Raw genomic sequence first — 71,569 nt, 5'->3', positions numbered from 1 at the left:
ATCATTAACGCACATATAATTTGGCAGTATTATAAGTTTGGCTGCCTTGATGTTTGATATTGGTTTCATCTGGAACATTTAATAGAGACATCACACAGTTTGAATACACTTCAGTCAATTCGGATATAGAGCTTTATATATTGAGAAATGGCAGATAAGCAGAGAGGTGGAATATGCAGCTTCTATCTTGGTAAAAGTAAAAAAGACTGAGAGACTTGACTTCTGAGATGGCTGATGGATTTAGTTTTTCTACTTGGGAACCTATTTTAGGAATAGCTCTTGTTCCTGTCTTGGATGTTTTGCTTGTATATGTACAACTAAACAGACCCTGCACTGGTTCCAGATGAAGTGAATAGCATTTCGTTCCCATGCCTAAATTAACCTACGGATTTCAGTGGGACCTAAGAGCCAACCCCAGAAGTCTTCAGTGGTCTCTCAACCAAAGAAACTGAAAGCATTCAGTGCAGTGACATGCTTCTTACTTAAAGTGAGGAATTGACAATCACACATTTATTACAAAGCTTTAGTTCCTGCAAATAATGAGCACTGAATGCAAATACCTTTATCGTGAATGGATGAGGAGCTGAATTTTGTATTTAGTGCAATTTCTGAGATGCTGGTATTAGGAGCAAGGTTTCTTCAAAATGTCCATCTTCAGAGACTTGATTGGAAGTTTATTTCTCCATAGCTGATTTATTTATTTTGGCATCCCATGGGATGTTTCTCATCTCAGGAAGCCTCTAGCTGATTATTATATATTATTAGAAATCAAAGGTAAAAATATTGAGAGATACGGACTAATTGTCAGAGAGGGAACATTAGCTTGAAATCTAGACCAAACTCACATGGGGATCATGAATCCCTAGTCACAGATGTGGGGCACTTTGGGGACTTCCTTCCTTAGAAATGCTCTTTAATGAATATTCAGATGTTATTAATGGAAACAAGGCCCTAGCTCTGTTGATTTGGTGACTTAAAATGTAAGACTATATGAGTGTAATTGGTATTACTTTCAGGTAGGTAGCCAAGTTGGTCTGCCGCAGTTGAAATATATATAAAAAATTGTCCAGTAGCACCTTAGAGACCAACTAAGCATGTTCTGGGTATAAGATTTCATGTGCATGCACACGAAAGCTTATACCTAGAATATGCTTAGTTGGGTTCTAAGTTGCTACTGGTATTACTTTATTTGTGTGATTTGGCCTTGGGTGGCATGTATTTTTCTTTCCACTTACCTTTTATCCACTGCTCTGCTTCCTCTTTTTTTGCCTTCAAAAATCATTTTTCTGCTGTGACTTCTTTAAATGTGATATCTCTATCTATATATCTACACACACACACACACACACACACACACACACACACACACACACACACAAGCCTATGTGATGGGTATATTATATTATCATGTGTTTGCAAGTGGCAATGATCACCTAAAATTCCTGGGTTTCAGGTTCTCCCCATAATTTCTGAAATTTGTGAATGTGGGATTTGAAATCAAGCCAACTCAGTTATCTTTCCTGCTCATCTGGCACCTTCATTACACATCTTTAGGTGCTTAGATTGAAATAGAAAAAGAAAGAAATTTGGATTGAAATTGTCACCAACTCTGAGCAGCCCCATCTTACTTGGCAGTTTTACAACAGTTCCCAAACAAGGAGCAAGTAATGAAGGAGAGCACCAACACACAGCCATCCTTTTAAATTCAATCTTCTCTGAATTTTGCAATGCAGTTCTCCAGCCAAGTAATCTGTACAAAACTGCATACACCAAGATAAGGTGCATATTGGGGAAAATAAAATACAGAATGCATTATATTAGGAAAAAAATCTGTATGTTCGCAAACAGAAGTGTGCATCTCTGGAGAAATGTGCATCAAAATGCTGCCATTAGGATTTATTCCCCGGCCCCTCCCAATGCTGCAGGTGTGAAGAACTGAATTTAAGATTGGGGAAAATGAGAAAATAAGAGAAACCAAAACTGGCAGATTCATCTATCTTCTATATCTACAATTAAACCATGAGGAGGGGATAAGGATCTGAGAGAAGTAAAATTGGCAGATCCGTTCATCCCTAGACATCCCTAGGATTTATTTTACTTTATTCATTTATTTCATAAGATGTACATAGTCCTGGATTGCATTAAAATCTCAGAGTGTTTTCAGCAAGAATGAAAACTTAAATTATCAGTAAAAACAGAAAACGATTTAAAGCTTTTTTTTAAAAAAAATAAGAGGAGCCGTATGCTAAAATCCAAATTAAAATACATGTCAATATTCCACATGCCTGGATACACTTGCCTAAAATAAAATGTTTCTGGCACGTGCCAAAAAAAAAGTACAGTGAAGGCACCTGCCTTAAGTACATAAGCAAAAGTGTGCATGAGTCTTTTGAGGCACCTTTAGCAATCCCAGTTCCACAGACTGATGCAGTAAACTGCTCATAGATGGAGAAAGGTGATCTCACAGTTCAATTTATCCCAAGCTTTATGTACCTTGAAGTAGACCTGGAAGCAAATTGGCAAGCAGTGCAGGTTCTAAGCAGAGGTGCTATATGCTGATAGGTGAGATATTCAGTTGCATTGCAGAGAACCTCTGGAAAAACACTCTGTCAATGCTAGTCTTCAGATGCAGCATTGAAACCACTGTAACACAGTACCTCCAATTACAATTGTTATTGTTGTTTAGTCGTTTAGTCGTGTCCGACTCTTCGTGACCCCATGGACCAGAGCACACCAGGCACTCCTGTCTTGCACTGCCTCCCGCAGTTTGGACAAACTCATGTTGGTAGCTTCGAGAACACTGTCCAACCATCTCTGTCGTCCCCTTCTCCTAGTGTCCTCCATCTTTCCCAACATCAGGGTCTTTCCCAGGGAGTCTTCTCTTCTCATGGGGTGGCCAAAGTATTGGAGCCTCAGCTTCATGATCTGTCCTTCCGGTGAGCACTCAGGGCTGATTTCATTCAGAATGGATAGGTTTGATCTTCTTGCAGTCCATGGGACTCTCAAGATTACAATTAGACAGGGTCATTCCATGAGGAACAAGCAAAGTCCTACTTCCCTGATTAACCCTCTATGTTAATTTCATATATATATATATATATATATATATATATATATATATATATATATATGGCCATTGGTAACAATTACACTGAAACAGAAACAGATGCTTGAAACTAACTTTCAAGCAAAAACATATTATAATGTTTTCAACTTTCATACATTCCCCTCCCAACTAATTTCTATAATTTCTTGTTATGATAATGCTATGGGTGAGGGTTTATACTGTATAGCTATGGCAGTAATCTAAAATCTGCTTATTTTGGAAGTAAGCCCCATTGAAATAAATACAATGGACTTTTGTATAGACATGATTAAAAATCAGAGCCTGAACAATCAGACATTTATCCTCCACACCCATACAGCTTTATTTCTTAGAAGAAAGGAGCCGTCAGTATTTGGAACCAAGAGGCACAAATTTCCCTTCCAAAATTTTCCAGCAGCCTTTCTCAAAGCATCTTTGACATCTTTATTTCTCAGGCTATATATGAGGGGGTTAATTAAAGGGGGGAGGACCATGTAAAGTAGTGGAAAGATTTTGTTAAGCTCTCTCATTTTTCCATTTTTTGGTGTGAAATATGCAATGAATATTGACCCATAGAAGATAGAAACAACAATGATGTGAGAAGAACAGGTGGAAAAGGCCTTCTGCTTCCCAGTGGCAGATGGGATTTTCAAAATAGCAGCAACAATATATATGTAGGAGATCAGAGTCAAAAGAAAAGGGGGAAAACTGAACACAAAAGCCAGGATCAGAATGACATATTTCACAAGACTGGTGTCACTGCATGAGATTTTAACCAAGGAAAGAGCTTCACACCATATATTATCAATTTCATTGGAACCACAGTAATGTAGTTGCCATATCAAGACCAAGCATATGGTGGTTGACACAATGCTGTTGATCCAAGAGCAACTGGCCAGCTGGATACAGAGTTTACCATTCATAAGAGTTGCATAATATAGGGGTCTGCATATGGCTAAGAAACGGTCATAAGACATCACAGATAGCAGATAGCATTCTGTACCAACCAAGAAAGAAACAACAAAATATTGTATGTGGCATCCTTTAACAGAGATGGTTTTGTCCCCTGTCAGGAGACTGGTCAGCATCCTGGGCAGGGTGGTTGAGCTATAGCCTGCTTCCAAAAAAGACAAATTCCCCAGGAAAAAGTACATGGGTGTGTGCAGGTGATGATCAGTCACTATGAGAAAGACCATGAGGATATTGAAAGCAATTGTCAAAATGTAGATCCCCAGAAACACAAGGAACAGAAAGATGTGCAGATGAGGGAGATCCCCAAACCCCAGAAGGATGAACTCTGTGATTTCACTCAGGTTTCTCTGCATTGTGGTTGTCATCAAATGCTGTATTCTGAAAGATAATTTGAAAGGAATATGAAAATAATAGCCATTATAAAATAGTTAAGTATCACTAAGTGAAGAAATAGAAGGGAGACCAATATAATCTAGTCTTCAGAGATCTTTCAATCAAAGAAATAGAAAGCATTCAGTGCGACCAGATGCTTCTTACTACTGAATAAATGAGGAATTATTACAAAGCTTTAGTTCCTGCAAATAATTAGCACTGAATGCAAATACCTTTATCATGAATGAATGAGGAGCTGAAGTTTGTATTGCGTACATCTTCTGAGATGCTGGTCTTAGGAGCAAGTTTTCTTCTATGTCCATCTTCACAGACTTGATTGGAAGTTTCTTTCTCCATAGCTGCTTTATGTATTTTAGCATCCCATGACATCTTTCTCCTCTCAGCATTCATTAGAAAGAAGAGGTCTCTAGCTGGTTGTTATATATTATTAGAAATGAAAGGTAAACATATAGGGACTAATTGTCAGAGAGGGAACATTAGCTTGAAATCTAGACCAAACTCACATGGGGATCATGAATCCCCAGTCACAGATGTGGGACAATTTGGGGACTTAGAATCATAGAATCATAGAGTTGGAAGAGACCACAAGGGCCATCCAGTCCAACCCCCTGCCAAGCAGGAAACACCATCAATGGATTCTTGACATATGCCTGTCAAACCTCTGCTTAAAGACCTCCAAAGAAGGAGACTCCACCACACTCCTTGGTAGCAAATTCCACTGCCGAACAGCTCTTACTGTCAGGAAGCTCTTCCTTATGTTTAGGTGGAATCTTCTTTCTTGTAGTTTGAATCCATTGCTCCGTGTCTGCTTCTCTGTAGCTGCAGAAAACAACCTTTCTCCCTCCTCTATATGTCATCCTTTTATATATTTGAACATGGCTATCATATCACTCCTTAACCTTCTCTTCTCCAGGCTAAACATACCCAGCTCCCTAAGCCGTTCCTCATAAGGCATCGTTTCCAGGTCTTTAACCATTTTGGTTGCCCTCTTCTGGACACATTCCAGCTTGTCAGTATCCTTCTTGAACTGTGGTGCCCAGAAGTGGACATAGTACTCCAGGTGAGGTCTGACCAGAGCAGAATACTTTCTTAGAAAGAAGCAGAACGTGGGTTGCACTGTGGGTTAAACCACAGAGCCTAGGGCTTGCCAATCAGAAGGTCGGCGGCTCGAATCCCCGCGACAGGGTGAGATCCTGTTGCCCTGTCCCAGCTCCTGCCAACCTAGCAGTTCGAAAGCATGTCAAAGTGCAAGTAGATAAATAGGTACCGCTACAGCGGGAAGGTAAACGGCGTTTCCGTGTGCTGCTCTGATTCGCGAGGAGCAGCTTTGTCATGCTGGCCACATGACCTGGAAGCTGTACACCGGCTCCCTCGGCCAATAACGTGAAATGAGTGCCGCAACCCAAGAGTCAGTCACGACTGGACCTAATGGTGAGGGGTCCCTTTACTTTTTCTTAGAAATGTTCTTTAATGGTTCAGATTTTATAAAGGTAAATAAAGCTCTAGCTCTTTTACTTGTGGAGTTATAAGAAAAGCATGAATACAATATGCTGTTGATTTGGTCACTTAAAAAGTAAGAATTTGAGTGGAATTGGTGTTACTTTGTGTGAGTTGGCCTTGGGTGGCATGTATTGAAGTACCTTTGGGGGGGGCAGGGGGCAATCATGTGCCCTTACCTTTTCTCCACTGCTCTGCATCGTCCTAATCTTTCTACACTGATTTCTTTAAAGGTGAAACACACACACACACACACACACACGTGAAGGGTGTCTTATAATATCATGTGTTTGCAAGTGGTAATGATCTCCTAAAATTCCTGGGTGTCAGATTCTCCCCATAATTTCTGAAATTTGTGAATGTGAGTAGGTCCGTCTTAAGCGCCCCTGGCGCCCTCCCGCCCCGTTTTCCAGTGTGGTGGGCGTCGCGCGCTGCGTGGCTGCCACAAGGGCTGCAGCACAGCGGGCGGGCAGGCGCAGCGCGGTTGTCATGGGCGCAGCTGTGCGGCGGACCGGCCGGCCAGTGGGTGGGCGCAGCTCACGGCGCCCTCCTGGCGGGCCGGCGCCGTGGTGCCCTGCGCCACCCAGCCTGCACGTAGGGCCGGCCCTGAATGTGAGCTTTGAAATCGAAACAGCTTCCTCAGGAGCTGGGCTTAGAAAGGTACCATTCAAAAATAAACACCAGTCACAGCAGAGTCATTACCCTGACAAAATATGAGAAAAATGCCCTAGCTAATTTATTTGGTATCTGAACCTCATGTCAATACTGTATAATGGTTATCCAGTATGAAACACATATATAAGAGTATTGTATACTTTAGAGATCCTTCAGAAGACCCTCAAGCTATTTCTTTCTTTCCTCTGTATAATAAATGTGATCCTTGATGCATCAAGTATTATGTTATGGAAGATGAGCAGATTTTATATATGGGAACATCCATTTCCTTTAATAATCTATTTATTACTCATATACAGAGCCGTAACTAGGTGATCTTGAGCCCCTGGAAGAACTGTCCAGATTGCGCCCCCTAGACATTGACAAATTACGGTAGCTTTTCTTTCTCCTCCACCCCCCCCTCCACCTCCTCATGCACTTCACCTTGTAATGAATTATTTTACAAAAAATCCAATATTTAATTTATTATTTCTTAATAAACCGTTTCCGAGCGCCGTGAAGGACCCTACAGCACAGCCAGCAGGTAGAGCACCTTCTTGCCCAGAGGCTGCCCCTTTTTGACTCCCCTGCACCCAGGAGAGCCCACCTCTACCCACCAAGCCAACAGGGAGTGCGGCCAAAAGGCCACTCAAACTTTCAGTTCCTAACTTAGCAGCGGAAGGTTTTTCCTCCACCTTTCAGCTTCTCAGGCTCTCTTGATTCCTCTGAGCGGCCAATACCCCCCCCCATTCGACAGTTCAATGGCAGGGAGCTCTGCGCATGGAACAAAAGGGTGCCTAGACCATATAATACCAGTCCTGAAAGATTTACATTGGCTCCCAGTACGTTTCCAAACACAATTCAAAGTGTTGGCTCTGACCTTTGAAGCCCTAAATGGCCTCAGGCCAGTATACCTGAAGGAGCTTCTCCAGCCCCATCGTTCAGCCCTATACTGAGGTCCAGCTCTGAGGGCCTTCTGGCGGTTCCCTCACTGCAAGGTGTGAGGACCAGACAGAGCGCCTTCTCGGCAGTGCCGCCCGCCCTGTGGAACACCGTTCCACCAGATGTCAAGGAAATTAAAAACTATCTGACTTTTAGAAGACAACTGAAGGCAACCCTGTATTGGGAAATTTTTATGTCTAATGTTTTACCATTTTTTACAATTACATTTTGTAATTGTACTATTGCTGTATTGTTTTGATATTCGACTGGAAGCCGCCCAGAGTGGCTGGGAAGACTCAGCCAGATGGGCGGGGTACAAATAAATTATTATTATTATTATTATTATTATTATTATTATTATTATTATTATTATACGTGCTCTAAGCTGCCCGGAGTGACTGGGGACTCACAGCCAGATGGGTGGGTATAAATAATAAAATTATCTTTATTGCTATTATAATGTCAAAGGCCTTGATTTGATCATAGAAGACTGAGAGATGTAACACTAATATGTAAAATATTTATATTGTTTAAACAACAAGAAAAGTAACTTCCTTTGTCCTCATGACTGAAACTCTAGCATTTCAACCAACTCAGGTAATTAGTACGGCCCCAAAAGGCCAGGTAAGATTGCCTTGGGGACTAGATTTGTTATGTGAGCCACTGGGTTGGTTATCCTAGCATTGGGTATTGTAATATTTAAAATGGCTCGCCTTCATTACTTGCTCCTTGTTTGGGAACTGTTGTAAAACTGCCAAGTAAACAAAACGTGGCTCACTTTGGGGAGGTGGTCCCTCGGGTGGAAGCATATATATCTATAAATCACTTCAGCATAGAAGCATGAGAGTATTGTTATGATGATTTCATGTACCTCATTCAGGTACATAAAACATTTTGGGGGTTTGTTTCATTTTGTTTTTGTTTTTTAATGGTGCATAGGCACTGACTTGGATGATGGGCTTGAGGGCATACTGATCAAGTTTGCAGATGACACCAAATTGGGAGGGGTGGCTAATACCCCAGAGGACAGGATCATACTTCAAAATGACCTTAACAGATTAGACAACTGGGCCAAAGCAAACAAGATGAATTTTAACAGGGAGAACTGTAAAGTACTACACGGGGGGGGGGGGGGGTGAAAGGCACAGATACAGGATGGGTGACACCTGGCTTCAGAGCAGTACATGTGAAAAGGATCTAGGAGTCTTGGTAGACCACAAACTTGACATGAGTCAAGAGTGTGATGCAGCAGCTAAAAAAGCCAATGCAACTCTGGGCTGCACCAATAGGAGTATAGCATCTAGATCAAGGGAAGTAATAGTACCACTGTATTGTGCTTTGGTCAGACCTCACCTGGAGTACTGTGTCCAGTTCTAGGCACCACAGTTCAAGAAGGATATTGACAAACTGGAACGTGTCCAGAGGAGGGCAACCAAAATCGTCAAATGCCTGGAAATGATGCCTTATGAGGAATGGCTTATGGAACTGGGTATGTTTAGCCTGGAGAAGAGAAGGTTAAGAGATGATATGATAGCCATGTTCAAATTATATAAAAGGATGTCATATAGAGGAGGGAGAAAGGTTGTTTTCTGCAGCTACAGAGAAGCAGACACGGAGCAATGGATTCAAACTACAAGAAAGAAGATTCCACCTAAACATTAGGAAGAACTTCCTGACAGTAAGAGCTGTTCGGCAGTGGAATTTGCTGCCAAGGAGTGTGGTGGAGTCTCCTTCTTTGGAGGTCTTTAAGCGGAGGCTTGACAGCCATATGTCAGGAATGCTTTGATGGTGTTTCCTGCTTGGCAGGGGGTTGGACTGGATGGCCCTTGTGGTCTCTTCCAATTCTATTATTCTATGATTCTAAATGAGAACAAGGAACTCAATGTCTTCATAAACCATTAAATCTACTCCTGTATGTGTGTGCATGTGGGAAATGTTTTGCAAATTCATGTGTGTCCCCCCCCCCACGCAGTATTCCGCAAGGATGCACTAAATATTCATCACTGGTAAATTAGAAAACTGCAACATATCTCTTTGTTCTGTTAGGATTTGGAGTGCCAACCACACCATAATTGAGAGTTTCATTTCCATGAGGTGTGATTTCTCTGTTTCTTTTCCAATCAATATCCATTATCTAGGTAAGGAGAAAGCAACTTCATTTAACATGGTAAACATAATAGTTTTCTACCAGGTGATATAGATGTGTAAATAATCTTTCCCCCTTATTCCTCCAATTAAAAGGTGATTTAAATTAAGATATTTCAGAAATAAGAATGTTATCTCTCTGCAACTTGAGAAATAACATGAAAGGTTGCTGGCCCCTTTAATGAATGAGGTTTGTCTAATAATACTTTGCTTGTCAACATAAGTATTTTTGAATGCTTTTTGTTGTATGGTATGCTAATACTCTGTTACATTTAGCTTTTAGAATGTGTGTGTGTTGCTGGATTAAATTGATCATTGAGAATTCCATTATGAACTGACCGGGTGGAAGATTCATGTGTGGATCAGAAATCCACTGGATTTCACACTGCATGAAAGTCCCACATTTAATTATGTCTGTTTTCAGGGATGGGGGAATCATTGTGAAATGTGTGTTTTGAGATTTGAGAGAAATATATATATTGTGAATAAGTCTTTTAATCTAAACTAGCTGGGGGAAAGCCCCATTTGTACATAGAAAAAGTTTATTTAATAACAATTTTACTTATTTCTAGATTCATTCTATGGAAAAGAAAGTATTGGAAAACCAAACAGTGGTTACAGAGTTTATCCTTTTGGGGTTTGGAGATATCCCAGCTGTCCAGGTCTTGCTCTTTCTGATGATCCTGATAATCTACATTATCACCATGGTTGGAAACATCCTCATTGTCACACTTGTTATGGCTGATCAGCATCTGCACACACCAATGTACTACTTCCTAGGGAATCTGTCATGCTTGGAGACTTGCTACAGCTCAACAATCTTGCCCAGGATGCTGGCCAGTTTTGTGACTGGAAACAGATCAATTTCTTTCAATGGCTGTTTTTTACAGATGTACTTCTTTGGTTCACTGGCTGCAACAGAATGTTTCCTCTTATCTGCCATGTCATATGATCGATATTTGGCTATATGCAAACCTTTGCACTACACAACCCTTATGAGCAACAGGGATTGCCTCTGTTTAATGCTTGGGTCCTGGATAAGTGGCTTTCTAGGAAATACTATATTATTTCCTTTGTTGCAGTTGACATTCTGTGGGGCAAACAAAATAGATCATTTCTTTTGTGACTTCAACCCCTTGCTAAAATTGGCTTGCAGTGATACTCACAAAATTATAATTGTTGCTTTCATGATTGCTTGCATTTTCACACTGCCCCCCTTTTTTCTGACGGTGACATCTTATGCTTGCATCATAGCCACCATCTTGAGAATCCCTTCTTCCACAGGAAGGAAAAAGGCTTTCTCTACCTGCTCATCCCATCTCATTGTGGTCACCATTTTCTATGGGACCCTGATGATTGTGTACATGCTGCCTGACACTCAGTTGCTGGGAGATTTGAACAAAGTTTTCTCTGCCTTTTACACTGTCTTGACTCCAATGGTCAATCCCCTGATCTATAGCCTGCGAAATAAAGAGGTGAAAGAAGCCTTAAGGAAAATTCAAGCAAAAATAATTCAGGCTAGATTTCTAAGATAAAACAGTGTGTGTCAATGAATATTTGGTTTCTTCAGAATTGTATCCATTGCTGCTGTAGAGATGTAATAGTGAAGGAAGATGTAACCCAGTTCTGATCATATGTATAGATTGCTTGATCATATGTATAGCTTGCCAATTCTGATCAGGCAATCCTGATCAGGGAATTATGATTGCACAGCTAAACCCCAAGCTGGGGCTCTGCAAATTCCTAAGATGTTTTCTCTCTATCTCTCTGTTTCTTTTGAAAATCCATTAGTCCCTTCATGCCAAAGTGTAATGTAAACTTTAGACAGGATGCCCTGCTAGCTATCAAGGCCAATGGCTGGCCTTGTCAGGAAGACAGAGCGAGGCTTATCAAGAGGATGATGCACTACCAGTTCGACGCACAAACCAGGCAAGACAGGAATTCAGGCCCCACACTTAAGGCTGCTTGAGGCTGGTACCAGGGTCACCCAGAAGCTTTACATTGACAACGTGCATATGATAAGGTGCAGGACAGGAACCTTTAAGATATACTCAAGATGTAACCCATGACCCTTTATGTCCATTAGCTGTATCATTATTATTTCTGGGGATTCCTGGGAGGGGGTGGAGAACTCCAAAAAGGGGATATAAGCCTCATGCAAACTGTCTTTCTCTGCTCTTGCTGTGAACTGATCACGCAGTGCCTTCTGCTAGCAGAAATAAACACTTTTTCTAAAAACAACCTCGGTGTCCATTTTGACTTCCTTCCTCCCCCTCCGTGAGCAATGCACAATCCCCAGTCATAGAGAGGACAAGGCTACAGATCGATAAGGCTACAATAATTATATTTGCACTGTAGTAGTTCCTAAGACATTGTAAGTTTTCTGTCTGTCTGTCTGTCTGTCTGTCTGTCTGTCTGTCTGTCTGTCTGTCTGTCTGTCATCATCTATCTATCATCTTCACTTCCATTTCACATGTATAGAGCAATTCAGGTGCACACCAGTTCCTCCACATCTAACACCCCATGAAATAGTCATACAATGAAAGTTATGCACAATGTAGTAGGTCCCTCCTCCAGCCAAATACTCCACAGTGATTATTTGTGAAAAATACTTTATTCACTCAATGTAGTGGCCTCCAGATATTGTTGAACTCCAGTTCCATAACTAATGCAGAGGCACAGAGCAGAAAGGCCCTGTCCCAGCCAGTCTTGCCCAAATTCATGTTGGGATATGGAGAAACGTGTGAGCACAGGGCCCTAAAGGCAGGAGTGGGTGAATATGTAAATTTCAGTTTCTCTTGTTTCTCATTTTTCCACTCTTCAGTTTTATAGATTTCCACATCAGCTTGCCATTTTATTTTATATTTTAAAAGCCTTTGTGAAAATTCACCAGCGTTGGGACTTCCGTTCTGCCGCGCTGGCAAGAAGATGCAGAGACCTCGGGCCCCGAGGTCTCTGGCATCGCGGGGGGGGGAATCCGCGGGGCGCGCGGATTCCCCACAAGAACCCCGGGAAGAGCGTCCCGGGGGCTTAGCAGCCCAGCAGAGCTCCGAAATTTTTCGATTCCTCCGCTGCCCGGGAGGTTCAGTAGAGCCGGCCGTGAGCCAGCGGAGTGGAGTCGTGGGAGCCATTTTGGGCACCACCGTCACCTCTGAGAAGTGAAGCCCCGAGTCTTCTACCAGCAAGCGGCAGATTCTTCCAAAGAAACAAAAGATCTGGAGAAAGTAAGTCAAATCTCTAATTGGAATTATCGAAATTTAATTGGAACTATAGGAAGAGTTTCCAAAAAACGGAAGTCGATCTCTTCCTACTGTGGATTTTAGAGGCGTGAAAATATTCCTAAACCGAAAGGGAGAAGGACTGCTTCTATAACTCCAAAGAAAGAAAGCCTTTTTAACCCCTTCTTGACCCTGGAGCTGGCACCCTACGAGGCGCAGCAAGGCCATTAAGAAATAAATTTGACAGCTGTCAAAAAGGGAAAGAATGAGAAATTTTAGTTAAGGATGCTATTTGATATTGGAAGATGTTAAAGACTTTGAAAAGGGTTAGCCAAGATGGAGGTAACCGTTTTTAAGGAAGGAAATTTCCAGTGTCTACTGTCTTCTAATCTTCATTCTGCTTGTGCTTAAGAAAGAATGTCAACACCCTATTCAGCAGCCTTCCGGCAGATTGTATTAAACTACTTGGAAATGCTAGGAGATATGAGAGATCTCTTAAAGAGACAGGAACAATTTAGTTCACTGTTGGTGAGTACAGTGGACCATGGACAGGACCAAGAGGCTATTTCTGAAAATGAAAGTTCTGGGAACTCAATTGAGAAGGCAATCTCTGTGGAGAAGCATCACCCCCAATGGAAAATGATTTTTGAAAATGGGGAGACTGGGGAAAATGGAAAAGGGAGAAGTGAGATTGAGGGGGGAGAAGGCAGAGGGAAGGGAGGACAGAGACTGGAATGTTGAACTGGGATAGATTTGGTGTGGGATGAAAAACTGGTAAACGGGTTCACAGGCTGGCTGAAAAATGGCTCTGAAATTTTGGCTTGATAAAGGAAATGCTGGACCAAATGGGGGAAAGACTCCGGGGGGGGGGGTTAGGAGAGGGTGTTTAAGAGAATAATGTTAAGATGTTTGGTTTGAGATATTAATAATATGTAACAATTGACATTTCTTATGGGGGTGGAGGAAGGGCTGGGGAAAGAAATCATAGATTTGTGGAATAGTAATGCTATGTTTAGTGAGTGCCACGGTCCGGTCGGTGGGCGTCAGGACCAGAGGCAAGATGGTGGTGAAGAAGCAGGGTCGAGGAGCAAGGCAGAGGCGAAGGTCCACGGGGCATGAAGCAAGGCGAAGGCGAAGCAAGGGTCCAAGGAGCAAGGTGAAGGATCCAGGAACAAGAAGCAAGGCGAAGGTCCAAGGGTCGAGGAGCAAGGCGTCGACAAGGCAAGAGTTCCAGGAGCAAGAGGCCAGAGGCAACCAGGCAGGGAAGGCGTTGCTGTGGCAAAGAGCTGAAGGGAAATGCTGGGCTTTTATCCCTCCCAGCTCCTGCCACCAGGTGCAGTGAGATCTCAAGTGGCCTCACCTGGGTGACTACTCCTTGCCTCTCCAGCACAAGCTGATGTCTTCACCTGTGTGGCCACGCCTTGCTTCCCCAGCACAAGCTGAGGCAAGCCCCAGTCCTGCAAGGCACTACAGGCCCCAGAGCCTGACTCCTGCCCATACTCCTGACAGTGAGGTAGTTGGGGGGATAGCCACCTATCTTCCTCCCTATCGACCCAAAGCCTCTGGTGGCAGGGGGGGCTCTGGGGGGGAGGGAGGGGGGAAGGAAACCCAACTACAAAATAGACCTCCCTTGGATGGTCGCACCACATAGGTGCCTCTTGTGGCAGGAGGGGGCCTGTGGGGAGGTGGCAAGAAGAAGGAGGGAAATAATGTTGATTTTTAAGAATAAGAATTGGAATCATGAATAAGAAACCCGCCATAATTATATTAAGAACTATGAAAATCAGGAAGAAGGGATCTGAGGAAGTCACAAATACAATGTTTAACAAACTAAGAAATTGATATTTTTAATTTTTTGTTTGTTTGTGTATTATGCCGGAGGATATAAATGGTTGGGGGGGGGGTTCCCTATCTCAATCTCTCCTTGTGTCTCAGGGCCTCCTGGTGGCAGGGGGGGGGTCCAGGAGCTAAGGAGAGGGGGGTGAGGACAAACCCAGCTTTAAAATGGACTACCTTCGACTCGCAACACCCGCAGGATCCACTTGTGGCAGAAGGGGACTTGTGGGGGGGGGAGGGAGGGAAGGTGGCCAGAAATGTTTCTTTTTCTTATGTCTTGTCTTTTTGTGTTATTATATAAAACTAATAAAAATTATTTTTTAAAAAAAGAAAATTCACCAGCGTTTTTGTGATTATTTCTCCTGAAATATTTTGAAAAGTAATTTCCCCAAATAAAATGCAATTCAGTGCATTTTTATGCACACTTCACCCTAGCGTTTTTGTGCACATTGCCTCACTAAAGAACTGCAAAATTTAGAGAAGGAGCAATGTCAAAGTATAACCAAGAGTTTGTGGGAAAATAAATAACTGAGCTTTACTGCTGGTTATTAATTTGTAACCAATTAATCTGTAACCTTGATCCTTTTCACTGTGGATGCTGGAACCATCTATACACAGCTTATTTGGGCCTAAAGTGCAGTTGGTCTGGCACTTATCTAAGGATTCCATTCTGGGGGTACAGATGCAAAGGCAAAATCATGCACAGTAAGGAATCAACCAGCAGAGGCAGAGCTAGGTGCACCTGGAGCTAGGTGCACCAGGGGTGGGGCTAGCTACACAGGGTGGGGCTAGCCTCATGCGCCCCAGGGGGGCTAGCCTCGTGCATCACAGGGGGGCTAGCCACATGCCCACGACTCTCCCCCAAGCCGTTGGGGGAAGGGGGGAAGCTGTGCCACTTTGCTGACGGCCTTCCCCCTTCATTTTGACAGTTTGGGAGTCGGGGGAGACTTGGGAGTCACGGGCGGGCGGCACGTCAAATGTCACCCCCCCCCAGGATGACACCTGGGGTGGACCGCCCCCACCTTGCTTCTCCACTGCTGTCCAGAACCATACCTCTATAAGGCGGAGGGCTCCTCCCATGACCTTCCTGGAGCCCAGGAAGGGAGCAACTTCTACCCTTTTATAAAAGAAGTTGGGCTGAGTTGTGAGGGGAGGAGAGACTTGGGGCGAGCTGTGTGGGTGGTGAGCTGTGAGGGGATAGGGGAGGGGGTGGGTGATTTGTAAAGGGAATGAGATCTAGTCAGGTGTAAAAGTCTCAAGCGTTGGCCAGGTAGGGAGGGACATAGGTTGTAAAAGAGTTTGGTGCGTAGGTGGGATTGGTGACCAAAGTGAGCAGGCATCCCCTAGTTTTAAAATAAAATAAAAGCAAGATAGCCTGGATATCTGGTGTCCTTTTCTCTCTCAGTCACATTCTGGCATCATTGAGGAAAATCAATATAATTCAATGGGAAAGGTGGCTTTGATTATGACCTCAATGAGATCAGAGAGGTATGTCTTTAAATCGCTACCTCCCTACCTTTAGTGGATGGGATTTTCCAGATGACTGATATATGTGATCACTTGCTGCCCAAGCTTTCTAAATGGTTGATGCCACAGATTTAGATCTTATGCAAGCAATGTGTGGGTTGTAGCACTGAGCTATGCTCAGTTGGACTTAATGCAGTATAATAGGAGCTAAGGGACTGTGAGAATACTTTTGTGCTATGAAATGACAAAAATACTCTACCTTGTTGAGTTCATTGATTTGCATGTCAAGGAGTGGGCAGGGGTTAGAAGCAGGATCACAAAAACAGGATCTACTGCAATGTATCTGTATTCATTTGAAAGTCTGCATGGAGTTTAGACTTTTAGGAATCCTGAAATTTATGCAGTTGGAATTCCTAATCATGTGAAGGGACCCCTATGCACATATAGTTGCACATTTGCAGACTCATTGTAGGCCTCCAATTGAAGTCACATAATTCAGTTTCACCCTCCCCAGAATGATACTGATTGGTGAGCCAAAATGGGCTACTGACCTTAGTTTCTTATAGCAGATGGCAATTGTGAAACAAATGAGAAGGAAATGATCTTATAATGCAAATAAGGCAAATGGAATTGAAAATGGTATTTCAAAGTGGGAGGAAGTCATTGAACAACTTTTATAACTTATTCAAATAACTTTTATTGCTGGGAAATGAAACAAAAGTTTGTGTAATGGAGAACAGAATGTAAACTTTATTAGAAACCCCCTAGGTCCCTACACGATCCTGTCCTTTAGGGGCAAACAGAAGTCTGAGACATGCCTCTGAAATCAGTCTGCCCATTCTATAGGCAGATGATATCTATGAGCGGAAAGTAGTGAGAGTAAGAGAGACTGAATATTGTTCACTCTTCAGTATTTTTTAATCAGAAATGTATTGGGAAATGAAAGGAAATTTCCCTGTTTTAGAAAAATTATTTTATATTCTTATTTTCTTCTTCATTTCAACAGTTGGGTGTGGAAGAACCACCTGGCCCATCTACGTTTCCATCTCTTTCAAGATTTCATTTTGCTTCATTAAGAAATTTCAGCTGGCATTTCCTGCACTGGTGTGTATTTGCATTCATTATGCTGGTAAGTGAGACTCTTTACTACAAAAAAAATTAACAAGAGAAAGATCCAAGTGAACTGGCAAGCAGGGGCGTAGGAAGATAGGGGCGGTGGGGGCGGGCCGCCCCGAGCGATGGGCTCCAAGATCCACTGTATTTTGACTTCAACTTGATCTACAATGCAGTGCTCTTTACTCTTTACTGTGCTCTTTACTCTTTACTCTTTACTGTCTACTCAGAAGTAAGTTCCACTTAGTTCAAAGGGACCTACTCTCAAGTATATAAGATTGAAATGTTTATACGATAATTAACGCTGCATGAATGCATACACAATAAGCCTTCTATGTAAGAGTGAGATTTATTAATTTATTGCTATCATGTTGGCTTCTCAGTGATAAAATGTATAAAGAAATATGCACCACTGTATGCCAGTAACTTCAAAGAGAGAATCACCATGGTCTTTAAACCTCCCTTGTTGAAATAAATGTTACTGAAAAGCCTTTAATTTTGGGTGGACCATGTTCATACTTTAAAAAAATAAAAAATAAAAATAACTACTTCCCCAAATTTATTTATTTGGAAGGGTTTTCAAAGGGAACACATCTTTTCCATTGGAATACAATAGCTCTTTTTTTAAAAAATCACTTCAGCCGGATTATGCAACATTAAAAATAACAGTGATTACATTCCACAATTCATATTCTTCACCAAAATTCAGTGCTGTGTTGTCTGGTTGTTGTTGTTGTTGTTGTTGTTGTTGTTGTTGTTGTTCACTTAATTTAGATCACTTGAAGTTATTTTTATCACAATAGCAGAAATGTTATCTTTTCCAGCAGTTTTGTGCTAATAAGAAAAGAATACCCCACTGTGCAATAAGTCACTCCATGTGAACAAATTGCACTGTGATCACTGAGGCTACACAGAGCTATTTAAAACAGCCCTGATGTTGTTTTAAAATCTTGACAATTTTTCCATGAAATCTTTGGATGTGGCTATTCAGAGAAATGACTTGTTAATATGTGGCTGCCCAAAGCTCCAGTGGTTTTCTGCCATCTCTTTAGCAGAAGCCATCTCTGAATGGCTTCTGTCCTGTGTTCTCCAGAGCAGCCTTCCCAAACCTTAACATTTCGACATGGCGTTGGACAGCAAATCTTATAATCTCTAACCATGCCAATGTTGGCTGTGGCTAATAGGAATTTTGTCTGAAACATCATGTTGACTAAGATTGTGAAACTTACGCTTTGTGACAGTCTGATGACTACATACGAGACTAACTAAATAAAATGCAATCTCACAGTGCTTTCTTGCTGCTTTTACTGCCAGCAGTAAATATGCAAATACTTTATTACTGCTTCATTGATTACAATTATTCCTTCTGATGTTATTTTAAGCTTTCTTTAACAGATTTTGCATTCTTTTTTTCCCCTTCAAGCAAGAGCAATGAATGCTACAAGAGAGAATGGATTTGTCCTCTTGGGTTTAATGAATCACCCTGACCTGCAGCTGTTTTTGTTCATTGTCTTTCTATTGGTTTACATAATAATAGTGTTGGGGAACATGCTCATTTTCATCATGGTCATAGCAGATCCATCACTTCACACACCAATGTATTTCTTTCTGAAGGTCTTGTCTTTCCTGGACATTTGCTACTCTTCAGTGACCCTCCCCCAAATGCTGGTTAATTTCCTATCAGAGAACAAGAGAATTTCCTACACTGGATGTGCCACACAAATGTTCTTCTTGCTTTTCTTAGGGGCATCAGAATGCTTCCTCCTGGCTGTTATGGCCTATGACCGTTATGTGGCCATATGCAAACCACTGAGATACATGATCATCATGAACCAGAATGTTTGCCTTTCACTGACTGTCCTCTCATGGTTCATGGGCAACTTGGTGTCTTTGCTTCAGACAGCTTGGGTCTTCACTCTGCCATTCTGTGGAACAAACCAAATTAATTATTTTTTCTGTGATATCCCACCACTCATCAAGCTTTCATGCACTGGCACTTCTTTGTATGAAATGCAGCTCTTTACAGCTGCCATTCTAGTTATTTTCACCCCCTTTTCCCTTATCATTGTGTCCTACTTTCTGATTATTTCCAACGTCCTGAAGATGACATCCTTGGAAGGGCGTCAGAGAGCTTTCTCCACCTGCTCTTCTCATGTCTTGGTGGTGACCCTGTACTATGGGAGTGGCAGCTTGATTTATCTGAGGCCCAAATCACTTAATGCTCAGGATAGTGAGAAATTCTTGGCTTTGGTGTACACCACCATCACACCCATGCTGAACCCTATTATCTACACCCTAAGGAATAAGGAAGTAAATGGTGCCATTAAGAGGATGGTGACCAAGATCAGGAACAGAAAATTATTTTTTCCACAGATGATCATTCATTCATTATAATGTTTGGAAGCAATGAATTAGTATACTTTCAATTGCCGGCACTATATAATTTCCAAAGATTGAGCATGACCAGAATGTATAAAGTGGTGTGTAAAAGAAGCACAAAAGACAGTTCCCACTCCTAGTAAACAGCATGCTGAAATTAGATTTTGTCATACAGACAGCTAGCTAATTGTTCCCCATTTAAAGAACAGCCCCAAGTAGGAGAATACTGGATTTTGTTGTTGCTATTCACGCATAACTTATTCTTAGCCATTCAAAGCACAGACCCAGACAGCAAATACCTCGTTTTCCCTTGTTCAGTTTTCCCTTACAAAACCTGTTCAGTTTTCCCTTACAAAAATGGGGATATATGAGAGGGGGTGGAGTTACACAGAAACTTCATAGCTGCCAAGTTATCCCTTTTTTAAAGGGATTTTCCCTTATGCTGAATAGGCTTCATAGCGAGAAAAGGGAAAACTTGGCAGCTATGAGAGAAACATGCAAAAATTCCTTGAAATCATAGAAAGATGTACTGTATATTCCTGCGTATAAGACTACTTTTTAACCCAGGAAAATCTTCTCAAAAGTCGGGTTGTATTTCTTATATGGCGAGTATATCCCAAACTCTATATTTTTACTGGAAAAGTTGGGGGGGTCGTCTTACACGCCCAGTCGTCTTATACGTAATAAAAATAACCACATAGTATTCTTAGCTGTAATTGCAATACAATTAAAATAGCTTTAAGCAAGGAGTTGTAGCAGACTAACATAAATCATATTCAGTGACTAGTAAGGTAAAGGTAAAGGGACCCCTGACCGTTAGGTCCAGTCACAGTCAACTCTGGGGTTGCGGCGCTCATCTCACTTTACTGGCTGAGGGAGCCGGCGTACAGCTTCTGGGTCATGTAGCCAGCATGACGAAGCTGCTTCTGGCATACCAGAGCAGCGCACGGAAACGCCGTCTACCTTCCTGCCAGAGCGGTACCTATTTATCTACTTGCACTTTAACGTGCTTTCGAACTGCTAGGTTGGCAAGAGCAGGGACCGAGCAACAGGAGCTCATCCCGTCGCGATGATTCGAACCGCCGACCTTCTGATCGGCAAGCGTTATTCTTAGCTGTAATTGCAATACAATTAAAATAGCTTTAAGCATGGAGTTGTATCGGACTAACATAAATTATATTCAGTGACTAGTAAGTACCCTGTTTCTCCAAAAATAAAACGTAGCCATAAAATAAGCCATAGCAGGATTTTTAAGCATTCAGGGAATATAAGCCATACCCCGAAAATAAGACATAGTGATAGGCAGTTTAACCTTGTAGGTTAAACTGTACCATACTTGATAAAAAATAAGACATCACCTGAAAATAAGCCACAGTGGTGGTTTTTTTTTTGTTTTTTTGGGAAAAATAAATATAAGACAGTGTCTTATTTTCGGAGAAACACGGTATGCACTATAAATTTAAAACAGTCCTGATTTACCCCAAAGAATAATTTCATCTGTAGTTTATTAAGAGTTTTGAGAGTTGTTAGGAGACCCTCTACTACAGTGATGGCAAAACTTTTAGAGACTGAGTGCCCAAACTGCAACTCCAAACTCACTTATATATCGCAAAGTGTCAACATCCCATTTTTTCTGTGTGCTTCACATTTCTTCTTTGTGTCTGCTGTTGTAATAAATAATCCCTCATAAAAGTAATTGCATTATATTCTTCATTAAATTATCTTTCCATTGATATATCAAGTTCCTATTGGAAGACTGGTCAAATGCTAGAACATTAGCAGTGGCGAAGTTTCTATCAATATAATAGACATATAATAGACATATAATTTTATGATATAACTTAATGCTTTTTTTTTTCATAAAAATGTTTAGGGGTGCTCACATTTTGACTCAAGAAAATCACCACTGGGTAAAAATAAATACAGTTCAAATCAGGAAGAATAAATACAGTGAATTTCTTCTCCTGTTACATTCACAAAATGTTTAGGGGTATGCGTCCCCCTGTGTCCCCACAGAAAAAAAGCACTGATATTACTCCAAAACAAAGTGGTGTTATGAGCCATCAAACCTCGGAAATACATTTTTTTCCAGAAAGTTCCACAATTTTGGCCACTAGTGTACACTGGAGGGCTGTACTAAGAGCCACCCTCTCCCAATTTTTAATATGATATAATAATGATTGTCTGTGTGCACACATGCAAATAAATATAAATAAAGAAATAAACTCAGCCAGGTGGGTGGGGTATAAATATTATTATTATTATTATTATTATTATTATTATTATTATTATTATTATTATTATTTTCTGTTCCTTTGGCTGCAGTTTGATTGCAACCTCCATGGAATGAATTTCTCTGTTGGTTTCTGTGGGAAAGCCCAGCGAACATGTAAACCCAGCAGCCTCTGCTTAGGCTGCCGTCTTTAAATGCTTACTGACCTGGGAGTTAAACCCTGCTGAACTCAAGGTGCCTTACTCCTGAGTAGGAAAAACAGACTGGTGGGAGGCCCTGGTGCATCAAAGGTCAATGCCTGCTCAGCCCCTCACTCTCTTGCTCACCAGGCCCTGGTGCCGCAGGCTTTGGACAGCACGTGCGAGCCCTCCTCTCCTCCTCCTCCCCCACCCCTGGCACAGAAGCTACAGCCCTGGTGGGGTGACGGCACATGTACCCACACCACTGCTCTCTGACATGCCCTCTAACATCATGCAGAGGGAAATTGGAATGCACGTCTTTTGGGGCTTCACTCCCCATGCAAGTCACATGACTTACATGAGAGTAATGTGTATCCTTCAGGGCAGCGAGGAGCCTTCCTCACCTGCAGGGGCTGTCCATAAAGTAGTTGGTCATGGGTGGTGGAGAATTGTGTGGGGAACATGAGAGGAGAAAAATGAAGTCACATATAGAGTATTATATGTTCCCCAAAGGAAGCCAGCAGGGAGGAGGAGAAGCTGTGCCCTGCTGCTAGTGGCTCTTTAGGTTGTGAAATGCTTCCACAACCATGAAGTACTGTATGGACCATCAGTGCTAGAACCCTGCCAGGCCCATGCATCCCAGTCACCATGGAGATGGGTAGTCGTGCCAAGGCAGGGCACTCCCTGGTTGCTAGGAGATACTGGAAGCTCAGGAAAAGGGTGGCAGGGAGCAGCAGGTCATGCTGAGTGGAACCTCCCCATGAAGGTTGTGGGGGCTGTGACTCTGCACACATTTTTTGAGGGGGCATCACCAGATGCCCCTGCAACAGGCTCCCTCATCAGAGCCTGGCACTTGTGCCAACTCCAGTGGGCCCTGGGGGCCTGGGCACCCACAAAATGTTGCTCTGGGTGACCGGCACCCCCTGCCATTGCCATCCCCCTTCACCGCCATTGTGACATGCCGCCCACTGCTGTCCAGTCTTCGTCCCCTCACAGACCAGTTGCCACCATGGCATATTTTTTAAAAAGAAAGCAGCATTAAAGAGAAAAAGAAAAAGAAGTTAACAGAGTCATTGTATCTGATGGTGCACAACCCTTTGTGACACTTAGTGATGTCAGAAACAGTTTTGATGGTGCTAGACAGTAGAAGCTGCAACTGCTTCCAGAACTGTTTCTGTCTGTTGTCTAAAGGAACTGCCTGGATATTTCTTTGTCTAACAGCCAGAGCTATATCAACAGGGCCAGCCCTACAGCCAGGCTGGGTGGCGCAGGGCACCATGGTGCCGGCCTGCCAGGAGGGCGCCGCAAGCTGCGCCCACCCGCTGGCCAGCCGGTCCACCGTGCACGGCAACCATGCTGTGCCTGCCTGCCCGCCCACCCCGCGGCACCCACCCGCCCACCGCGCTGGGAAACAGGGCGGGAGGGCGCCGGAAGGATCCGGCGCACCACGACGCCAGGGGCGCTTAAGACGGCCCTGTATATCAATATCTGTTCCTCAACTAACAAGCAGGTAGCTAGGTTGGTCTGACGTAGTCCAAACAAAATAAAAAAATTCCCTCCAGCAGCACATTAGAGACCAACTAAGTTTGTCATTGGTATGAGCTTTCGTGTGCATCTACACTTCTTCAGAGGGCATGCACACGAAAGCTCATACCAATGACAAATTGAGTTTGTCTCTAAGGTGCTGCTGGAAGGATTTTTTTTTTTGTGTGTGTGTGTGTGTCCCTAAACTGACATTAGGAAATCTCCATGTATTACATCTTTGTAATCTATGAGAAGATTTTCTGCCCAAGAATTCTCTTCATGGCTTCCTTCACTTCATGGTTCCTCAGAGTGTAGATAATGGGGTTTAGCATTGGTGTGAGGACTGCATAAAATAGAGCAAGCATTTTTTTTACTTCTGGGGAATAGTTGGAGTTGGGTCTCAGATAGACAATGCTCCCACTTCCATAGAACAATGTCACCACAGTGAGATGAGACGAGCAAGTAGAGAAGGCTTTGTGACTGCCCTCTGCTGAAGATATTCTGAGGATGGTGGTAATGATGCGTATGTAGGAGATCAGGTCCCCTTCATGGATCAATGCCTTGTCGTGGCGAAGGGGCTTGAATAACTCAGAGAAGCTATGAGCTATGCCATGCAGGGCCACCCAAGATGGACAGGTCATAGTGGAGAGTTTTGACTAAACGTGATCCACCTGGAGAAGGAACTGGCAAGCCACTCCAGTATCCCTGCCAAGAAAACTCCATGGACAAAGACAACAGGCATATAAAAGTTATGACGCTGGAAGATGAGCCCCTCAGGTCGGAAGGCGTCCAACATGCTACTGAGGAAGAGCGGAGGATAAGTACAAGTAGATTCAGAGCTGATGAAGCGGCTGGGCCAAAGCCGAAAGGACGCTCAGTTGCGGATATGCCTGGAAGCGAAAGGAAAGTCCGATGCTGTAAAGAAAAATATTGCATAGGAACCTGGAATGTAAGAACCATGAATAGAGGTAAGCTGGATGTGGTCAAAAATGAGATGACAAGAATAAATATCGACATCCTGGGCATCAGTGAACTAAAATGGAAGGGAATGGGCGAATTCAGTTCGGGTGACTATCATATCTACTACTGTGGGCAAGAATCCTGTAGCAGAAATGGAGTGGCCCTCATAGTCAACAAAAGAGTGGCAAAAGCTGTAATGGGATGCAATCTCAAAAATGACAGAATGATCTCGATACGAATCCAAGGCAGACCTTTTAACATCACAGTAATCCAAGTTTATGCACCAACTACTGGTGCTGAAGAAAGTGAAATTGACCAATTCTATGAAGACCTACAACAACTTCTAGAAATGACACCAAAGAAGGATGTTCTTCTCATTACAGGGGATTGGAATGCTAAAGTAGGGAATCAAGAGATAAAAGGAACAACTGGCAAGTTTGGCCTTGGAGTTCAAAATGAAGCAGGGCAAAGGCTAATAGAGTTCTGTCAAGAGAACAAGCTGGTCATCACAAACACTCTCTTCCAACAACACAAGAGACGACTCTACACATGGATATCACCAAATGGGCAGCATCGAAATCAGATTGATTATATTCTCTGCAGCCAAAGATGGAGAAGCTCTATACAGTCAGCAAAAACAAGACCTGGAGCTGATTGTAACTCAGATCATCAGCTTCTTATAGCAAAATTCCAGCTTAAACTGAAGAAAGTAGGAAAAACCACTGGGCCAGTAAGATACAATCTGAATCAAATCCCTTATGAATACACAGTGGAAGTGAGGAACAGGTTTAAGGATTTAGATTTGGTGGACAGAGTGCCTGAAGAACTATGGATGGAGGCTCGTAACATTATACAGGAGGCAGCAATGAAAACCATCCCAAGGAAAAGGAAATGCAAGAAAGCAAAATGGCTGTCCAACGAGGCCTTACAAATAGCGGAGGAGAGGAGGCAAGCAAAATGCAAGGGAGATAGGGAAAGATACAGGAAACTGAATGCAGATTTCCAAAAAACAGCAAGGAGAGACAAGAGGGTCTTCTTAAATGAGCAATGCAAAGAAATAGAGGAAAACAATAGAATGGGGAAAACCAGAGATCTGTTCAAGAAAATTGGTGATATGAAAGGAACATTTCGTACAAAGATTACCATAATCAAGGACAAAAGTGGTAAGGACCTAACAGAAGCAGAAGACATCAAGAAGAGGTGGCAAGAATACACAGAGGAATTATACCAGAAAGATATGGAGGTCTCATACACCCCAGGTAGTGTGGTTGCTGACCTTGAGCCAGACATCTTGGAGAGTGAAGTCAAATGGGCCTTAGAAAGCATTGCTAATAACAAGGCCAGTGGAAGTGATGATATTCCAGCTGAACTATTTAAAATTTTAAAAGATGATGCTGTTAAGGTGCTACACCCAATATGCCAGCAAGTTTGGAAAACTCAGCAATGGCCAGAGGATTGGAAAAGATCAGTCTACATCCCAATTCCAAAGAAGGGCAGTGCCAAAGAATGCTCTAACTACCGCACAATTGCGCTCATTTCACACGCTAGCAAGGTTATGCTTAAAATTCTACAAGGCAGGCTTAGGCAGTATGTGGACCGAGAACTCCCAGAAGTGCAAGCTGGATTTCGAAAGGGCAGAGGAACCAGAGACCAAATAGCAAACATGCGCTGGATTATGGAGAAAGCTAGAGAGTTCCAGAAAAACGTCTACTTCTGCTTCATTGACTATGCAAAAGCCTTTGACTGTGTCGACCACAGCAAACTATGGCAAGTTCTTAAAGAAATGGGAGTGCCTGATCACCTCATCTGTCTCCTGAGAAATCTCTATGTGGGACAAGAAGCTACAGTTAGAACTGGATATGGAACAACTGATTGGTTCAAAATTGGGAAAGGAGTACGACAAGGTTGTATATTGTCTCCCTGCTTATTTAACTTATATGCAGAATTCATCATGCGAAAGGCTGGACTAGATGAATCCCAAGCCGGAATTAAGATTGCCGGAAGAAATATCAACAACCTCAGATATGCAGATGACACAACCTTGATGGCAGAAAGCGAGGAGGAATTAAAGAACCTTTTAATGAGGGTGAAAGAGGAGAGCGCAAAATATGGTCTGAAGCTCAACATCAAAAAAACCAAGATCATGGCCACTGGTCCCATCACCTCCTGGCAAATAGAAGGGGAAGAAATGGAGGCAGTGAGAGATTTTACTTTCTTGGGCTCCTTGATCACTGCAGATGGTGACAGCAGTCACGAAATTAAAAGACGCCTGCTTCTTGGGAGAAAAGCAATGACAAACCTAGACAGCATCTTAAAAAGCAGAGACATCACTTTGCCGACAAAGGTCCGTATAGTTAAAGCTATGGTTTTCCCAGTAGTGATGTATGGAAGTGAGAGCTGGACCATAAAGAAGGCTGATCGTCGAAGAATTGATGCTTTTGAATTATGGTGCTGGAGGAGACTCTTGAGAGTCCCATGGACTGCTAGAAGATCAAACCTATCCATTCTTAAGGAAATCAGCCCTGAGTGCTCCCTGGAAGGACAGATCGTGAAGCTGAGGCTCCAATACTTTGGCCACCTCATGAGAAGAGAAGAATCCTTGGAAAAGACCCTGATGTTGGGAAAGATTGAGGGCACTAGGAGAAGGGGACGACAGAGGACAAGATGGTTGGACAGTGTTCTCGAAGCTACGAACATGAGTTTGACCAAACTGCGGGAGGCAGTGCAAGACAGGAGTGCCTGGCGTGCTATGGTCCATGGGGTCACGAAGAGTCGGACACGACTAAACGACTAAACAACAACAACAGGAGATCAGGATGAGTACAAAAGGAAACATGATGAACAAGAGCGTAGAGGCAAGGGCTTGCATTTCAAATAAGTAAGTATCAGCACAAACTAACTTCAGTACTGGTGGTGTATCACAGAAAAAGTGATTGACCTCTTTTTGTCCACAAAAGGGGAGACTAAAGATCCAGGCTGCCTGCAATAGTGATACAGGAATGCCAATGACCCACACCCCACCCACCAACTTGTGGCAGAAATTCCTGTTCATGACAGTGGCATAGTGCAAGGGGTTACAAATAGCAACATAGCGGTCATAGGACATGACAGCTAAAAGGAAACACTCAGCACATCCAAAATAGAAGAAGCAAGACATCTGAATGGCACAGCCAATGTAAGAAATACTTTTATGCTTCAGCAGAAGGTTGACTAGCATTTTAGGGATTGTGTCTAAAGTGAAGCAGATCTCAATGAAAGACAAGTTCCTCAGGAAGAAGTACATTGGCGATTGAAGAGCTGGGTCTATCGTGACAATCACAATGATGAGGACGTTCCCAGTCACTGTCACAATGTACATCATCAAGACTGGGGGAAACAAAAACAGCTCTATATTTGGCATGGTTGAAAAACCAACGAGGATAAATTCTGTCACAGTTGTTTGGTTTTCCCACTTCATTTCTTCAAGATTATTGGATTGGATTATATACTGAAGGTAAAGCAACAAACAAAGAGATTAATAGCTATTTAATACATTTTGCGCTGGGTCTATTAAATTGATTTACAGTGCAACCCCAATCTGTGATCTGTTTTGCTGGGGTGGATTAGCATAATGTGGAGGTGACCAGATAACAGCTTTTCAATGTCCCACTTCCCTCAGTCAAATCTTTCTTCAAATTTTCATTATACTAACTTGAAACTTCATCCGTATGCTTTAATTTACATCATGTTGCCTTAGTATTTTACATTTGCTTGTCTTAATTTAAAGTTACAATTCAAAGTTTATTCTAAAGCCTAACATTTATACAGCACTAGCAGGGAGCTGGCTTTTCCAAAAATGTTTAATATTCTACATGTTATACCGCTTCTTTTACCTTTCCATTTTTAGCAAGACTTAATTTCATTGAACATTTCTATTAAAAAGAAGAAGATAAATACCTTTAAGTTGATTTTTATTTTAGGCAAATAGTTTAATAAACAAATCAATTTCCATTAATCCTTAGGTGTATTTACTTTTGTACAACAAAATGTCTTAACTGAAAGGACAGAATGCATACCTATATATATATATATATATACACACACACACACACACACACACACACACACACACACACACACACCCTTCTGTAAAAAGACAAATTTTAGCACATTTGAGTATATTACTACTACTACTACTACTACCACTACTACCACTACTACTACTATTACTACATAAGCTTTTTGTGGTTACCAAAGTATTGCTCAAATTAATAGTTTAACTTATTGCAAAGGAAGGTAGAGTTCCTGAATCTTTTATAGCCATGCAATTTTTTTGCTAGATTAAGATAAGCTCAGTATTGCTGTATTGTTTTGCATCTGGTCACCTTAACTACTCTTTCAAACTGTTTATATTCATCAGTACACCTAATCACAAATCAGCTACATTGGTATAAGATCATTTGTGGATGATGAACAGGCACCCCTTCAGGTGTGACTTCAACTGCCCTCAGCACAAGACAGCATGGCCATTGGTCAAGGCCGATATGTGTCAAAGACCAATATGTGGTGAGCCACAGGTTCCCCATCCTTGTGATAATTCTATTAACATTACAATTCAATCCATGTTTCCTCAAAGATAATAATAATAATAATAATAATAATAATAATAATAATAATAATCTGAAGACGAATCTGAAGAAGTGTATCTGAAGAAGTGTGCATGCACAGAAAAGCTTATGCCACAACAAACTTAGTTGGTCTATAAGGTGCTACAAGACAATTTTTTTATTTTAATTTTTATCTCAACTATGCCAGACCAACACAGCCACCTACCTGTACTCAGAGATAAGACCTATAGTTGGACTGAAGGGGACTTACACACTGTGCATCCAGTGGAAACGGGGCTGCTACACATTTGTAAGTGAAGACAACACAGTCCCAAGTGAGAGAACTAAAACCTGAAAATATGCAATAAGAGGATCTAAATTATTTGTCCACCTGTACTTCTCCTTTAATACCATAGGAGCCAGGTCCTAGGGGCCGTGGGGGCTTTGGTCCCCACAATTGGAGGTGGCCAGACCCCCACAAAGCTGATAGGCATTCCCATTCATATGGTGTGTGAGCACTGCGTCATGCCATCAATTATGTGGGGCAGGACTTACCAGAGCCCCACAATATCTTCTTCAAGTTGGCACTTCTGTTTCATACTTAATACAGTACCGGATAATAAAGTAAGGTTTATGATACCTATCAGAGTCAAGAAATTCCACAGCTACCTCTTAAATTTGGGAGAAAGTTCTATTCTAGCAAAGCAAGCCTGCTTGGTCACCTCAGCTACTGTGATTATTTGGAGCATAATTTCCAAGCCATTTTTCACTTGAGAATATAAAGACAACACTATTAAAAAGTCCCTGCTGGCCTTGATTTGCATTATTTTTAGAGTTATAAGTCTTGTTCATACTTTTGAATTTCCATGGTTCCTTTTAACTGCTAGTGAATAGGATAATTGATCCCTTACTGACATATAAACTTCGGAAATTATTTCTTATGGTAGCTATACTTCACATTTCTCAGCAGGAGTTAAGGATCACCTTGATTTTTAATTAGAAATGTGCTATATATTTTTAGAGGAGCAGAATGCTATATCACCTTGGTCCCCAAAGGTAAGTGTATCATTTGGGGATACGTTTGTTTCCTAGTAGAATAAACAGAACAAACTGGTATGTACCAGTTCCAAATCTATATTATCTATATTATCTCATTTGTTCATTCACACCATTAGAGATCAGGAAAGGGGTGTGTGTTGGGGGAAGGGGCAGAATTTGAAGCAATGTGTTTGATGATGCAAGAACCTTTGAACAAATTGTTTCGAGCAGAATTGAAGCGGTCACAATATGAGGTGGACACTTTTGGACTGTCAGTAATAATAATTTATCACAGAGGGGGGAGAAAATAGTGCATATGGTCCCTCCTACAATTAGTAACTCTTCACCAGGCAGGACCAAATCTATCAATCTGAATGTCTAATTTTCTCAATATTAAATTTAATTCACCACATTTACATAATAGTTGCCTTTTTTAGGGGGATGAGGGTAGGAAGTTCCCACAAAACATAACCCCCCCTTTTTTTTACAAAATTCTTCTAAAATTGGTATTTTGTCTAATATAAACATTTCAGAAACACTTTTCTCTGTTATGGTCTTTTTTGTTATTTGCTTTAAAATATACATCTTATTTTTTTTCTAAAGTAGAATGTCGAACTACATTACAAAATTCAGGGTTGAAGGATATAAGCTCTATCTGGTCTTGCCTTTGGGAGGTTGGGGACTGATCATACACATGCACAACTCTTAATGAGTCCACACAATGACTGGCAATTAAATGTTAGCATCTGAACCCATTGGAAAGCATGATGTTTATATAATACAATCATAGAATTGTATAGTTGGAAGGAAGCACAAGGGTCATGTAGTCCAACTCCCTGAAATACAGGCAGGAATCTTTCACCCAAAATGGGACTTTATATAAGCAATGTGTGGTGTGATATTCCAGGGATTCCAGGGACATACCCAGGGTTCATGTTTCCTTCAGGAACGAGGCACAGTGGAGAATGTCTTTAATATATGTGGTTTATTTACACATATATACATTCTGAGTCTATGGCAGAGGGGTTCACAGCATCAACACTCCAAAAAGGTGTTGTTTCTCCCATAGCCACAGCCTTGGTTTCAAACAGACATCAGGTATTGCTCTTGCCTCTGTCTTCTCCCTACTTGATGCTTTAAATTTGGTTCATATGACTGCAACTTTCAACTGTAAACATTGACTCTGTCTTTCTAACTATTCACATGTTGCCATTTCCCACAGAGGTATTGCTGGTGACAGTGGATGGGAGGTGTAGTTCAAGCAGAAGAATGCCTCTCTGCTGACAGGGGACAACATAGTATCCTAAGTGCACAGTAGGCATCAATATTAAGGGGAAGATGGTTGGATTGCACGGTGGGTGAGTGAGTTCGGCCTGCAAAGCGAGATGAACGCCGCAACCCCAGAGTCATCTGTGACTGGACTTAACTTTTAGGGGTCCTTTACCTTTTTTTTACCTTGTTCTAATTGTCTTTACTTTCCTGAAATATTGTATAAACTGTAGATTACTGAAGTCCTGAGAATTATGTGACAGATCCAAATGACCCAAAATTCCCCTACCAGATCTAAAGTTAGCAGAGTTACCAAGGAGAGAGTGGCTAATAATCACTGTAATAAGTATGTAGTATAGAACTGCATGCTAAAACCAAGTCTGAAGAAGTGAGCATAGAAGACAATTTTTAAAGATTTTGTGGTTTACTGGGAGAGAATCAAATGGAATAAATTCCAGGAGTATTTGGATTAAGAGGTTTTCTACACGGAATGCACAATCTCTCTTCCAAGTTGCAATATGGAAGAGACTCAGCTGACTTTCCCCATTGCTTTGGCCAAAGCTCCCTTAACGTCCTTATTCCTCAGACTATAAATGATCGGGTTCAGCATGGGGGAGACCAGAGCATAGAAAACTGAGGCTCTCTTTTCCTGGTCAGCCACACGGCTGGACTGGGGCTGCAAGTAGGTGAAGCCAATGGTGCTGTAGAACAATGTGACAACAGTGAGGTGGGTAGCACAGGTGGAGAAAGCTCGTTGCCGTCCCTTTGCTGAGTGCATGTTGAGCACCACCCTGGCAATGTGGATGTAGGAGATCACTATAAAAGTGAAAGGCAACATGAGCACAATGACACTCAAGGCAAATATAAGAACTTTTACTATATAGGTGTCCATGCAAGCCAGCTGCAACACGGCAGGCTCCTCGCAAAAGAAATGGTTGATTTGGTTGGGTCCACAGAAGGGGAAATTTATGGTGACAACTGTCAGTGTTGCAGCATTGAAGAAGCCTCCTAGCCAACATGCTCCTGCCATCTGGACACACACTTGCATCCGCATGATGGTTGGGTACCGCAGTGGTTGACATATGGCCACATAGCGGTCATATGCCATGAAAGCCAGGATGAAGCACTCAGTCATCCCACAGGACAGAGTCAGGTTGAGTTGGGCCATGCATCTGTTGAAGGTAATGATATTTATACCAGAGGCCAGGTGGACAAGCATCTGAGGGACAGTAATCACTGTGAAGAGCATGTCCAGAAAAGAGAGGTTACCAATGAAAAAGTACATGGCTGTGTGGAGTCGTGAGTCAACCCACACCAAGTAGATGATTAGGCTGTTCCCAAAAATGGTAGCTAGAGTTACAGCCAGGCAGAGCACTAAGAGGACTTGCTGCAATGTGGGGTGAGTGGTGAAGCCAAGAAGAATGAATTCATTCACTGATGTCCAATTCTGTCTCCACATCTTTCTCATCAGATACCATCTGCAATGATAAAAGTAACTGTGATTACAGCAAATGCTGATTTCAATGCAATACACCTAACAAGGCTGATATCACACAACACATTGTGCTGCACTAGTGTGAGGCAGCTCCTTGGTCCCATAGGAAAATATTGGGCTGCAATTGCAATAGTGCTTAGTTTTACTGCTATCCCAATCAATCCCTAAACACACCCAACTTTTCTCATATCTGACCTGTCTAGTAAGTTGTGTTTTATTGTTCTTAAGCCACAGAAGGATATAAAGACAAATATATTCAACAAACTTTTAAAATTAATCTTCACATTTCTAAATATTCACAATACCCCTGAAAAATGAGTAGTTATGATTCAAAACTCACACTATTTTATTATTATTTTAATTATTGGCAATTTAATACACCAATCTGCTCACTGGTATGGCTTTATCATATTCATTGCAACGCTAAAGAGATTGCTGAACATTAATCTGCCATCAATGTTTAAGATGACTCAAGGAAGGTAGAGCATCTGTTTTGCACAAAGAAGGTACTGGCTTCAGTCCTCAGGATCTGTATGTTGGTCTGGGAACATCTCCTGTTTGAAACTCCAGGAAAACATACAATACTGAGCTAGATAGAACAATCCTATACAGTATTCCTAGGATCCACAGGATATAAGTGAGGTTTTTTTGCCGTTGAAAACCTACCCTGGAACAATTAATATATCCAGTAGAAACAATAGTGCTCTGTATGGTTTCTTCTTTCATCCATTTATTATTGCATACCCATTTTGAGTAAATAAGGGGAATTATAAGGAGCAGAAGTTCATTCAATTGCCTTAGGAAAAGAGATTGAGGTCCTAGCTATAGATCAACTCAATGATTTCCTTTCACTGGACGAAATAAGATGATGAGTAACATTTAGCAATATTTACATGCCTCTAACATTTATATTCTTTCTGCTTCTTAGATATTTGTCAGCACCCTGCTTTCAGTCTCATTATGAAAGGGCTATTTTTAGTGATTTTTCCCTAGAAATACAAGCCTAAATTATGACAAAGAACTCAATAGAAGAGATGAAGCTCATTTTCAAATTATACCACTTCAGACAACAGGTGGGGCCCCATACAGTGGAATTTATTTATTCAACAGTTTTCAAAGCTGATTTTTAAGAAAAAAGTTCTCCGCAAAACAGTTTATTAAAGTACACCAAACAAAATCAACAAAGCAGACTTTTAAAAACACTTAAATATTCCCTTTCATAATCCACAATACTTTCTTTAAAGTAAGCACAGAACCAACAGGAATGTTTTTCTGGGACGGAACATTTACATGTTGGGGTGAAGCCTAAGCTTCAATTGACATCTTCCCCTGACATCTAATTCTGTCCATAGAAAAATGGAAACACGTTCAGGCTACCATGCTATACACAGTTACCTAGGAGTGTGTCCTATTGAACCTTCTGGGTAGTAGCACCCACTCTGTGGAATGCCCTCTCATCAGATGTCAAGGAGATAAGTAACTATGCAACTTTTAGAAGACATCTGAAGGCAGCACTGCATAGGGGGGGGGGTCAAAAATGTTTTGTTATGATTTGGATACGCTGGAAGCTGCTCAGAGTGGTTGGGGCAGCCCAATCTGATGGGTGGGGCACTACTACTACTGCTAAATTATTTCAGAGTCATCGGTTTTAAAAGTACACCCCTGAAATCTGTAGTTTTAAAGGTACACCCCTGAAATATACAGTTATACTGCTGTTATATGGTTTAATTAACCATTTTATCTGCCCATTGTGAGACCTTGGCCAAATGGACACCGTCTACTTTTAGACATTGTCCATTTGTAAATATGGTGAAAATTTGACCATGCAAAGCCACCTATGGGATTTACCTGCCATTTATGTAAGATCCATTCCAGCCACTGTCTGTTTCTTCAACTGCTGCTCCTCTGTGCAGAACTTAGTATCCACAGTCATATATAAAGCACAAATAATATCCCTAGTCTTTTCTTGGTACATATAAAAAAATCCACACAAAAATTCTGAAAAAAGAAAATAGTTGTTTCACTAAAAAATATCAAAAGTAAAAATAGCACAATACCTTTATGATGAGCAACGAAAAGTCACAAAAAATCCTGCAAGAAAACTGAATGCAGGATGGTTAGGAAATATTAGGTGATCTACTATCCTTCGCACAATCTGAAATAAAAACTTTCTGCAGAGAAACATATATGACTTAAAATGTATCTTTATAGCTCAATAGCACAGACAATACAGTATCTTCTGTAGTACAATCAAGAGAGGCTAAACTCTCTGTGGAGTTCTCACCTTGTTGATATATATGTTCCTTAGGGATAAGCAGCAGGGAAATGAAGTTAAGTTTTCAAAATATAAACTTTGATGAAGAGGGCAAATGTTGATGGATCAGCATGCCTGTTTGTGGCATCTGTTTTTGTGCAAACTGGACAGCTTAAAAAGAGAAGTCATAAAATGCAAATTGGAAAATTGTGTACATCGTTCATGGTTGTGCTACATGGTGTTAGAGTTGTTCAGCAGAATCCCTGATCTGGGCCTTTCTACCCCAAGAATGAGTTTTAAAACTTTACTGCAGAATTGTCTTAAATACAAGTTACATGTAAACATGACATGAACAAAATTAACAAAGCAATACATTGTAAACAAGCATTGTAAACAAGCAATTAGGCAGTTTTGTACAGTGGTACCTCGGGTTACAAACACTTTAGATTACAAACGCTTCAGGTTACAAACTCCGCTAGCCCAGAAATAGTACCTCAGGTTAAGAACTTTGTTTCAGAATGAGAACAGAAATCGTGTTCTTGCGGCACGGCAGCAGCAGGAGGCCCCATTAGCTAAAGTGGTGCTTCAGGTTAAGAACAATTTCATCTTAAGAACGGACCTCCGGAACAAATTAAGTTCTTAACCAGAGGTACCACTGTAAACTTTTTTCACTCTGGTCTCAGATAAAGATCTGAAAAAGCTTGATTATCATTCCAGCACCTCACTGCAACTGCTGCTGCTACTAGCTGTCTCTGACTTCTCAAGTTTCCTCTCCTGCTCTCACTCAGATCTCCTGTGATGAGCCATCCACAAAAGCTGAAAAAACACCAGCTATCCACCTCCATCCAGAATGGAACTTCTCACTTGAGATAAACTTCCCTTTACAGCCTTCCAGTTGCACTTTGAGGCCTCCAAGCCCTTCCCCTGAAAATAACTTAATTTTAGTTTAAGTTATTGGGCAAAATTTAGGCCACAACTTTTATTGATTACAACAAAGTGAACGGTATTGGCTTAGGCATTGGCAACAGACTATAACTTACTCCTGCCTCTCTGGCTGGAAGTCTGAAAGGGTAAACACCAAATGAGGGAGCAACATCGATGAAGACCAACCGAAGCTCACTCTGGGGTTCCTGTGGTCCTGGCATGGCCCTAGCCCCTCAAGTGGACTTCGGGCGAAATCCAGGTCCCCCAGATTCCTTTACCGGAATACCCTTATTCATGGAGGGGCAGGTGATGGCCACACCTCCCCTCCGACACACTTCATTAAGACAATGCCTAACTGCCAAACCTTACAAAGTTGTGACGATTGCTAAATGGGTAGACGAAAACCAAGTGGTCACTGCCAATTAGCCAAATGGGAAAATTCCTACTTGGCCCCTGTTCCAAAGCAGGTGACCCAATCCAAAGCAAGGTCAAAGCAGCAGCACCTAAAATTAGGGAGGGAGGGAGGGTGTTCGGCAGTGCGAAGCAAGTGCCCCCAGTTATGCTGCTGCTTTTGTAGGCCCCAGGAATCGTGCCAACTGCCCCGATTGGCCCAAACAGCCTGGGCCCAAACAGCACAATCCTGGGGCCCAACAGTTAAGGCTTGGGTCATGCCTGGCAACAACTCTCCTAGGGGACCATGCGCAACCAGGACCCTCATTAAGGAGGATCCCATATACAATGCATTCAAGGAATTCATAATTGGGCTTTCTTTGCAGTGAACATTTTGAACAGGCATTGAAGAATTTCATCTTTCCAAAGGACTTTGCTACTTAATATATAGAGGGACTATTGTTGGTGTTTTAGGTTGTTCTGTATTTGGATAGCATTTTATATATCTTGTGAACTGGTTTGTAGAGCCTGATTATCAAAAATCAGATTAAAGTGTTTTTCGTACACACACACACACACACACACACACACACACACACACACACACACTTGTATTGTAGTAACCATGCATTGAGCATTATATAACTTTTTTTAAAAAATAAATGAATAAATTACAGATCAATGTAGATCGAGCCTTGGTCAAAGCCTAGATCATCAACGAATCAACCTGATTCAATTCTGGTTTGGAATGAATCCTGTAGGGAACATATACTAGAAGCTTTCACTTTGCCTGCAATTGCCACATTGGTGAGCCCTACCACACATGCAGTCTCTTGACTTCAGTTTCCTTGGGGATTAAAGTCCTGCCATTTAAAATATAAGGCACTTCATTAAAAAGAAAGAAAAAGAAGAAATCAGGTATTCAGCCTTAAACTGCATGTATTTAAGCCAATGCAGTTTATGTATTTTTATCTCCCATCAACATTTGTTCTCTTCAGCAAAGTTTATATTTTGAAAACGTAACTTCATTTTCCTGCTGCTTATCCCTAAGTACATATTAACAAGATGAGAACTCCAGGAAGATTTTAGCTTCCCTTGATTGTACTACAGAAGATATTGTCTGTGCTATTGAGCTATAAAGATACATTTTAAGTCATGTATCCTTCTCTACAGAAAGTTTCTATTTCCAATTGTGTGAAGGATATTCTAACATCTAATATTTCCTAACCATCCTGCATTCAGTTTTCTTGCAGGATTTTTTTGTGACTTTTAGTTGCTCTTCATAAAAGTATTGTGCTATTTTTACCCTTGATTGTTTTTTTTTAAAATGCAATGACATTTTTCTTTTTCTTTTTCAGAATTTTCATGTGATTTTTTAAATATATGTACCGAGAAATTTTAAAGACTAGGGATATTATTTGTGCCTTATATGTGACTGTGGCTACTAAATTCTGCACAGATGACCAGCACTTGAGGAAACAGACAGTGGCTGGAATGGATCTTACATAAATGGCAGGTAAATCCCATGGGTGGCTTTGCATGGTCAAATTTTCATCATATTTACAAGTGGACAATGTCTAAAAGTAGAAGGTATCCATTTTGCCAAGTTCTCACAATGGGCAGATAAAATTGTTAATTAAACCATATAACAGCAGTATAACTGTATATTTCAGGGGTGACACTGAAATAATTTAGCAGTAGTAGTAGTGCCCCACCCATCAGACTGGGCTGCCCCAACTACTCTGAGCAGCTCCCGGCATATCCAAATCATAATCAAACATTAAGTGTTTTAAACTCCTCTATACAGTGCTGCTTTCAGATGTCTTCTAAAAGTTGTATAGTTACTTATCTCCTTGACATCTGATGGGAGGGCATTCCACAGAGTGGGTGCTACTACCCAGAAGGTTCAATAGGACACACTCCTAGGTAACTGTGTATAGCATGGTAGCCTGAACGTGTTTCCATTTTTCTATGGACAGAATTAGATGTCAGGGGAAGATGTCAATTGAAGCTTAGGCTTCACCCCAACATGTAAATGTTCCGTCCCAGAAAAACATTCCTGTTGGTTCTGTGCTTACTTTAAAGAAAGTATTGTGGATTATGAAAGGGAATATTTAAGTGTTTTTAAAAGTCTGCTTTGTTGATTTTGTTTGGTGTACTTTAATAAACTGTTTTGCGAAGAACTTATTTTCTTAAAAATCAGCTTTGAAAACTGTTGAATAAATAAATTCCACTGTATGGGACCCCACCTGTAGTCTGAAGTGGTATAATTTGAAAGTAAGCTTCATCTATTCTATTGTGTTCTTTGTTATAATTTAGGCTAGCATTAGTGGAGAAAAGTCACTAAAAAATAACCCATTCATTATCAGACTGCAAGCACAATGCTGACAAATACTGTATCTAAGAAATACAAAGAATACAACTGTTATAAGCATGTAAATATCTGTTGCTAAATGTTACTCATCATCTTATTTCATCCAGTGAAAGGAATCATGGAGTTGATGTAAAGCTAGGACCTCAATCTCTTTTCCTAAGGCAATTGAATGAATTTTTTCTCCTTATAATTCCCCTTATATAGGGAAGCATTTAATGTTTAATAGACTATTGCATTTAATATTTTGTTGGAAGCCACCCAGAGTGGCTGGGGAAATCCAGCCAGACGGGCCGGGTATGTATGTATGTATGTATGTATGTATGTATGTATGTATGTATAATATACCGTAATATAATATAATATAATATAATTACAGAAAATGGGTATTCAACATGTGATGGATTGATAAATGGATTAAAGAAGAAACCATACAAAGCACTATTGTGTCTACTGGATAGATTAATTGTTCCAGGGTAGGTTTTCAAAGCCAAAAAAATTCACTTGTATCCTGTGGCACCTAGGAATATAGGATTGTTCCATCTAGCTCAGTATGCATGCAGTGACAGGCAATGGTTTCCTGGCGTTTCAGACATGGGATGTTCCCAGACCAACGTGCAGATCCTGGAGACTGAAGCTGGTACCTTCTTTGTGCAAAACAGATGCTCTACCTTCCTTGAGTCATCTCAAACATTGATGGCAGATTAATGTTGGACAATCTCTTTGGCACTGCAATGACTATGATAAAGCCATGCCAGTGTGCAGATTGCTGTATTAAATTGCCAATAATTAAAATAATAATAAAATCTTCCCCACAATAGAAACAAAAATCCACAAAATTTATTAAGTAACCATTAGTCAGTATGATGTCTAACATCACAATCATATGCATGTCATGAATCCTACTGATGTCTATGAAACTTAACCCTAGGTAGGAATCCAGCTTTAATCTTGTGAATATATCTACTTCTATTTGCCCTGCTCTAATTTTAAAAATGCATTATTACTAATACTGGTAGTGGTGGTAGAGACAGCAGCATCAGCATGGAATATGTTCACAGTGGTCTGATAGAAATGGCTTCTTTGTCCCTGTAGGGTATCTGCTGCACCCCTGTTACATATGAATATTCAGCCTCAATACTAAAAGAGATGGGGAAGGCTACACAAGTACAAATATGTCAGAGCTTCCACAGATTATTGGATAGGGACCAACATTTGTGCTACTTAATTCTGTTGAGTTCCATACTGATCACCCAAAAGGCAGGTTGGTGCAATTGTGGAAAGGTATATCTTTCTCATACTCAAATACTGTATGTTTTTCCCCAATGACATTGAACTCATGTAGGCAATGTGTACCAAGCATTTGTTTGTTTGTATAAGACACTTCTCAAATGCCTTTTGTCACCCTGCCAATATATAAAAGCCCTTAATATGATTTGGCTTAGGGATATCTACACTCTATGGCATGTTTATGTGTTCGCCAATGTTAACTCTGCATAATTATCTCTTTCATCTGAGATATTTAAAAATACATATACACAACTGCATTCCCATGCTATTTGAATGTATTTTCTCTTTTTAAAGACACCTATTTCTAAACAGAGGGTTTAGAAATTCATGTCCATTATTCCAATGGGTTTACTTTGTGTAGAACTAACCCCGGTGGCAACCCTTATTTCGTCTGCTGAGCAGGGTCAAAAAGCAAAGTTCCACAAAGAAAAAATAATACAAAACAAGTTTTATAGAGACTGTACAGAGATTGTATTGTGAGTTTGAATCATAACTACTCATTTGTCAGGAGAGTTGTGAATATTTAGAAATGTGAAGATGAATTTTGAAAAGTTTGTTGAATAGATTTGTCTTTATATCCTTCTGTGGTTTAAGAACAATAAAACACAACTTACTAGACAGGTCAGATATGAGAAAAGTTGGGTGTGTTTAGGGATTGATTGGGATAGCAGTAAAACTAAGCACTATTGCAATTGCAGCCCAATATTTTCCTATGGGACCAAGGAGCTGCCTCACACTAGTGCAGCACAATGACTGCAAGTCATCAGACAATTTTGAGTCAATACTACTAATATTATACAGGGATCTGTAGCTGAAATAGGACCAAAAGCAGCTGATTAGGAGTAAGATGCTGATTGTTATAGCTAATTCATTCCCTTTCTATGGGCATCAAGCACCAACTGGCTTTTCTAAGGGTGTAAATATTGGTGCATTGATGAACCTTTCTGCTGCACCAAAGAGCAGAAGAAGCAGTCAGATATTTTAGTGAAATGCCTAAGGCTATGAAGAGATTATGAAAGCTTTAAGATACATCTGCAAAATACCAAGCAAAATCACGGGAAGCCTTGATGAGGCTTTACCCTCACATTTGTGAAGGTCTTTAAACTGTATAGACTTGGTAGCATATCCCTAATTTTCCTCCTGTTCTTGTTTACATGTGAGGAGATTGAATACCCAAATAGAGCTACAGTCCCTGCAGGAAGTGATGTCCCTACTTTATTTTAAATAAGACATTTTAGCAGGGATAAGCTTGCCAAAAAAAGGGATTGGAATACACAAGGTTACTAGATGTTACTGTTGCAGAAGTGCATTAGAGAGAGAGTTGTTGTTATAAATTGCATTTATTAAATTATATTATTAAATAGAAACATATTCTTGTTATTGTTAATTGAATTGATTAGTTGTTTTATTTTTTTAGGGCAACCCAAAGTGACTTATATCCAACCAACCAACCAACCAAACAAACAAACAAACAAACAAGCAAACAAACAAACAGACAGACAAATAGGTCCACATAGATATTTTTTTAAAAAAAAAACAAGAGGAAAAAGACATACATCCCACCCACTTCTAAAAGGACACAAATAGTTAAAGGCTAAAAGCCTTTTTAGAGTGGAAAGTTTTTCTGTGGTGTCCCTGGGGAGAACTTTCTACAAATGGGGAGCCACCACAGAAGAGGCCCAGTCTCATGTTCCTCTCATGGGAGAGGCACATGAAGAAGGGCCTCTGGTTATGATCACAGAGTCTTAGGAGTGGGGAGAGGTAGTCCTTAGGTATTGCTGTCCTGAGCTATTTGGAACTTTGATCTATTAAAAAAACAAAATTCTGTTCAATACCCCATAGATTGATAAAGTATAGAGCTGACTAAGTTATACATGAGCTTGTAGTATGATAAGTAAAGATGACAGCCAGGACCGTTAGAAGCCACCAGAAATTGCTTAGAAATATGCAGTAGGAACCAGAAGCAGTGAAAAAGAAATGACTTGGGCCAGTCGGACCACAAGCTCTCAAGAAATACGAGTTGTGTGATATCAACCTGGTTAGGTGTGTTGCATTGAAAATAGCATTTCCCGTCATCACAGTTACTTTTATCATTGCAGATGGTATCTGATGAGAAAGATGCGGAGACAGAATTGGACATCAGTGAATGAATTCATTCTTCTTGGCTTCACCACTCACCCCACATTGCAGCAAGTCCTCTTGGTGCTCTGCTTGGCTGTAGCTTTGGCTACCATGTTTGGAAACAGCCTCATCATCTATTTGGTGTGGGTTGACTCACGCCTACACACAGCCATGTACTTTTTCATTGGTAACCTCTCTTTTCTGGACATGCTCTTCACAGTGATAACTGTCCCTCAAATGCTTGTCCACCTGGTCTCTGGGATAAATATCATTACCTTCAACAGATGCATGGCCCAACTCAACTTGACTCTGTCCTGTGGGATGACTGAGTGCTTCATCCTGGCTTTCATGGCATATGACCGCTATGTAGCCATATGTCGCCCTTTGAGATACCCCACTATCATGAGAATGCAAATGTGCATGAAGATGGCAGGGATCTGCTGGGTCAGTGCCTTCATCAATGCTGCAGCACTGACAGCCATCACAGTAAGCTTCCCTTTCTGTGGACCCAACCAGATCAATCATTTCTATTGTGAGTTGCCGGCCATGCTTAAGTTGGCCTGCATGGACACCTATTTGGCAGAGGTCGTAATATTTGCCCTGAGTGTAATTGTGCTCATGTTGCCTTTCACCTTCATAGTGATCTCCTACATCCACATTGCCAGGGTGGTGATCAGCATGCATTCAGCAAAGGGACGGCAACGAGCTTTCTCCACCTGTGCTACCCACCTCACTGTTGTCACATTGTTCTACAGCACCATTGGCTTCACTTACTTGCAGCCCCGGTCCAACCGTGTGGCTGACCAGGAAAAGAGAGCCTCAGTTTTCTATGCTCTGGTCTCCCCCATGCTGAACCCAATCATTTATAGTCTGAGAAATAAGGACGTTAAGGGAGCTTTGGCCAAAGCAATGGGGAAAGTCAGCTGAGTCTCTTCAATATTACAACTTGGTATTCAGCTTATGCATTCCGTGTAGAAAACCCCTTAATCCAAATACTCCTGGAATTTATTCCATTTGATCCTCTCCCAGTAAACCACAAAATCTTTAACGGGTATCATCTGTGCTTATTTCTTCAAACTCTGTTTTAGTCTGCAGGTCTATGCCACATACTTATTATAGTGATTATTAGTCACCCTCTCCTTTGTCAGTCATGGATCGCCCAATAACTGCTGCTCGCTACAGAATGCAGGGGCAGGGACGCTGGGTGATGAGCACTGCACAAACTGGAAACACTCCAGAGCCATAACAATGAGCAGGAGGATCCCTCTTCTTCAAAAAATTATTAAAATTTGGACTAAGAAACAGGTGTGTTCTGGAAAGAAGGGGATAAAAAAGACCTGCTAAATAAATCAGTCACTGGGTGCCAAGACTTTGATCTGAAAGGGACTTTCATCGTTGTACTTCAATTTAAGTGCGGTGAGCGGCTGTTTCTTTTTCTACATTTCTACATTTGCTACTTCATGATTTGGCAAACCTCACTAAGAAAGAATCCATTATCTAAATGGAATGCAGAAGAAACTGTAAAACTAGAGAATTTGACGCTTGGCTGTGCGGTCCTCTGTGGAGAGCCCCAATTAGAACTGGCAAAAACAAGATCAGATACCGTATGTCACAGGCTGTGGTGCAGGAGAAAAAGAAACAACCTCCCCTCATGGGGGGCTGAAGACAATTGATGGATTATAATTGGGGAATATTTCACACACAAAACTGCATTTTCCTGCATAGATTATTGTTATATATGGATTAATGTGAAAGGGGGGTGAATTTTTTATCTTTGCGAGCTTCCCCTAGAGCCTGGGGGGGGGGGAGAGCAAGCTTGACTTCTAGAGGAAACAAATAATTACTGATTGTGAAATATACCCTATGGCACTGTTTTTCTATGGAAGACTCATATTTGGAACATCAGCTTGTTAAAAGACCTGAAAATTGCTGCGCCATGAATCTTATTAAATGAAGGAGAGCTGGAAGAGAGCCCAGACCCTTGAAGATGAGACTGTGGAATGAAAGGGGGGGGGCTGCGCTGAAAATCAATTGACGGATAACAACACAAAATAAAATGCCTCTTAGACATATAGATTCATTAAACAGATGGAAAGTCATACACCAGTGATTGTGATGATAAGACAATGGGTTAAGATCCGAATTATGAAACCGGGGGGGGGGGGCAGAGAAGGAAGGAGGAACAAGTGAAAGAAACTATCTCCCAACAGCCAGAACATGGGGAGCCCTCTTTAAAAATTTAATTTGGAATGCATAACTGCTTTATTGTTTGTATTATGATGTGGCAAGATTTGATTTGAGTTGTTATCAATTGGAATGTTATTAATTGAAGATTAATAAAAATATTTTATATAAAATTAGTCACTCTCTCCTTGGTAACTGTGCTAACTTTAGATCTGGCTGGGAAATTATGGGTTATTTGGACCTGTAAAATAATTCTCAGCACATCACTAAAACACAGTTTGCACAATATTTCAGGAAAGTCAAGATAATTAGAACAAGGCAGTGTGCAATCCACAGTGCAATCCAACCATCTTCCCCTTAATATTGATGGCTACTGAGTACTTAGGATACTATGTTGTCGCCTGCCAGCAGAGATACATTGTTTTGATTGAACTACAAATCCCATCTTTTCCCACCAGCAATGCCTCTGTGGGAAATGGCAACACATGAATAGTTAGAAAGAAAGAGTCAGTTGAAAGTTGCAGTGATTTGAACCAAATATAAAGCAGCAAGTTGGGAGAAGGCAGAGGCAAGAGCAATGCCTGATGTCTGTTTGAAACCAAGGCTGTGGCTATGGGAGAAACAACACCCTTTCGGAGTGGTGATGCTGTGAACCCCTCTGCCATAGGCTCAGAATGTATATATGTGTAAATAAACCACATATATTAAATACATTCTCCACTGTGCCTCATTCCTGAAGGAAACATGAACCCTGGGTATGTCCCTGGAATCCCTGGAATCTCACACCACACATTGCTTATATCAAGTCCCATTTTGGGTGAAAGATTCCTGCCTGTATTTCAGGGAGTTGGACTACATGACCCTTGTGCTTCCTTGCAACTATACAATTCTATGACTGCATTATATCAACATCATGCTTTCCAATGGGTTCAGATGTTAACATTGAATTGCCAGTCATTGTGTGGACTCATTAAGAGTTGTGCATGATATGTTAATCAGCCTCCAGCCTCCCAAAGGCAAGAGCAGATAGAGCTTATATTTGACTTTGAACTTGCATCAGTTAAATATCTGATTACCATTAAACATCTTTTAATGCTGCTATATAAATTCTTACAAATGGTTCTTTAGCTATCTATGGGGATGTTTTTCCTTACTGCTTTAGCCAAGGCTCCTTTGACTTCCTTGTTCCTTAAACTATAGATGATAGGGTTAAGCATTGGAGTGACCACGGCATAGACGAAAGCCAACATCTTGTCTTGGTTGGGTGAAGTGTTTGTTTTGGGGTTCATATAGGCAAATGCAGCTGTTCCATAGCAGAAGGTGACAACAGTCAGGTGAGAGGAACATGTGGAGAAAGCTCTGTGCCGACCTTCTGAAGAGTGGATGCGTAGGATAGCACGGATTATATACACTTAAGAAAGCATTATCAAGATGCAGGGGATGAGTAGCACAATGACCCCTGCCACCATAAGCATGATCTCATTGATAAAGGTATCTGAGCAAGCTAACTTGATAACACCCAGGACTTCACAAGCAAAGTGGTTGATGATGTTGAAAGTGCAGAAGTGAAGGCGCATGGTGAACCCAGTTTGCACTAGAGCATTGAGGAAGCCACCAATCCAGGAAGCTATTGCCAACTGAATACACACTCTCCTATTCATGATGACTTTATAATGCAAGGGATAGCAAACAGCCACATATCTGTCATAAGCCATGGCTGCCAACAGGATAAACTCAATGCTGCCCAAGGTCAAAGAGATACAGAGCTGGGCCATGCATCTGTTGAAGGAGATGGTCTTTGGACTAGTCAGGAAATGAATCAGTAGTTGAGGCACCACACTCGTTGTGTAGCAGATGTCCAGGAAAGAGAGATTGGTCAGGAAGAAGTACATTGGTGTGCTGAGCTGTGAGTCGATACGGATGGCCACAATGATGAGTGTGTTACCTGTCAGGGTGATGAAGTACATGGAGAGAACCACTGCAAAGAGGTGCCTCGATCACTGGAGAATCCCACAAATATGAACTCTTTGATACTGGTCCGGTTGCGTTGTTCCATTATGCAGACAATGTATCTCTGCTGAAGGGGAAAAAATCAGAGGAAGTGGGAAGCATGACTTACACTTTGTGGTTTGAGGTGTCACAGCCCCTTTGCTCCTCTTCTAAACATTAATGATGGACACAGACATAACATTTTAGGAGCAGTCTAGGTATTTGGAAAGTATTGTCACTGTGATGAAATGCTTGCAACAGTACCAGGAGAGTGTAGGAATGGGGGAGAAATTCATTTTGGTTCAATTTAGTGCTCATCTTAATGAAAACAGTTGAACTCATCTAATTTACAGTTCCCAAGACAACTTGCAAAAAGAAACACAACTATCCTTCAATCACATCCCTGAATTTTGTAATGTAGTTCTACATTCTACTTTAAAAACAAAACAAAAAATAGTGTATATGTCAGGGAAAACCATGCATAATTTAAAGCAAATAACACAAAAGACCATAACAGAGAAAAGTGCTTCTGAAATGTTTATATTAGACAAAATGCCAATTTTAGGAGAAATTTGTACATAAATGTTATGTTTTGTGGGAACTTCCCACCCTCAACCCCCCCAAAAGAAATGGAAACTATTATGGAAATGTAGTGAGTTTAATTTCATATTGAGAAAATTAGACATTCAGATCAATAGATTTGATCAAGCCTGGCGAAGAGTTACAAATTGTAGGAGGGACCATGTGCTTTCATATGCTGCTAAACGGACAGCCCAGCAAGTTTCTCCAGTCTTATTAGGGTGTTTACAAACATGCAAATTTTAGACCAATAATCAAAATACAAATACAAAATACAGATGAAATAGCTATAAGCAACACAGTAAGGATTCTTTTAAAAAGTAACAAGAAAGAGAGAGAGAATGATGCATCTATATAATGATTAGTGTTATATGACAAGGGGGGGGGATGTCATTCCTGAGTCCTTTCCCATTTGCTGGGTCCTGTTCCCAGTACGGGTTAAAAGCTGATGGGAGATTCCATTACTAACTTGGCAATTGTAAGGTAATGGTCATAGCTTGCCATTTAACCACCTGATTCATCAGCAATGAGTCTAGACAATGGTTGTGAATCACCAATTTTTACATTTTTGTATGTGCAGTAAGCCACCCAGAGTGGCTGGGGAAACCCGGCCAGATGGGCAGGGCATTATTATTATTATTATTATTATTATTATTATTATTATTATTATTAAAACATCACAGCCTTTGCTGTTCCTCATTCCAAAGAATGTGGACCCTGGGTAAGCCCCTTTACCCTTGGAGTCTCTCACCTATCAGAGCCTGGGGTTGAGTGTAACAGTAGAATGGACAAGGATGAGGGAAGGTGGGTGTAAATATCAAAGGATCAATTCAGCAAAAACAAACACACACACGAAATTAACTGTAGTCCACAAAGGCTTATGACATAGGAGATTGGTTCAACCAATAATGGATACATCCATGAAAACTAAACCAATGCCAACAGATGATTCAGCCAAGCTAAATGAAGTGTGTGTGAGTGTGTGGGGGAGCATTACTGTGTGTGGCCATTTTAGGAATAATGTTCTTTACTTGCCAATGCTGTCAGACACCTCAGGTTACCTCCTTCTGAATTGGCAAAAAGAGCAATAAAGGAGGAAAAAACCTTTATTCCTGCAATTGCTCCTGTGAGGAACTACTAAGCATATAGGTGCACACAAACCTAGGTGTGGAACAGGAACTATGAATGAATAAATGAATCTTTATTTGCATCAGCCATTGGCTATAGCAATAAAACAACAATATGATATACAAAGAATAAAAATAAAAAGTCAATCATATAAAATACATTTTAGGGTTTTGAATCAATAGACAAATAGTGGATCTTATTCTGATTGCCCCATCTAAAAATCTTGCAACCTTTGCTGTCACCTGCTCATCTTGATCTGCCAGGAGAAAGGACACTGGGGCAGTGGTTGGGTGACCCGGAATGGACAATAAAAGAGGGTTGAGGAACTACTAAGCATATAGGTGCACATAAACCTAGATGTGGAACAGGAACTATTGTTATTAATTATTAAGAATAAAGTTTCATTGGATAACCCCCATCTCTGCCCCCACTGCTTACCTCATCTGGTGTGTATTGCTCCAGCAAATGGAAGTCTTATAAGAAACATGGATTTTCCAAGAAGACACTGTAAACAATTATTGAGTTCAGGTTCAGCCTACAGTTCCAAATCCCCATTGGGCAATTAATCAAGACAACACTTTTTTAAAGTTTTGAGGTTAGAGCTTTCAGCATCCAAAGCCTTTGAAAATAATTTGAGGCTGTACCAGTCCATCAGTTCATAGGATCACTTGCAATATATGATGTAACCAGGTGATCCTCAACTAAGTCAGGCTCAAAGTAAACCCATTGACATAAATGGACTCAAGAATACTATTTTGGTTCAATTCAAAATAAAGAAAGAATTGAGGGCTAGAAAAGGAAGGGGCTTGGGGAGGGGAGGGAGAGAGGCAGATCAGAGTGGGTTTCTTAGGGTGTGAACCTGAGGAACAGGGAAAACCTTCCAGGTAGGAAATGGGGGAATTAAACTCTTGGTATGTGTATGGAAGATTGAGGTGAAGATAGATAGATAGATAGATAGATAGATAGATAGATAGATAGATAGATAGATAGATAGAGATAATTGTGTTGTATGAGGATCATAAGTATTGCATTATATACTTTTTCTATACTTTTTGACGTATTGCTTTAATTATGTTTCTATAAAAGAGCTTGGATTTTATTGCGTGTGTGTGTGTGCAGACTGGATATTACTTTTCAGTTATCCAGTCTCCCTCATGGAAGGTCCTGCAAGCACCCGAAGCAGTGATAGTTGTGATTCAGGTAATAATATTTATTTATTCATTTCATAAAATTTATAGACTGCTTGATTGTAAAAACAAACTAACCCTCAAAACATTCTACAAAAGGAAAAAAGAGAAAAATTACAGCTATACTTTAAAACATATAGAAGTTACAATACTGAAATAGATTTAAATTATATAAGAAATATATAATGCACCACAGTACATATGACAAGAGAAAGGATTTAGAAAAGCAAGAGAAAAACACACACATCAGAATCCTCCAGTAGGATGCTCAATTTTTCACCCTATTTTAAAAACATTGTTTTGGATTTTCTGGGGCATTAAGCTACGAGTCAGTCTGCCAACAGACTTCCTAAAAGACTCCTTCACTTCTCTGTTCCTGAGACTGTATATCAGTGGATTGACCAGAGGGGTCAGAATGGTATAAAAAGCAGAGAAGACTTTGTTTAGCTTTCTCATATTTTCTGTATTGGGCAGCACGTAGACTATGATTAGGGTGCCATAATAAATTGTAACCACGGCTAGGTGAGATGAGCATGTGGAGAAGGCCTTTTTCCTTCCAGTCGCAGATGGGATTCTCAAAATAGTGGTGATGATGAACATATATGATGTCAAAGTCAATAGAAAAGGGGGAAGGATGTAAATGACTGAAAATATGAAACCCATCAATTCAAATTTTTGTGCTTCAGTGCAAGCAATTCTTGCTACTGGGGTAAAGTCACAAAAGAAATGTTCAATTTCATTGGGGCCACAGAACGTCAACCTTGTCATTGGGTACATCATTATTGACATTGCTAGAAACCCATTAATCCAAGACCCAGCTGCCATGAGAAGGCAGAGCCTGTTGTTCATTAGGGTTGCATAATGCAGGGGCTTACATATTGCTATGTATCTGTCGTAAGACATCATAGCTAGGAGACTGCATTCAGTAACTATCAGAGAACTAAAGAAATAGAATTGTGTGATGCAGCCAGGGATGGAAATAGCTCTGTCTGCAGTCAGGGAACTGACAAGGACCTTGGGCAAGATGGTTGAAGTGTAGAAGGTCTCCAAGCAAGACAGGTTTGCCAGGAAAAAGTACATAGGAGTATGGAGGTTGTGGTTTGTCACAACTAATCCAACAATGAGGATGTTCCCTGTCATTGTAAGGATGTATATAGTTAGAAACAAGATGAAGAGGACAATCTGTAGGTCTTGAAAATCCCCAAATCCCTGCAGAATCAATTCTGTGATGATGGTTTGATTTCTCCATTCTGCCATTGTCATCTTTTGAATCTAGGGGGAAATGTAATAAAATTCACTGAATTATTAACCATTGTTAACTGCTGCATACAGTACAATCACTATTAAGTACGGCTTTGCTAGGGAGTACATAGGTGATTCTCTTTTGCCAGATCTTTCCATATCTTATGTGTATTTTTTGAGACACATTGATCTGAAGGTTTAGTGTTACACATTTCACAATAGCATTACTCTTAAGTCAAAAGTCAGTGTATGCTTTTGTAATGGATATATATGTGTTTATTATTAAAGTGCAAGGTTAACTTCCATTAATGGTGGTTTTCCTATATGGACCAATGCAAAAAACAAGTGTATGAGAATAACTTGCATTTCTACATCCCACATCATTCCATGATTATTGAGTAGGAACATTGTTTGTTGTCAGTGTTAATAAATGCAAAGAACAAGTACCTTAGTTTTGTATTCCAACTTGAATGAATCAATAAAAACGTTGATACAAAAATAGAAGAGTGGAAAGGGGATAGAAAGGAAGATATCTGTACAACTGCATGTGCAGTCTCTTCAGCTTAAGGCCACAATCCTACATGCATTTACCTAAGAGTAAGCCTTATTGAACTCAATAGATCTTACTTCTTAGTAGGTGTTTAGAGGATTGTAGTTGATGTAGTTCTGGTGAAGTTCAATAATTTAATTCAAGGAAATAAAAAAAAATATCCTTCCAGCAGCACCTTAGAGACCAACTAAGTTTGTCATAGGTATGAGCTTTTGTGTGCATGCACACCTCTTCAGATACACTGAAGCAGAAGTCCTCAGATGCTTATATAGTCAGATGGTGGGGAGGGTATTACTCAGAAGGGTGGAGGGAGTGGGTGATTGACAGACTGATAGCTGTTGATGACCGTTAACGACTGCAAATGGTCTACAGGAAAAAGCAAAGGGTGAGAATTCATTCCAGCTTATCATGTATAATGAGATAAGAATCCAGTCGTTAATGGTTGCAGTCGTTAACGGTCATCAACAGCTATCAGTCTGCCAATCACCCACTCCCTCCACCCGTCAGACCAACACGGCTACCTACCTGTAATTAATTCAAGGAGTTAAACTAATCTTAGTTGTTTTTCTTTCTAGCAGTCAATGACAGCTGTCCTTAATTGAATATACGTGGTGAGTGTATTAGTTTATAGTCTCACCATTATTTGATCTCCCACATCTCATCTTTCTTTAGTTATGCCCCTGTGACAGATATCAGATGGCCCAGATAAATGAGTAAATACAAGTAGGCAATAAAAAGAGAACTAACGTATCTAAAGAGAGCCAGAGGCAACCCATATAACCATAATATTATACAGTTGGAAATCATTCCAAGGATCATCTTGCATTGATCACCCTGCAATCACAGCTAGGGAATCCCTGACTGATGTCCATTCAACTAATGACCCTCTGGGATCCTCAGGTGAAGAAGCTTTGGGTCTCTGTTTTTGGGTGATGTTCAGTTGCATATTGATAAATTTAGTTTGGGCAATTAAAGTTGATCGGGAGTTATTGTGCAAGAAACCGACATCACCAAAAGATCAGATAAGGAAAGTGAAAGGAAAACATGTGGGATAACATTTTATCCATCAGCTTACTCCCTTGAAAACAAGAAGCAGATTCTCTGGAAGCCAGGCATGTATCCTTGGAACCTTACAAGGTCCTGCAGTGAGAACTGGTGGTGATGTACCGGTAGTAGTCAGAATGTCAGACTAGGAGACCAGGGTTCAAATCCCTCATTGAGCCATAAGCATGTTCTGTTACTTATCAGCTTGTCATGCAATTGTATAGAAAATAGCCCCAGGAATGTGGAGGCTAGTCACCCTGCTGGCTTCCCACCTTCTAGTGAAAGGCTATCACTCAGATACAGAAGTCCTGGCCTCTTTTCCTCATTGGTTTTGTTTTCCCTCCCCCATGAGCAGTGTTTCTTACCTGTATAGTCCTTTATCTCATTCTGTTCAGTGATATGCTTGAAGTGCAGAATATGGAGCATAGATTGACCTTCTGCTCTTCTTCATGCTCCCTGTATTTTTTCATCTCTCTTTCTGGTTCTGATATTTGCATCTTTGAGTTCTGCATAGATTTCATCTGTACATATGAGCCCTTACAGTAAGGAGACCTTATGTTCTGAGGACCAACCCCCATACCACTTCCACTTGTTTCCATGTATCCATCTAAATTAATGTCCCTTAGAGATAAGTGTCTCCTATGTCTCATTTAAAGGAAGAACTAAGTCTCCTGGGGTCACATTCAAATTCATTTTTTTACCTTCACGGAATGCAATGTTTTTGATTAGGTACATCCACAAAGGTAAGAAAAGAAGAGTCATTCTATTACCTGGAGAGGTCACTTCCTGGTTCTCGTACATATTCCTGCATAGTTATTCTAAGCACAGCCATGTTTTGTTTCCTTAAATAATCGTTTAGGCATTCCCACTGTTTTTTTATTATATCTCTAGGTTTTTTCCGTACCAAGTCTGTTAATTTGGCTAATTCTAGGTATTCGCAAAGTTTATCAATCCATTCTCCTCTCGTTGGTATTCTTGGCTCTTTCCAGGTTTTCGCAATTAACGTCCTTGCCACTGTTGTTGCATATAAATATATAACTTCCTTATCTCGGGGTATATCATTATTCATGATCCCTAATAAATATGCTTCTGCTTTCTTACTGTACAAGATTGTGATTAATTTTTGAATTTCCTGGTGGATCATCTCCCAAAATGTTTTTATTTTTGGGCATGACCACCACATATGGTACATCGTCCCGATAGCCTGTTAACATTTCCAACACTTGTTGGTATTGCTTTTGTTTATTTTTCCTATCCTGACTGGGGTCATGTACCACCTATAGTGCATTTTCATAAAGTTCTCCTTCAAGGTATAGCAAGCTGTAAAGTTAATTTGGTTTCCCCAGAATTTTTTCCACTTTTTATATTCTATCGGGTATCCTAGATCTTGTTCCCATTTTACAATGTATTTATTTTTTGTTTCCTGTTCCCTTTCCTGTTCATTTAACAATATATACATTTTCGAGAGAATCTTTTCTTTGCTGTTAAGAACTTCTTCCTCAAATCTCGTTTTTGTTTCTCTAAACCCCCTTGTCTTAATATCTTTTTCAAACGTTGCCTTTAATTGAAAAAAATTCGAGCCAAGATATTCCTTTGGTTTTAAGTTCTTTATATCCTTTAAGTTTAATGGTTCCATTGATGTTTTCTGTGATTTCTCTGTAAGTGGGCCATTTTTCTTTCATGTAACATCTCAATGTGGCATTTGCTTCCACTGGTGAGGCCCACCAGGGGGTTCCCTCAATAATTTTTTCTTTTGTTCTGTTCCACACCTCCCATAGGGCCCTTCTTATAATATGGTTTTGAAATTCTTTGTTTTTCTTTCCTTTATCATATAGCAAGCATCCATGCCACCCAGAAATTTTATTTACGCCCTCTAATTCCAAAATATCCGGTTTTTTTAACGTCAGCCAATCTTTTATCCAAACCCAGCAAGCTGCCTCAAAATATTTCGTCATGTCCGGTAAGGCGAATCCCCCCCTCTCTCTTGGATTCATTAATATCTCCATTTTCATCCTTGCCCTTCTCCCCTGCCAGATGAAATCTGTCAAATCTTTTTGCCACTCTTTTAAGTATTTTGTTCCAATTATGATGGGGATGTTTTGAAATAAGAATATTTTTTTTTGGTAAAATTACCATTTTGATCATGGATACCCTGCCCCAGATGGATAAATTCACGTGTTTCCATTTTGTCAAATTTTTCTTTACTTCCCTCCACTTCTCAATGTAGTTATCCTTTAATAAATTTGTGCTTTTATTTGTTATTTGAATACCTAAATAATTCACTTTGTTTTCTATTTTTATCCTGGTTGTTTTTGCCAAATCTTCTATACCTTTTTCTCTCATGTTTTTCGTTAACATTTTCGATTTGTCCTTGTTTAACATAGCTGCCAAGTTATCCCTTTTTTAAAGGGATATTCCCTTATGCTGAATAGGCTTCCTCGTGAGAAAAGGGAAAACTTGGCAGCTATGTTGTTCAATCTAAATCCCGACACCTCACCAAACCTCCCCATCTCCTTTAATCCTTCCATAATTCCTTCCTTCGGGTTTTCAGTCATTATAATTAAATCATCGGCAAAAGCCTTAGCTTTAAAGCAATAGACTCCTGACTTTATTCCTTTAATCATTTTGTTTTTCCTAATTGCCACCAGCAGAGTCTCCAAGATCATAATGAAAGGGGGGACAGAGGGCAACCTTGCCTTGTTCCTCTCCCTATACAGAATTCTTCCGTGATTTCATTGTTTACAATCAATTTCGCCCTTTGTTCTCTATAAATTGCTTTAATTCCGTTTAGAAATCTCTGGCCCAATTTTAAATTTTCACAGGTTCTTATCATAAAGTCCCATGAGACACAATCAAAAGCCTTTTCCGCGTCTGCTAATAGCATCGCGGTTTCCATGCTTGGTTTTAAATCTAAATATTCTATCAAATCTATAATTACCCTGATGTTATCTTTTATTTGTCTTCCGGGCAGGAAGCCTGCTTGATCTTTTCCAATTATTCTATTTAGCACACTTTTCAATCGATTTGCTAATACCCCAGTGAATATTTTATATTCTATATTAAGTAAGGATATGGGTCTATAATTCTTAATTAATTCCATATTTGAACCTCCTTTGGGTATTAATGTTATTAGGGCTTCCTGCCATGATTTCAGTATTAATCCTTTTTCTAAAATTTCATTCATTATTTTTTTTAATCTCGGGGTTATCAGTTCTTCTACTACTTTGTAATATTTGACTGAGAGTCCATCGGGCCCCGGCGATTTTCCTTCTACCATTTTCTTTATAATTATTTTAATTTCTTCCTCTTGAATTTCCGCATTTAGATATTGATATTCTGCTTCGTTAATTTCTGGTAATTTGTTTTCAGACAAGTATATCCTTCCTCTTTGTAAAGCCTCTTATAATAATCTATAAAGCTTTCTTTAATTTGTTGTGGATCTGTTATTTCTTTGTCCTCCACCATTATTTTATTTATTATTCTATCCTTTTGTTTTTCTTTAATTAACCACACCAACATCATGCCAGGCTTGTTGGCCTGTTCAAAGTACCTTTGTTTTGTCCACATAATCTTGTTTTTTACTTCAGTATTTACTATTTCTGAGAGGTGATTTTGCAATCTCTTTATATGTTGTCTTAGTTCCTCATTTCCTGGGTTTTTAGTTAGTTCTTTCTCTCTCTCCCTTATCTGCTTATTCATTTCCATTATGCTTTTTTCTTTCTCTTTTTTTTACCCTTTTCATTTGTTGAATACTAAAACCTCTCATGTAGGCTTTACTTGCCTCCCATATTATTCTCCTGTCTGTATCCTGACTTTCATTTATTTCAAATAATTCTTTCAGAGCTTCTTTTGCTTTCTTTACCCTCTGTTCATCTCTCCATATCTCGTCATTTAATCTCCACCTTCCTTTTGTCTTGTGCCCAAAACTCAATTGAATCGATACCGGATTATGATCTGACATGGATCTATTTTGTATCTCTGCTTTCTCTAAATTTAACATTAATCTTTTTGTTAGCCATATTGAATCTATTCTTCCCCCTGATTTCTTAGCATCAGAATAATGTGTAATATCTATTGCTGTGGGGGTTTTGAATCTCCAGGTGTCGTACAATTCAAGGTTTTCTACTAAATGAAAAAAGGAAAAAGGCAGTTTACCCGAGTTATTAATTTTGTCTTTTGGTGTTCTGTCCAGTTCCGTGGAAATTACCCCATTCATATCACCCATCAATATCATATTCTCTCCCATATAATCCCACATCATCTCTTCAAGGCTTTTGAAAAATTCGTCTTTTCTGTTATTAGGGGCATAGATCCCTATTACAATCACTTTCCCCACCCTTGTACAGATTTCCGCTCCTACCACTCTACCTTCTTCATCACTAAATAACATCCGCGGTTTCAGAGTTGAATTAATATATAATACCACCCTCTCTTTTTTTCCTTGCCTGCTGACGAATTCTAGTCCCAATCTATTGTTTTTTAACACTCTCACGTGATTCTTGCTTATATGCGTTTCTTGCAAACACATTATATCCCATTTCTTCTTCTTCAGTAGATATTCTATTTTGTTTCTTTTAAATTTCCCATTCAGTCCGTTCACATTCCATGATACACTCTTCATCCTTATACAGTACCTTTATTATATTATTAAAATCTTAACTTCCTGGTTCTCATGGAGAAGCTATTTTCAATGGAGCCCAATGACAAAAGTACACAACTGTATTGAGGCAGCAGTGAGTGTCAAATTTTTGCACCTCTAATAATTTTGCACCTGGGGCAACCTCCACTATGGTCCCCCTCACCCTATGCTGCTGCTGGAGGGTGCCATTCAGCCTGCCAGAACATGTGGGGATAATGTTGCCCAACAGGGCTTTGGTGTGCAGATAAGGTTCATACACCCAGGATGCCCACAGCATAGAGGGAGACACCTTAACAAACCTAGCTTCATGAACATGCAGCCCTGGTGATGAGAGGGATAGAATCCCCCCCCCCATTTATTAGAATTCACTGGCCCAGGTGTGTTTTATTTGGTTACAGTGGTACCTTGGTTTTAGAACATAAACCATTCCGGAAGACTGTTCGAGTTCTGAAATGTTCAAAAACCAAAAACTCAACAGCCAACAGCTAGGCCTCAGGATCTTGCACTCAGCGGAAGCCACATGGCATGTTCAACTTCTCAGGTGTGTTCGAAAACCAAAGCATTTACTTCTGGGTTTACAGAGTTCATAAACCAAAATGTTCATAGAATCATAGAGTTGGAAGGGACCACAAGGGCCATCCAGTCCAATCCCCTGCCAAGCAGGAAACACCATCAAAACATTCCTGACATATGGCTGAAAAGCCTCCACTTAAAGTCCTCCAAAGAAGGAGACTCCACCACACTCCTTGGCAGCAAACTCCTTCGTTAATGGAGACATTAAAAAACCGAGGTTCAACTGTATTTTGGTTTAATTAGTTTGTTTTGCAGGTCCTCTGGTTTGCGATATTTTATTAAGTATAACATGTTTGCACAAAATATTGTGTGTCTCAAAATTTCCTTCTGGTGTGATGGCAATTACCAGCATCCCACCTTTCAAGATGCAAATTCTACTGAGGCAGTAGTAATTCTCAAATTATTCGGCCTAGGGAAGAACTTGCAAATGAATATTTCTTTCAGTAAAATAAATATTCCTATGGAAATTTGGGAGGTGATGATAGTCTCAAAGAATAAATTGTATGTTTCCTGATGCAAAGGAAATATATCCAATATTCACCCTTGACTTCATGTGGCTAGAAATTGGAGGTTTCCAAGTTGTGAAGGGCATCAGAGTGGTCACAATGTGAAACAGATGCAATACAAACAAGCAACAGCAAGCCTGCAAGTGTTGCAATGCTGAGTACTACCAACAACAACAAAAAACCAATGCTAGCAATTTTCTGAGAAAGAGGAATCAATCAGCGGGATGGGGAGGTAATTTTTGCCCCTCCATCCTCCCCTTTGCGTGGTCCCTTTGCAGCAGATTTAGAGGAGGTGAAATGCGCAGTGAAAGGTAAATCTCTGAAAATCTCCTTCCTCCCCATTCTGCTTTTAAAAACGCATTCTGTCAGTAGAAAGGTGCTATTGGACACCACTCAATAGGGTTGATCTGGAATTTATTATCATTTATTTATTGTTTAGACCATTTTAATATATATAGACCACTTTATATAATAATATATATATCCAAGTTCTATAAAGCAAACATAAACAACAAAAATGTTTTCAAAACACAAAATAAAATCAGTAACACAAATTACTAATAAATACAAACAAATATCAATTCATTCTCCTGTGGCACACCGCCCCACTCGACAACCCACAGACTTCCAGCTTTCACCCAGAGCCGCAAAACCTCACAGAACGCCTCCAAGATTTCATAACAAAGAAGAGCCTTGGAACCAGCTGAATTCTGCACTCATTCTGGGGTTGCTTTTATTGGCAGGCAAAAAGGTTCATGGGGCTTCTTCAGGTGGTCCTTAGTCATGTCCCTTTCAGCACTCAATAAACTACAGTGTACACACCTAGCTCCAAGCTACAGCAGGTAGCATTCAGCAGATCATGAATGGTGATAATGAATGACACAAGAAGAATAGTATAATTTCTTCTGTCCCATCACTATATGTATGACAAGAGAAAGAAAGAGATTTAGACAGTATATAAAGCAGGGGTCAGCAACCTTTTTCAGTCGTGGGCCAGTCCACAGTCCCTCAGACCATGTGGTGGGGCGGACTATAGTTTGGAAAATAATATGAATGAATTCCTATGCCCCACAAATAACCCAGAGATGCATTTTAAATAAAAGCACACATTATACTCATGTAAAAACACCAGGCAGGCCCCACAAATAACCCAGAGATGCATTTTAAATAAAAGGACACATTCTACTCATGTAAAAACATGCTGATTCCCGGACCGTCCGTGGGCCGGATTGAGAAGGCGATTGGGCCGCATCCAGCCCCTGGGCCTTAGGTTGCCTACCCCTGATATAAAGGCTTCAGTATCTGTAAGATGAAGTCACCAATTTCTCCCCTAATCCAAAATTAGTGCCTTTGGTTCCCCTATGGGCTTATGCAGCTTTCCAATAGATTTCTTAAGAGACCCTTTCACTTCCTTGTTCCTGAGACTGTATATCAGGGGATTGACCAGAGGTGTTAGGATGGTGTAAAAAACAGAGAAGACTTTGTTTAGCTTTCTCATATTTTCCGACTTGGGCAACACATAAACTAAGATTAGGGTCCCATAATAAATTGTAACTACAACAAGGTGAGATGAGCAAGTGGAGAAGGCTTTTCGCCTTCCAGTGGCAGATGGGATTCTCAGGATGGTGGTAATGATAATATGAGGTCACAGTCAATGAGAAGGGTGGCAAGGTGAAAATGGTTGAGAATATGAAGCTCATCATCTCTAATGTTTGAGTTTCAGTGCAAGCAATACTTGTTATGGGGGTAAAGTCACAGAAGAAATGTTCTATTTCATTGGGACCACAAAATGTCAACCTTGTGATCAGATACGTCATTACTGACATCGATAAAAACCCAGTAATCCAACAGCCAGCTGCCATGAGAACGCATCGCTTCTCAGTCATATGGGTTCCATAATGCAGTGGTTTACATATTGCTACATACCTGTCATAAGACATCATAGCTAGGAGACCACATTCAGTAACTATCAGAGAAGTAAAGAAATAGAATTGTGCAATGCAGCCAGGGATGGAAATAGCTCTGTCTGCAGTCAGGGAACTGACAAGGACCTTGGGCAAGATGGTTGAAGTGTAGAAGATCTCCAAGCAAGACAGGTTTGCAAGGAAAAAGTACATGGGAGTGTGGAGGTTGTGGTTTGTCACAACTAATCCAACAATGAGGATGTTCCCAGTCATTGTAAGGATGTATATTGTTAGAAACAAGATGAAGAGGACAATCTGTAGGTCTTGAAAATCCCCAAATCCCTGCAGAATAAATTCTGTGATGATGGTTTGATTCCTCTCTTCTCTGGTTGTCATCCTTTGTGCCTAGCAGCAGTGGATCTTTTTTCCCTTTCAGTAGTCAATGAAAGCTTTCCTTCATTTAATATCAGTGACTTATATTGTCATGCACTTTCTTTCTTCAGTCATGCATTTGTTGTGCATTATCCTTTTCCTCACCTTCATGACAATAATTTCTTAGTTTAATTATATATTATTATGTTGAGTGATAAACTTCAAATGCAGAATATGGAGAGCCTTTTCTTCACCATCATGCTTCTTGTATCTGATAATCTATCTGTCTTGTTCTGATACTTTGCTTTCGCTTTCCTGTAAATTATTGCACTGTTCCTCTCCTGCCTTCATTGCATAGATGGTAGAAGTTTGTCTTCTGCATCCATTTCATTTATACAGATGAAATTTCATGCTAAGAAGACATTATATTCTGAGGACCAATGTCAACTACACCTTCTACTTGTTTTTGTGTATGTAATGTCTAAAGTAATGTCCCCTAGAGGTGTGTGTCTCTTATGTCTCATTTAAATGAGTAACTAAACCACCTGGGGTCATATTAAAAAGTAAAGTTGATGATTAGGTCATTAAAATTTGACAAAATTGTCCCAGTCTGCTAGGAAATTCTGGCACATTTACCTCCCAATATCCCTTCATTAAAGAAGAGTTGGGTTTGATCGTTAAGCATGTTAAGTCTTTAGAAAAGGCATCAGAGGACTAAGACGGGAACTGGAAAAGTTTGCTTGTTGCTCAATGTAACAAAGTGAAAAGGGTTAATGAAATCAGGTGTGTGGTAATTAGTACAGTGGACTATCTAAACTTGTCAGGCAAGTTTATTTATATCTATACTAAAACAGATTCAAACATAATAGTGCTTGGACATATGTGATGACTTATGCTCACACCTTTTCAGTGGCTTGTCATGTCGATGACATTCAGAAAGTTGTGTGCAGAGGGGGGCACCTGTCCATACTGTTTAAAACTCCCTTAATCTGTTTTCCTCAAATAGCCCTGTCCCAATGCTATCTACTCTTCTGGAGAATTCATGTCAGCTTTTGCATGGTTTTTTTCCCAGTAGGGAAAACAGATGGGTCTCTCTGTGTGGTAAAGAATATGAAAACCCTCCAGGTGAAAGGGTATATTTCCAAGTTGACTGCTGATCCAAATTGCCTGATGTCCCAGAAAAAGATTTAGACAATATTTAAAGACTTCACTATCCTCCACCAGTAAGCATTAATTTCTACTCTAAACTTAAACAGTTTTTTAGATTCTGGGGCATTATGCCCCGAGTCAGGTTGCCAATAGATATCTATCAGCCAAGGATGTTTTCATCACATCTCACTGTTACTTATGCTTCAAAATGAACACGATAACTAAGCTGAGAATATTGCAATACTGAGAAATTGGAGTCAATTTGAAGTGAAGGAAATGATTCTAGGGTGATCCGTTTAGGATTCTATCCCAAACTAAAAACAGTTCCTTGAATTTCCTTTGACCATATGCCATTAGTCAGTTTACCAACAGATTTCATAAGGCACTCTTTCACTTCCCTATTCCTCAGACTGTATATCAGCGGATTGACCAGAGGAGTTAGAATGGTGTAAAAAACAGAGAAGACTTTGTTTAGCTTTCTCATATTTTCATTGTTGGGCAGCACATAGACTATGATTAAGGTGCCATAATAAATTGTCACCACAAAAAGGTGAGATGAGCATGTAGAGAAGGCCTTTTTCCTTCCAGTAGCAGAGGGGATTCTCAGGATAGCGGTTACAATAAATGTGTATGAGGTCAGAGTCAACAAAAATGTAGGCACAGTGAAAATGGTTGAGAATATGAAACCCATTAGTTCAAATTTCTGAGATTCACTGCAAGCAATTTTTGCCACAGGGGTAAAGTCACAGAAGAAATGTTCTATTTCATTGGGACCACAAAATGTTAACCTTGTCATCAGAAACATCATTACTGACATTGCCAAAAACCCAGTAATCCAACATCCAGCTGCCATGGCAAGACATCGCTCAGCCGTCATATGAGTTCCATAATGCAGTGGTTTACATATTGCTACATACCTGTCATAAGACATCATAGCTAGGAGACCACATTCAGTGACTACCAGAGCAGTAAAGAAATAGAATTGTGCAATGCAGCCAGGGATGGAAATGGCTCTGTCTGCAGTCAGGGAACTGACAAGGACCTTGGGCAAGATGGTTGAACTGTAGAAGGTCTCCAAACAAGACAGGTTTGCCAGGAAAAAGTACATGGGAGTGTGGAGGTTGTGGTTTGTCACAACTAATCCAACAATGAGAATGTTCCCAGTCATTGTAAGGATGTAGATGGCTAGAAACAAGAGGAAGATGACAATCCGTAGATCTTGAAAATCCCCAAATCCCTGCAGAATAAATTCTGTGATGATGGTTTTATTTCCCTCTTTTTTTTCCATACTGTATGTCTGAAGAAGGGGGGAAAGACCCTAATACAAATTAGTGAATTATTAGACATCATCAAGCACTGCACATGTCAGTGGTGTCATTTTATTTTAATTCTTATGGAAGATATTTCCATGTTAACTTTCCTAATAAAAATATCTTCCTAAAGTGACATAGAATGTATTTTTCAAAACCAAGAGACAAGGGCGAAAAGTCACTATTATAATCTATAATAGTGTGGTGTAGTGGTTAAGAGCGGTAGACTCGTAATCTGGGGAACCGGGTTCGCGTCTCCACTCCTCCACATGCAGCTGCTGGGTGACCTGGGTTAGTCACACTTATCTGAAGTGTCTCAGCCCCACTCACCTCACAGAGTGTTTGTTGTGGGGGGAGGAAGGGAAAGGAGAATGTTAGCCTTTTTGAGACTCCTTCGGGTAGTGATAAAGCGGGATATCAAATCCAAACTCCTCCTCCTCTTCTTCTCCTCCTCCTTCTAAATAAGAGAAAAGTCAGATATTCATTTAATATCAACCCAATCAAAAATATAATTCACAGTCACTGAAAAACTTACAGTACCAACAATTATGCCTAGTTAAACACAGATAAGGGCCTTTCTTCAGGGCCTATCTAAAAGGAGAGAGGGAGGAAGAGAATTGTATCATTAGGGGAGTGAGTTCCATCCTTACCAAGAAGGCTTTGCCCTCCACAGTTTCAAACGTTACATTTGTAGCTCTTCTAGGACAGCCCTTACCCAGAGCTCCCCATGACTCCAGGACAATCATTTTCTGCTGCTGAACATTGTTGCATGGAGGAGGAGGGTCCAGAGAATATGTAATTTTAATGTTGCACCTAACATTAATAACATGCCCCTGTATTTTTTTGAAATTTTGTCATTATTAGTTTCATTTGAAAGCTTAATGTATTCCTGTCAAGAATCATTTCTCACTGGTTTAGCAATATATTGTTTTGTTGAATGGCCAGGTAAATATGGAGTATCAACTGCTTTTTTGAAATGAAGAACAAGATGATATATATATATATATATATATATATATATATATATATATATATAATCTAAAAAGAACTCCCTTAAGATAATCAAGTCTTTTGGTTTTAAGACAATCTTTAAAAGAATCTTTCAAAAAATGTTTTGTTTTGTTTTTTTTAAAAAATTCCAGTAGCACCTTAAAGACCAACTAAGTATAAACTTTCTAGGTATGAGCTTTCGTGTGTATACACACTTCTTCAGATACTCTGAAGCAGAGGTTGCCACAACCTTATAACTGTTGATGACTGTTAATGATGGCAGTTGGTTCCACAGGGAAGGGCAAGGGATTTTTAAAGAGATAGATGACCAAAATTAACCCTAGCATGTATAATGGGACATCAATCCAATATCTCTATTCAGACCACATCTATCCATTTTTTTTAAACTTTGGTAATGTAGAATCATAAAACAGAGAAACCAATAGGAGAACATTTCAATCTTCCAGGACATTCTATACAAGATCTTAAAGTAGCTGTCCTATTGCAAAAAATAAATAAATAGAAATATACTTGAAAGAGAAGTTGCAGTGTTACCGGTACAACTAATTACCAAACTAAAAACTATGGAGAGACCTGGTCTGAATAAAGATATTGGATTCATGTCCCATTGTTGTTGTTGTTTAGTCGTTTAGTCGTGTCCGACTCTTCGTGATCCCATGGACCATAGCACGCCAGGCACTCCTGTCTTCCACTGCCTCCCGCAGTTTGGTCAAACTCATGTTCGTAGCTTCGAGAACACTGTCCAACCATCTCGTCCTCTGACGTCCCCTTCTCCTAGTGCCCTCAATCTTTCCCAACATCAGGGTCATTTCCAGGGAGTCTTCTCTTCTCATGAGGTGGCCAAAGTATTGGAGCCTCAGCTTCATGATCTGTCCTTCCAGTGAGCACTCAGGGCTGATTTCCTTCAGAATGGATAGGTTTGTTGCATAGGACTCTCAAGAGTCTCCTCCTGCACCATAATTCAAAAGCATCAATTCTTCGGTGATCAGCCTTCTTTATGGTCCAGCTCTCACTTCCATACATCACTACAGTGGAACCTCGGTTTATGAACACCTCGGTTTATGAATTTTCGGTTTATGAACGCCGCGGACCCATCTGGAACGGATTAATTCACTTTCCATTACTTTTAATGGGAAAGTTCGCTTCAGTTTATGAACGCTTCAGTTTATGAACAGACTTCCGGAACCAATTACACCCATGTTTCAGTTTATGAACGCTTCAGTTTAAGTACTTCGCGGACCCGTCTGGAACGGATTAATCCACTTTCCATTACTTTCAATGGAAAAGTTCGCTTCAGTTTATGAACGGTTACTCCGCGGACTGTCTGGAACGGATTAATCCACTTTCCATTACTTTCAATGGGAAAGTTCGCTTCAGTTTATGAACGCTTCAGTTTATGAACAGACTTCCGGAACCAATTGTGTTCATAAACCGAGGTACCACTGTACTGGGAAAACCATAGCTTTAACTATACGGACCTTTGTCGGCAAGGTAATGTCTCTGCTTTTTTTTCATCATGCGAAAGGCTGGACTAGATGATTCCTAAACCGGAATTAAGATTGCCGGAAGAAATATCAACAACCTCAGATATGCAGATGACAAAACCTTGATGGCAGAAAGTGAGGAGGAATTAAAGAACCTTTTAACAAGGGTGAAAGAGGAGAGCGCAAAATATGGTCTGAAGCTCAACATAAAAAAAACCAAGATCATGGCCACTGGTCCCATCACCTCCTGGCAAATAGAAGGGGAAGAAATGGACGCAGTGAGAGATTTTACTTTCTTGGGCTCCTTGATCACTGCAGATGGTGACAGCAGTCATGAAATTAAAAGACGCCTGCTTCTTGGGAAAAAAGCAATGACAAACCTAGACAGCATCTTAAAAAGCAGAGACATTACCTTGCTTTTTTTCCTTCTCTCCCCCCCCCCTTTTTCATGTACCATATTACATGCTAAAGCTAAGGGAGTTCTTTTTTGATCATCTTTTAATAATTTATTTATTTATTATCTTTCATCTTGTTATTTATTATGACTACGACAGACCAACACTGCTGCCTACCTGGATCTGCTGTTTTTTAAAGTTGTTGTTCTTTATGCTTGATGTATTGCACCTTCCTGTATCTCTCTCTGTGATTTTTCTTTCCCATAAAGCAAAGTATTGTACTATGGCTTTTTAATTTTCAGCACACAACAGAAGTTCTATATCCACTTCCTACATATACGATATACATCTCAGCAATGAGGCATTTGTTTATTAACTCAATCCCTCCCCCCACCCCCAATATTTCATCTTGTTTTTGCTTAGCTAAGAAAATATATCCTAGAACTGAACGTCTCCTGTGATTAATTATGTGTCTTCTGAACAAGGTTCCAGAAAACCAAAGTGTTGTATACTAATGGGGATCCTAACTATGTAATAATAATAATGTAATAATGTTTGCATTTACTCACTTTAAAACACTAATCATGCAGCACAATCTTATGCTTGTTAATTCAGACATAATTATGCACACAGGACCTGCTTTCCAAACACAATGTGTTCCCAGGAAATGGTTTGTTAGGCACACATTCATATAATGAGCTGATTGCTTCCATTATTTCTGGTATAGGAACCAGGGGTGCCAACTTATGGGAGAGCAAAGATGTCAAATTTTTAACATAAGAAATATATTTTGCAATATTTATGGATCATTGACAAATGAAGCGTTGGTTACTAGTTGCACTGTTTGTATATGACACTGTATTTCTGTGCGTGAAGAGCCATGAATTCTGTCTAGAGCTTGGTAGAGGAAAGGAAAATATGGCATAAATAAACAGATTGTTGTTGTTTAGTAGTGTCCAACACTTCATGACCCCATGGACCAGAGCACGCCAGGCACTCCTGTCTTACATTGCCTCCCGCAGTTTGGTCAAACTCATGTTCATAGCTTCGAGAACACTGTCCAACCATCTCGTCCTCTGTCGTCCCCTTCTCCTAGCGCCCTCAATCTTTCCCAACATCAGGGTCTTTTCCAGGGAGTCTTCTCTTCTCATGAGGTGGCCAAAGTATTGGAGCCTCAGCTTCAGGATCTGTCCTTCCAGTGAGCACTCAGGGCTGATTTCCTTCAGAATGGATAAACAGATTAGTTGTGCCAATAAAGGTTGATCAACGTGATCATGTGAGATCTGGGAGTTGAGTTTCAAAAGTAAAAACAACATTAGAATTAAAATATGGCCATTGCAACAAAATATAATAAATGAAAGCAGAACTAGAAATTTTGGCTGTTTAAACAATGTTAATGAAATGTCACTGTGATAATTCATAGTCACTGTTTTTCTTATTCTTGCTTACTTTAATCACAAGGAATAGAATCATAGAATAGAATCATAGAATCATAGAGTTGGAAGAGACCACAAGGACCATCCAGTTCAACCCCCAGCCAAGCAGGATACACCATCAGAGCATTCTTGACATATGGCTGTCAAGCCTCTGCTTAAAGACCTCCAAAGAAGGAGACTCCACCACACTTCTTGGCAGCAAATTCCACTGTTGAACAGCTCTTACTGTCAGGAAGCTCTTCCTAATATTTAGGTGGAATCTTCTTTCTTGTAGTTTGAATCCATTGCTCCGTGTCTGCTTCTCTGGAGCAGCAGAAAACAACCTTTCACCCTCCTCTATATGACATCCTTTTATATATTTGAACATGGCTATCATATCACCCCTTAACCTTCTCTTCTCCAGGCTAAACATACCCAGCTCCCTAAGCCGTTCCTCATAAAGCATTGTTTCCAGGCCTTTGACCATTTCACGTTCTAGCTTGTCAGTATCCTTCTTGAACTGTGGTGCCCAGAACTAGACACAGTATTCCAGGTGAGGTCTGACCAGAGCAGAATACAGTGGTACGATTACTTCCCTTGATCTAGATGCTATGCTCCTATTGATGCAGCCCAGAATTGCATTGGCTTTTTTAGCTGCTGCATCACACTGTTGACTCATGTCAAGTTTGTGGTCTACCAGGACTCCTAGATCCTTTTCACATGTACTGCTCTCAAGCCAGGTGTCTCCCATCCTGTATTTGTGCCTTTCATTTTTGTTTGCCCAAGTGTAATACTTTACATTTCTCCTTGTTAAAATTCATCTTGTTTGCTTTGGCCCTGTTGTCTAATCTATTAAGGTCATTTTGAAGTGTGATCCTGTCCTCTGGGGTATTAGCCACCCCTCCCAGTTTGGTGTCATCTGCAAACTTGCTCAGGATGCCCTCAAGCCCATCATTTAAGTCATTGGTAAAAAATGTTGAATAAGACTGGGCCCAAGACAGAACCCTGTGGCACCCCACTAGTCACTACTCTCCAGGATGAAGAGGAGCCATTGATGAGCACCCTTTGGGTTCGGTCAGTCAGCCAGTTACAAATCCACTGAATGGTAGCATTGTCTAGCCCGCATTTTACCAGCCTCTTTACAAGAATATCATGGGGCACCTTGTCAAAGTCTTAGTATTCTTGGTTGCTCCTTTCCGCTGTATAATAAACAGCCACTCTCCCACATGTCCTCTAGCTCCCTGCTGGCCTTAGAGCTTCAGTTCTATGGTAGTTATGGATATTTTGGGGTACATCATTTTTGTATGGATTGAAGAGAGGTTGGCAGACAGGGTGTTTAAAGGGTGTTTAGAAGGTGCTCCCCACTTATGCTGCGGGCCCCCGAAATGTAACTGTTTCTTTTATTTTGCTTATTTTTTCAGGAGCGGGGTGAGGATCTAAATCTCTCTCCGTGTGTGTTTGAGGCAGAAACTTCTTCCCATCTGGTGTCTACGATTTCTCCTGCATCTTCTTCTCCGTCTACTTATGGGTCATTGTGCACTGCCTCTGGACATAATTCAAGATGTATTGCTGTCAATAGATCAGTAGCCTCACATCTGTTAGTGATATTGAGTTGCATCAGGCCTCCCATTACAACTAGCTGAAAGGGAAAAACCCACTGGTATTGGATTCCCACATCTTGAGACTTTCCATAAATGGTTTCAGATCACGACATTTTCTAAGGGTTTCTTAGAACCATGGCTGTCTGGTTGTCATGTGTACTATCCTGTTAGTTGTGGAGTTGTTATATTTATTAATTGCCCTTCACCCTAAGGTCTCGTTGTGGGTTACAGCATTAAAACAATATTAAAAACAATGAAAGTGAATGCCAGGAATTAGTGTCTTGAACCAAGTGACAATGAAGAAAGTTAGATCTGGCCTCACCACTTTTTGAAATCTACACAAGTAAAGCTTCTGCCTGCACTCAGAGGTCTCAGTCTCAGTGATCTCCATGTTGTCACATTGTAAATGATGAATTTGCTTACTGCATTCAAGGCTCATTTCCAGCTGTCTCTGTGAAATATCCAGCAGATGTTGGGGCCATATATATAATATATTCCCTTGTTTCTTTAACAATGCCTTGTATGGGAAGTGAACAAGTCCCTGAGATTAAGATCTCTGTTCCTTAAAGCTTCACCAGAGTTTGTCAAGGTAGGAGCCATGCTTGGTGTGGCCTGGTCTCATTGCAAGCCCTCATTAGACCTATCCTTCTCCCATGGCTTGAAAAAAAATAAACAGGAGAGGTCATTCAGTTTATGTTTAGGTTCACTGACATTCCCTCTGTACAATGTCACATCACTGTAGGGGAACTGTGAATCATAGCTACCAGTTCAGGGAGATAGGATTCTGGTGCTTCTCAGGAACAACAGTCTCAAGAAGCCATCTTTCTTCACATTGGCTTTCTGCCCCACCCACCTTGTTTTAAAAAAGTCTTTGGGAAAATTGGCCATCATTCTGCTGCACATCTCTCCTAATATCCACATTTTTTGTATGCAATTTGTCTATTATTCACATTTTTACTAGAGCTGTGCAAGGACACACCACCAATTTGTTCTGGGGCCCCAATCAGTATTATTTGCCTCAAGCCATCTCAAGGGCCACACATCGAGCTATGCATCTGTCCCCAAAACAATCTGGAGAGGGCTAATTCTTAAAAAGCATTTCTAAACCTTCCCTTTGAAAAGGTGGAATATCTGTGTAGAATCTATTAGGCAAGAAGATCCTGTAGGAAAGCAGATTGTGAAGCAAAAGCCATACACCGCAGGACTTGTGAATGTGCTGTGAGCCAATCCAACCAGATCTGTACACTGGAAGAAATATGAATATGGCAAAAAATAAATTAGTTGCACCAATTCAGGTTTGAGTATTAAAGATCTTACAGTTGAGTTTCAAAAATAAAAGAATATTAGAATTAAAACTCAGGTCTTTCTCTCATGAAATGTCTCCTTCTCTCACACATATACACATAAACCAGATAGAAAAAGAGAAAGACAAATGAAAGCAAGTTTAATTTCATGATACTAAAATGCCACTGTGGTAATTCAGTCATTGTCCATCTTATTTTTGTTTATGTTAATCCCAAGCAATAAATAGGTGAAGATTGAATGTTCATAGAATCAAATAATCATGGAACAGTAGAGATGGAAGGGAGCCGTAGGTTAATTGAGTCCAACCCGTTCAATGCAGGAATATGCAGCTGTCCCATATGGGGATGAAACCTTCAACCTTGGTGTTTTCAGCACCATGCCCTAACCAACTGAACAAGTTAATCACCACCACCACCACCACCACCTAAGATAACATCCAACTATTCTTTCATTTTAAATACAGCTTCCCCATAAATATACTTTTCACTGCACCCTTAATAACTTTGTTTCTCAAGGTATAGATTAAAGGGTTCAGCATGGGTGTGACAATGCTGTAAATGACAGAAATTATTCTATCTTTGTCTAAAGAGTAGGTAGAAATTGGACGGACGTAGGTGAAGATGGCACTCCCATAATACAAGAGGACAATGGTCAGGTGTGAGGCACAGGTAGAGAAGGCTTTGAGCCTTCCTTCAGTGGAGCGTATCTTCAAGATAGTGGAGATGATGTAGACATAAGAGAGAACAATGCAGACAAATGGGGTCCATCCTATGAAGACCCCAATGACAAGAAGAATGATCTCATTGAGGGAAGTGTCTCCACAAGAAATCTTCAGAAGAGGAGGGATATCACAAAAGAAATAATTGAGCTGATTCACCCCACAGAATGGTAGTTGGAAGGTAAAGTAGGTGTGCACAGCTGAGTTGAGAAAACCACTTGCCCAACAGGCACCGGACAACTGGAGACAAAACCCTTTCTTCATGGTGGTTGTATAGTGCAAAGGGTGGCATATAGCTACAAAGCGGTCATAGGCCATGGCAGCCAGCAGGATGCACTCGGTACCCACAAATGAGACAAAGAAATAAAGCTGAGTTACACAACTGGCATATGGGATGCTTTTTTTCTCTGAGAGAAGGTGGACCAGCATCTGAGGGACATTGGTGCTGGTATAACAGATATCCAGAAAAGAGAGGTTCCCTAGGAAGAAGTACATGGGTGTGTGAAGCTGAGGGTCCAGGCAGGCAATGGTAATGATGGAGATGTTCCCCACCAGAGTGCAGATGTATGTGATAAGAAAGAATGAGAAGAGCAACAGCTGCAGCTCCTGAAGACCAGAGAAGCCCAAGATGAGAAATTCGGTCAGTGCTGTTTCATTGATCATTGTTTTAGTGTTCTCTGTTTGGGAATAAGAAAAAAAAACTGATAAGTGTCCTGCCACCATAAGAAGAAGCCAAGCACAGAGACTGATCAGAAATTCTGCAAATGCACAAAACTTTTTTCTTTCCTTTTAAGAAACAGTACATCATTTAAAAATATTGTGGCAGTGTGCAAAAAACGAGGAAAAAACAGAATATTATACTTATAAAAATGCACTAGTTCCATCCATAAAGACAGCATGAAAAATACCTAGGAATGCTGACCTAGAAAAGCCTTTTAGAATAAACAGA

The 71,569-nt window shown here is 40.5% G+C and overlaps 8 protein-coding genes and 2 pseudogenes across 8 annotated transcripts; 3 read left to right on the top strand and 7 right to left on the bottom strand.

Moving 5' to 3' along the window:
* The first annotated feature begins 10,269 nt into the window (after positions 1–10,269).
* LOC118094531 (olfactory receptor 6C75-like) lies at positions 10,270–11,223 on the top strand. Its single transcript, XM_035135046.2, has one exon. The coding sequence runs from the start codon at positions 10,270–10,272 to the stop codon at positions 11,221–11,223; it is 954 nt and encodes a 317-aa protein (XP_034990937.2).
* Positions 11,224–18,753: 7,530 nt separating this feature from the next.
* On the top strand, positions 18,754–19,716 carry LOC118094530 (olfactory receptor 10A7). The gene has a single exon (XM_035135045.2). It carries the CDS (start codon positions 18,754–18,756, stop codon positions 19,714–19,716), a length of 963 nt encoding a protein of 320 aa, XP_034990936.2.
* Positions 19,717–23,882: 4,166 nt separating this feature from the next.
* Positions 23,883–28,057, bottom strand: LOC118094529 (olfactory receptor 10A7-like). The gene is made up of 2 exons (XM_060281542.1): positions 27,403–28,057; positions 23,883–24,181 (listed from the first exon to the last, which is right to left on the bottom strand). The coding sequence occupies exons 1-2, from the start codon at positions 28,052–28,054 to the stop codon at positions 23,883–23,885; spliced, it is 951 nt and encodes a 316-aa protein (XP_060137525.1). The 5' UTR covers positions 28,055–28,057.
* Positions 28,058–32,019: 3,962 nt separating this feature from the next.
* On the bottom strand, positions 32,020–32,949 carry LOC132593124 (olfactory receptor 2D2-like). The gene has a single exon (XM_060282138.1). It carries the CDS (start codon positions 32,947–32,949, stop codon positions 32,020–32,022), a length of 930 nt encoding a protein of 309 aa, XP_060138121.1.
* A 9,383-nt stretch (positions 32,950–42,332) lies between these two features.
* On the top strand, positions 42,333–43,262 carry LOC132593123 (olfactory receptor 2D2-like). Its single transcript, XM_060282137.1, has one exon. The coding sequence runs from the start codon at positions 42,333–42,335 to the stop codon at positions 43,260–43,262; it is 930 nt and encodes a 309-aa protein (XP_060138120.1).
* A 2,381-nt stretch (positions 43,263–45,643) lies between these two features.
* On the bottom strand, positions 45,644–46,575 carry LOC118094528 (olfactory receptor 2F1-like; annotated as a pseudogene).
* A 3,103-nt stretch (positions 46,576–49,678) lies between these two features.
* On the bottom strand, positions 49,679–50,665 carry LOC118094527 (olfactory receptor 6F1-like). The gene has a single exon (XM_035135043.2). The coding sequence runs from the start codon at positions 50,663–50,665 to the stop codon at positions 49,679–49,681; it is 987 nt and encodes a 328-aa protein (XP_034990934.1).
* Positions 50,666–59,286: 8,621 nt separating this feature from the next.
* On the bottom strand, positions 59,287–60,256 carry LOC132593122 (olfactory receptor 6F1-like; annotated as a pseudogene).
* Positions 60,257–61,685: 1,429 nt separating this feature from the next.
* LOC132593121 (olfactory receptor 6F1-like) lies at positions 61,686–62,669 on the bottom strand. Its single transcript, XM_060282135.1, has one exon. It carries the CDS (start codon positions 62,667–62,669, stop codon positions 61,686–61,688), a length of 984 nt encoding a protein of 327 aa, XP_060138118.1.
* Positions 62,670–70,350: 7,681 nt separating this feature from the next.
* LOC118094157 (olfactory receptor 5V1-like) lies at positions 70,351–71,286 on the bottom strand. The gene has a single exon (XM_035134208.2). It carries the CDS (start codon positions 71,281–71,283, stop codon positions 70,351–70,353), a length of 933 nt encoding a protein of 310 aa, XP_034990099.1. The 5' UTR covers positions 71,284–71,286.
* Between the last annotated feature and the right edge of the window lie 283 nt (positions 71,287–71,569).

Source organism: Zootoca vivipara, chromosome 13 (assembly GCF_963506605.1).
Source record: "Zootoca vivipara chromosome 13, rZooViv1.1, whole genome shotgun sequence".
NCBI classification, from domain to species: Eukaryota; Metazoa; Chordata; class Lepidosauria; order Squamata; family Lacertidae; genus Zootoca; species Zootoca vivipara.
Note: the sequence above shows the minus strand (reverse complement) of the source record. Positions and strands in the feature narration are given on the sequence as shown.

Excerpts from the sequence above, each read along its gene's own strand:
- LOC118094531 (XM_035135046.2), top strand. The coding sequence starts at position 10,270 with ATGGAAAAGAAAGTATTGGAAAACCAAACAGTGGTTACAGAGTTTATC.
- LOC118094530 (XM_035135045.2), top strand. The coding sequence starts at position 18,754 with ATGAATGCTACAAGAGAGAATGGATTTGTCCTCTTGGGTTTAATGAAT.
- LOC118094529 (XM_060281542.1), bottom strand. The coding sequence starts at position 28,054 with ATGAAGTGGGAAAACCAAACAACTGTGACAGAATTTATCCTCGTTGGT. Across the intron at positions 24,182-27,402 it reads TGTACTCATCCTGATCTCCT|GGGACCTGATCTCCTACATA; the intron begins GTTGTTGTTGTT and ends TGATCCATGAAG.
- LOC132593124 (XM_060282138.1), bottom strand. The coding sequence starts at position 32,949 with ATGTGGAGACAGAATTGGACATCAGTGAATGAATTCATTCTTCTTGGC.
- LOC132593123 (XM_060282137.1), top strand. The coding sequence starts at position 42,333 with ATGCGGAGACAGAATTGGACATCAGTGAATGAATTCATTCTTCTTGGC.
- LOC118094527 (XM_035135043.2), bottom strand. The coding sequence starts at position 50,665 with ATGACAATGGCAGAATGGAGAAATCAAACCATCATCACAGAATTGATT.
- LOC132593121 (XM_060282135.1), bottom strand. The coding sequence starts at position 62,669 with ATGGAAAAAAAAGAGGGAAATAAAACCATCATCACAGAATTTATTCTG.
- LOC118094157 (XM_035134208.2), bottom strand. The coding sequence starts at position 71,283 with ATGATCAATGAAACAGCACTGACCGAATTTCTCATCTTGGGCTTCTCT.